The sequence below is a fragment of the Xyrauchen texanus genome, chromosome 34 (genome assembly GCF_025860055.1).
Source record: "Xyrauchen texanus isolate HMW12.3.18 chromosome 34, RBS_HiC_50CHRs, whole genome shotgun sequence".
NCBI classification, from domain to species: Eukaryota; Metazoa; Chordata; class Actinopteri; order Cypriniformes; family Catostomidae; genus Xyrauchen; species Xyrauchen texanus.
Window position 1 is genome coordinate 15,403,597 of NC_068309.1, and position 70,612 is coordinate 15,474,208.

The window sequence follows — 70,612 nt, forward strand, 5'->3', positions numbered from 1 at the left end:
TGGTTTGCTTCACATCTTGTTTTTTTTACAAGATATTTTAGGCTTTGTTTAATAAGAATAACGCTTTTTGACTAGGCCACTACTTTTTGTCCACTGGGAAAAACATGAGCATTTACTTTATATGTGTGCAGTGCACTCAGGCAAAAATACTTTGTATCATAGGACATAATTCTCACCTTGCAGGAGTAATACATAAGTTTTTCTTATTATCATTTCAAACCAATTTTTTGCACCACTGATCCAGGAAAGGATTCAGAGAACTGGAAATGCAAAAGACATTATGAAATGAATGTGAATCTATTAACATTCAAGACTTGAGGGGACTATGTAGCCAGGCAGTGTGCCAGTTGTGGCTTCATCCTGTGTTGTGATGGGTTGGGGAAAAAATTATTTCTGTTACAAATAACAATTCTTAAGCCAAATGATTTTAAAATTCAATTCAACAGAACCACCCCTGATTATGAAAGATAAATGTAATTAAATAAAGAAATACAAATATAACATTAAATAAAGAAATACAAATATAAAGGAATGTATAACCTTTTAACAACTCTAATATTTAAAAGAATGTTTCTCTTTCATTGTAATTATGGATGAAAGACATTACAAACAACATCTCTTTTAAAGAGAAAATGTATAACTTTGACATTATACATTTACACTTGTGCTAGTCTTCTAATGACTTAAGAGACTTCAGAAAACATGACGATGTTTCCGGTAAGTGACCATAGTGAGCAACGATGCTCCCTGTTTTTTTTTGGTGCATTGTTAGAATGTTTTAGTGTACTTGAACTATTTTGCGATTGAGACAGCCCTAGAAATGTCCGACTCCCTGATCTGTGCCATGAATACTGAACTAGGGTACTGATTGAGACGTACCCATGAATTTAACCACTGGAGTCATATGGATTACTTTTATGCTGTCTTTATGTGCTTTTTGGAGCTTCAATGTTCTGGCCACCATTCACTTGCATTGTATGGACCTACAAAGAGATATTCTTCTGAAAATCTTTGTTTGTGTTCAGCAGAGGAAAGAAAATAATTCCTCGTAAATGAGAGAATTTTCATTTCTGGGTGAACTATCTCTTTAATACATTATTGCTTAAACTGGCCACACATAATCCTGTGACCTGTCGTTGAGTTTTATGCTTCATTATCGCGGTTCAGAGGATTTGAAATGCTGCGTCTCAGCACCCCACTCATTTTATCCCTCCTTTTAAGTAACAGCCGCTCAAGGGGTTTGTGACGGGGAAGCGTAGACCAACCAACACATGAGGAGCAAACAATGTGGGTGATAGTTCTGATAGGGCATTGAAAGGGTAGATAAAGAAGAGGTAGGATATCAAGAAGTGAGATATAATACAAAGTGCAAAGGATCACACAGCTCATCACCACTAATGAACAACAATGATACAATAAGATTACAAAAAAGGCTAGGGTCAATCCAGGCATCTTATGTGAAAACAAGAATAATGAGAAGGAGTACAATGTCTTACTAGAGTTTGAGGGAAAATCAGGGCATCTGTTAAGATTGTCAGAGGCCATAGAAAAGAGTTTTGGAGTAGTAAAATGCACCAGGTGTTTAAGAGCTGGCAGGGTGATCATGGTAGTTAATACTCAAAAACAACAAGACAAAATTATGAAATGCAAAACAATAAATGGAGGCAAGTTAACGCCGAAGGAGATAGGGAAATGCGAAGGGAAAACTGAAGGAAATAAGAGTAATTTCAAGAGTTCCAACATTAGTTTTGAATGAAGAAATCAAAGCAAACTTAAAAGGAGGGATATTCTAGATGCTAAAAGCCTCATATCACATAGAGATAATAAGAAACAGGACAGTCTCAGTGTAATGATACGGTTTTGAGATCCAATACCTTGTCGGGTCTTACTTGGTATATGAGCTGGCAAGTGAGGGAATACAAACCACCACCATTAAATTGCTACAAATACCAAAGAATAGGGCATGTAGCAGCATTCTGTAGAGGGAAACAAAGATATGTGAAATGTGGAGATGAGCATTAATATGAACAATGTAAGGCAATGACTAGTAAATGCTGTAATTGTGGTGGAGAACACAGTGCAGCAGAGGATGTGAAGTACAAAAACAAGTGCAAGAAATTCAAAAATGTTAATGCACATTACACAATATGTAGTAGGTAATAGGTAGTATAAACACTAACACAAATGGGGAAGTAGTTGAGGACTTTATGGAAGATCAAACTTTAGTATGTCTGAATGATGTTCATATGACAGGCAAGACGTTAAGTCTAGATCTAACACTAGTGTCTGCCTCCCTACCAAACAGAAAAGAATGGAGTACAATAGAGTACTGGGTAGTGATCGGTTCCCAGTGTGTTGCACAATAGATGTAAGGGTATTACAATATAAGCAAATATATGGGGGAAAATGGTGCTTTAATAAAGCAAACTGGGAGTTATTTCAATCATTATGTATATCTAATAGTAATATTATAAATTCAAACTGATCTATAGATGAACAGGCTGAAAGTATGGTATACAGTATAATGCTGCTGAAAATAGCATCCACAGAAGCACAGGCAAAAGAAAAAGGAAAATAGTACCATAGTGGTCTGAAGAGTGTACCAAGGCAATCCGAGTGAGAAATCCTGCATTACAAACACTAAGGAAAAATCTTTATTTAAAAATGTTATTGGAATACAGAAATCAGAAATTAAAAGCAAGTTGTCGCAGAACAATTAAAACAGCTAAAAGATAATTTTTGAGAAAAGTTTGTTCAAGCATTGGGAAAGAGACCAGTAAAAGCAAAGTATGGAACATGCTAAAGAGAATGGGTGGTAAAGGAAAGAATACACCTATATCAGTAATGAAAGAAAATGAACAAAGCTAAAGGACAAAGCTAATTGAATTGGACAGTGAATATGGTAATAAATGAGAAGAAATATTAAAAAGCTATCCAGATGTTAATATGCCAAGGAAACCATCTGAGCACACATTAGATGTTGATTTTAGTTTGGATAAACTAAACCTGTCAATTAATGGATGGAAAAATACAGCACTAGGAGAAGACCAAATATACTATATCATGTTCAAACATATGCCAACCGAAATACTTAAAAAGTATACTAAAGCTATTTAATAGAATATGGAAAGAAGGTAAGATACCAACATACTGGAAAAGGGCACTTGTGCTTCCTTTACTTGCTTGTCTTTGAAGACTGTAGTGTATACCTTTGTATGAAATCTTCATTATTTTAGGCAATTTCAAGCATTGAATAGCCTACATTCCTCAAAACAATGATTGACTGACGAGTTTCTAGAGAAAGCGGTTTCTTTTTTTTTGCCATTTTTGACCTAATATTGACCTTAAGACAGGGGTGCCCACACTTTTTTGTGTGATGATCTACTTTTAAATGACCAACTCAATGAGATCTACCAACTAAAAAAACTGTTTCATTTAAAATAAGAAAATGCTTGTTGGGACTACTGCATGTATCCCTACATGGAATTAATCTTCTAATTAATAAAAAAATATATAATAATGTTCAATGTTGATATCATTCAGTTTTAAAACTACACCCAAAACACCTACAGCACAATAGTTTACAATAGCATTTACCTTATTCTGATGACGAGTAAATCATCGCCTGGTCAATATTTACTCGTCAAGTGCAAGTCAGACAGAAACTAAAAGAAGGAAAGACATTATATTTATTTTTATTAAAATTTAACAAAAGTACATTTAAATTTTGTGCGATCTACCAGCATTGCCTTTGCGATCGGATCGACCGGTAGATCCCGATCAATGTATTGAGCACCCCTTTAAGACATTCCAGTCTATTGCATACTGTAGCAACTCAAAAACAAACACAAAGACAACGTTAAGCTTCATTTAACGAACCAAGTAGCTTTCATCTGTGTTTGATATAATGGCAAGTGATTTTCTAGTACCAAATTAGCAATTTAGCAAGATTACTCAAGGATACATTGTTGGAGTGATGGCTGCTGGAAATGGGGCCTGTCTATAATCTCAAAAATTACTTTTTTCAAATAGTGATGGTGCTGTTTTTGTTTTTGCATCAGTAACATCCTGACTATACACTGTGAGCAGTTAAATGCCACTTTGGTGAATTAAAGTACCAGTTTCCTTCAGAAACAGCTAAATCTGTATATTATTCAAGAATGTTGGCCACCAACGTATATGATTCCAAAATCACTAGAAAACATGAAAATAGATGCAAAAATGTGTTGGGTACCGGCATACACACTAAAATAGAGGGAACTCACATGGTGAGGTTTAGGTATGGGAGCTGAACACGCAGCAACCTGAGACCACCGATGTTGTAAAAGGTAAAAAGATCAATTTTGGTTGCAAAAACAACAACAAAATAGGTGGCGGTATGTGCCTTACGTGCGAAATACGCCAAAACCCCGAAGAAGAAGAAGGCGTTCGTGACGAGTGATCAGACAGACCGGGAGCGCGCGCAGATCCGCCCTCCAGACGCCATTTCTGGGACGGTGTGGGGAGCTAAAGCAGCCTTTACACTGACTCTGGGAAAGAACAGAAGACACAAGAAACAAACTAAAAACTTCTTCTTGGTCGCTCTGTAAATTAGTACACACTAAAGTGGAGCAACGCTTGAGCAGGGCAACTTTTGAGAATTCACGTTACTTGTGATTTTGTTTTGTGTGAAGACGTGTTGCGGGCCGCCATTTTTGTTACAGCCTTCGAAGTCTGCTGGGAGTCCAAATAAGAGACAAAATTCTGCTGTACTTTGGTGTAATACACGAACCAGGACTCTTTGTTGGACGCAGCTGCCCAATGTCGCCTAGAATCGTCACGCAGAGCGATTTACTAAAATAATACGGCAATATTTCCCTCATCTTTAGCTGAGGGTGACTGAATACGGCTAGCTGGCTAACGCTTTATATTATCTCATAAGCTACTTTCACGGAAGAGAGAGCGGAAAAGGAAACTTTAATTGTAAATACGCGTTTTGGGGGTTCGTTGCTAACTTATTTTTGTTGTTTTAACCGGTTCTAAGCCTGCCGCGATTCTCGTGTTGCTGGAAAATTTAGCGATGCATCAAAGTTGGTTGACGCCAATCGCAGCCTGTCTGGTCAAACGTCAGGTTGCGGTTCAGTAGCACTGTTGATTTATCTACTTGCCTTGGACTTGACAGGAGTTATAAAAACGTGTACTAGCCTTCATACAAATCGACATTTTTTATTTATTTATTGCTAATTCGTTTTCCTTTACGAAATCGTAAACATGTCGTCTGCACGGTTCGACTCCTCTGACCGAGCCTGCTGGTATTTCGGGCAGGTGTCGAGACAGGAGGCGCAGAATAGATTACAGGGACAGAGACACGGGATGTTTTTGGTGCGAGATTCGTCCACCTGTCCCGGTGACTACGTACTGTCCGTATCCGAAAACTCAAAAGTTTCTCACTATATCATCAATTCTTTGCCAAACAAGAGATTCAAGATAGGCGACCAAGAGTTTGATAATCTACCTGCCCTTTTGGAGTTCTATAAAATACATTATCTGGATACGACCACCTTGATAGAGCCTGCACCAAGGTAAGCGCTTCATTTAGTTTTGACACTGGCACATCAATCCTTGTGTACTTCCCCTCCCCTAATTTGCTGGTTAACATGCATTCATAGGTTAAGAGGTAAGAGCCTAGATTAAGAGTAGTCCGTTGAACCTAGATGCAATTCCCTTTGATTTCCTTGCTGAATTGAGTCACAACATACAGAGAAATTCAGTAATTTCCATGAAAGATATCGGGAAGAAAACTGTAAGTGCACGTTAAGGAGTGGATTGAATATATCACAATAGTTGCCTAGTAAAAATGGATTTCAGTCATTTAGACTGTTTATTAAAAAGTGTTATTCATTTGTGTTGCTTATGATTCTGAAGCCCTGCTTCTGATGTTCAAAAATGTTTCTCCAACTACAGGTACCCCAGTACCCCTCTAACCACCGGTCCCATTCAGCCGGCTGGGGGACTTGGAGATGAGAACCAGGAGTATGTGCGGACTCTTTATGACTTCACTGGTAGCGATGCTGAAGATCTTCCTTTCAAGAAGGGTGAAGTCCTGATTATTCTGGACAAGCCTGAGGAGCAATGGTGGAGTGCCAAGAACAAGGATGGCAGAATAGGCATGATTCCTGTTCCCTATGTAGATAAGCTGATGAGGCCTTCACCTCACCTTAGTCAGCCTGGTCATGGTTCCCGCAATTCAAATAGCTATGGCATCCCAGAGCCTGCACACGCCTATGCCCAGCCTCAGACTCCATCTCCCCTTCCCCCTGTTACACCCGGCGCTGTCATCAACCCACTGCCTTCCATGCAGAATGGGCCTGTCATGGCAAAGGCTATCCAAAAACGAGTGCCCTGTGCATATGACAAGACTGCCTTAGCACTAGAGGTAGGTCCTTGCCTTTATGCCTTTTGACACTGAAAAATAATGCAAATATACTTTAAAGTGACCATTTGATTTTTGTGACAAAATGTTAATTAAAGAATGGCTACAAATTATTGTTAAATGTCACTAAACTACTGTTTATAAGACTGTACTACTGTAGATAAAAATAAGATTAGATAAAGTTGTGGCTTGTTAGGGTAGTACCCTCTTTCCTTATAGGCAGGCCTGTATGGAATCTGGGTTCTCATACTTTATTTTTGCAAGGGCAGGGAGATTTACAGTCGGTGACAAACTTTTATTAAATAATCATTCATTAGTTAAAGTTCTTACATTTAAATTATTACTAAACATGTTTAGCAAACGTTTTGCAGAGACTGGTTTTCAAAACACACTAACTCAAAATTGTAACATCGTAACAATTGCATTGCAGCGTCGTATTTTAGTTTGGTTACTTAGAGACAAATCTGACAATCAATGCACCCCTCAAAATCACAACGTAATCAATCTCAAAATAAAAAATAAGCGCCCTCTTTGACATGTGTTTAGTTGTCAGGTAATTGTCACTGAATTTCGAATTAAGCAAAAAGTCACATCATGCGCAATCACCATCGATCATCGTTTACATTTCGTCTTGTTAAAATATGGATAACCATCAAAAGCATGATGCATTTGGCATCAAATGTGCTCAAATGAATAAATGAGAATATCAAGAATTCTATTGTTTCCTTTTTTCTTTTTTTTTGATCATGTATGATATTGGCAACCTTTTGTCAAATTACAACCCATGTTGCTTTCTATTCATTGTTTTATAGTAATACAAGATGCAGTGCCGACTGCCATAGACATTTAAAGGAATATTCCGGGTTCAAAACAAGTTAAGCTCAATTGACAGCATTTGTAGCATAATGTTGATTACAATAAAAAAATTAATTTGACTTGCCTCTTATTTATTTATTTTATCCCCTTTTTTCCAAATTTGGAATGCCCAATTCCCACTAGTTATTTGGTCCTCATGGTGGTGTGGTCACTCCCCTCAATTCGGGTTGCGGAGGACAAGTTCTGAGACCGCCAATCCGTGCATTTTATCACATGATGTGGAGGCTCATTGTTCTCTCCGCGATCCACGCACAACTTACCACGTGCCCCATTGAGAGCGAAAACCACTAATCGTGACCACGAGGAGGTTACTCCATGTGACTACCCTCCTTAGCAACCGGGCCAATTTGGTTGCTTGGGAGACCTGGCTGCAGTCACTCAGCACACCCTGGAATCGATCTTGTGACTAGGGGTGGTATTTAGCATCAATACTCGCTGAGCTTCCCAGGCCCCGCCCCTCCTTTTCTTTAAAATGTCAAAGTTACAGGAAGTCCATAAAAATGTAAGTGAATGGGGGCCAATTTTTGGAGGGTTTAAAGGCAGAAATATGACGCTTATAATTTTATAAAAACACTTGTATTCTTCTGTTAAAAAATTTATTATTTGAGCTGTAGTTTAAATCATAATTTTACTGTAATTTTAGGGTTTGTTGATGTTACATCATCATGGAAACGAAGTTGTAAAATTGTCTATAAATTTACACCGAATTAGTAAGCAAATTCTAACACTAAAGTCATGTTAATGCATATTGTTTGTCTTGTGGCTAAACCTTTGAAACAGAGTTTTTACTTTTATGAATGAATTCCATTGTAAGTGGCTCACTGGAACACAGATTTTTGCCTTTTTTTTTTTTTTATTAAGAAAAGGAGGGACAAGTTAATTTTATTTTTGTGGTAATCAGTATTATGCCACAAATGCTGTCAATCGAGCTTAACTTTTATTGAACCCAGAATATTCCTTTTAATGGAGCTTCTTCTCAATGGTTCACAAGATTTTACTCATAAAGCGATACACATTTAAAGTATCTCACCCTTCATTACATTTTCCCAAAGTGGTCATATGGTGCTGATAGTGCAAAAATGCAAAATGACCAATTATTTCTCTTGCTGACACACTTGTCAGCTCATGTCCTTTCTGCTCAGTTCTACATTTCTCAGGGACTTTCCGTAGAGTAGACCTATCAATATATTAATAATAAAAATAACTTCATATGCTCAGTGATTATTCTTATTTTCAATGTACTTTCTGCTCCTGTTCATAGCGATTGTTAAATCTATTAATTTGTATTGGTCGCTCCATCTCTTTTGGAACCGGTTGATTTCTGAAAGCGAGAATGTTTCAAATGTACTTGGGTGAGTATGTTTTTAAGACCTAAGTGATGACTATAACATTATAATAGGCACAGAGGCTCCTGCCCCCCAGCTACTGTCCCTGTCAGATCACAAGAAGGAGCTTAATTCAGTGTAGAATTCTGAATTGGTTTGTTCAGGGTTTAGAATGGAATTCCATGCTTAAAGTCATCCCACCTGACAAGTTCCAGCAGCCTTCCGTCTGTTTCTACATGCCAGACAATGTCCATTTGCTAAAAGAAGTACATAACATATTTTTAGTCAACCTAAGATCATGTCAGTAAGGAAAGAAAAAAACACCAGAGAAACTCATGGATAGGATTAAATGCAGATTATATTTTTCATTCTGCCTTGTTTCAGATTTTCCCAATGTCTGCTGTGTTTTACTTACGAGTGCAGCTTGTTTATGGAAACAAGGAATATGATGCAGAGTATGTTATGGCCTAAAGCAAAATTAACTAATTGAATACTGCTATTTTAAGCATTTTGAGAAAATAGAAGCATGCCTGTGTTATTATGCACAGTAAAAATCAGTCTCAAATGTAAGCCAAGAAGGGTGAATTTAAGCTATTTAAAAGTTATATTATGCTTAGTATTAGGGGTGGGCAATATATCGGTAGACACAATTAAACCCATATAAATTTGACAACCGGTATACATTTTGGATTGTCGTCTCTATAGCGGTTGCACAAAAACACCATGTGGTAAGAAATATGCACCTCACGGTGGTTCTGTCAGAGAAATGGAGGAAGGCGGAGCGGCCTCACGTGAGACTGAGAATTGAAGAAACATTTACAGGGGTTTTCATGCACTGACACTTTTTCATGCAAATGTAAAGACATTCTACATATGCTGCTTTGACACACGCAGCTGTGTTTCACGCTCTATCGCTGTAGCTAAAACAATGTGTCATGCACCAACAATCATGTCCTGCAATTTTTTTAAACTACATTTCATCATTCTTAATATAATTCAGTTCAAATGATGTTTGACATTTGTAACAAACAGGCCATGTTTATAATAGGAAAGGAAAGTTTATAATAATTATATTCATCAACATCAGACTAAAATGTTGCAAATGTGAAATTTAGCTTTAAGGTAAGATTGATTTAAATTCCAAATAAAGAGAACATTAAGAGGTAGTTTTCATTTATAAAGCATTTAATTCACTGACTGGATTATCCGACAATAGGCATAGTATAGAAACCAATTTTATTGATTTTTATTTATTTTTTGAAAAATTTTACTATATAGTGATATATATATATTTGTTATTGTGATATAAAATTACTCATACCATGATAAGATTTTTGGTCATATTGCCCACCCCTGTTTAGTATGGTTCAATGTTTTTAGGTCTTGAAAAGTGGTGTTTTAATTTAGGGGTTTTCAAAATTAGATCCGGGGTTCGCAAGGGGGTGCTAGGGGGTTTAATAGATATAGCTTGTAAACTTTATCCGAATTTGACATAATTGCTGTTTCATTCTTTCTAAAGACTTCAAATATATTTCTGTTGAATTGAAAATGTTTTTCTTCAGGTTTATACATGTAACATTATTCTAATTGTGAGTAAAAAAAAATATACACAGTCAACTAAATACAAAGTAAATATTTTTCATTAAGACTAAAATTTTAAACATGTTTTTTGGATTTAAAACAATATGAAAATACTAATTATTTAATTTTGGAAGGCCTTGTTGTCTTAATATCATGCATACTATTCTCACACAGTATAAATAGGTTTTAGCCTGAAACATGAAAGTATATATCTGACACATTTTAGGGAGTCCCTCGCAAGGGGATCATCATGTTTGGAAGTCTTTGGCATCAAGATTAATCTCAGATTATTTCTAAGGGACCATTCAATCCCTTGAATTTTAAGCCAGACCACTATTTAACTTTGGGCTGGCAGGACTTTATTCAAAAGGGCTCATTAAGGGCTGAGCAATATGGACAAAAAAAATAAATAATCATAAAATGTTCTTATTATTATAAAACGTTTTATTTTTATTTGTTTTGTACATTATTTCATTATACATATTTGTATAGGTTGCAGATAGATGAAATCTCAGTTCAGCATTGCTGTTGCTAGACTATTGGAATGAGCTTTGTAAGAAGCCAGTGGCATTTTTCAGTCATGCTATACGGGGAATGCCATGCTCTTCAGTTGGTTCTGTGTGCCCTAAAGGTTTTAAGAGATCTGTACATTATTTGTGTTGAGACCGTATTTTAATTTGTTTTTCCATAGGTGGGTGACATTGTGAAAGTGACTAGGATGAACATCAGCGGTCAGTGGGAAGGGGAAGTAAACGGCCGGAGAGGTTCATTTCCCTTCACACATGTGAAAATATTAGACCCCCAAAACCCAGATGAGAACGAATGACCTGGGACTTGCTCTGTTACCAACCTGAACACTTCTAGGCTGCCCCATCAAGTAATACCACCGGTATTACGCTTGCCTGCCTAGGGGCTCAGCCATGCCGCATTTCTGAAGCAAACCATTTGCGCAGCTTTTGACTGTTTAATGCTCTGAAATCAAACGGTTCTTAACACCCTCACCTGGTTACAGGCAAATCATTAAAAAAAAAATTCACATCTGCCCTATATTTCCTGATATTTCCATGCCATTGACCATCTGTACCTGTGCCAAGGTGAGATGAGGCCTCCATCATGACTGGAGCCTTTCTTGCTACTCTCTGCCACTGCCCTCTCAGCTTTCTCTCTTCAGCTTTGACTTTTGCAAGCTAAATATGTTTGTGTTAAGAAAGAGAATTGGAACTGAGGATTAAAACCTCTGGTTTGATTGCCAAATTCTTTGTTTTGTCCAATATGCATTTTTCCCACATTGATCATTTTTTTTTGTTTTGTTACATTTAAACGTAATCCAAACGATACTGATTTGAATCATGGTAACAGCCCTGCTAGTTCTTTGCAGTGGCGATTTCTTAGAGACAACTGCACCACTTACCAGTTACACTGTCTTTTTCCTCAAGTAGAATATGTGGGACTAGTTTACTGTAACCTCTTTTTATTTGTGCCATAACTTGAAATCTGTAAATTGCAGTAATAGTGTAGTTAGATGGTTGTGGCTAGACTATTGAGGGATTTAACTTTTAAATGGTGAAGGGCTTGCCTGTGGAGCATCTTTGCTTCCAGTTGTGATACTTTAGTGATGCGATTTTGGGTTTAAGGGAGTGTAAGGGAAATAAATCCACCTCATCTATGCCAAGATGGAAATTTCACCTGTGCAATCAGGAGTTCATCTCTTGGGGATTGGATTCTGTGTCTGACCCTACACTCATCATTGCCTTTAGTTCTGGTGTCAGTAATGTCTGGATCTCTGCTTATTTAATGTTACTGCACATCACAAGGTCTTTATTATAAATATATTAACTTTGATGGTTTCTGCCCAGTTGATTAAGTATCTACACACAACTTTTTGGTTTTGTCCATCTGTAACCAGTTTCTATTTTTTTCTTTGACAGCTGTTAAATTAAGCATTTACTGTTTGTTGAATAAACTGGTGTGAAACTTTTCTAAAAAGGGATAAAAATACATGCTGGTGGACTCTGTGCATGACCTTCTGGCCAAGAGGATTTTCCCTCTAAGATTAAATACTGCATGTCATTTCTCTATTCCTGTTTTTTTTTTTTTCTTCTTCTTTTTTTCTTTAGAAATTCAAATATTTTTTGATTTTCCTTTCCCAGCACCAAGTTAAGACTAAACATTCATGTTAAAGTAATAATTCGGGTTCAGTACAAGTTAAGCTCAATCGACAGCATTTGTGGCATAATATTGATTAACCCCAAAAATAAAAAGCCATACATACTCTGTGTTACAGAAAGGCACTTACAACGGAAGTGAATGGGGCCAATCTGAAAATGTTTATATACCCACAGTTTTAAAAGTATAGACACAAAACATAAAATAAATTAGTGTTAACATGATTTTAGTGTGATAACATCACTTGGTAACCTTTTTTGTATAAAGTAATATCCAATTTTACAACAACTTTGCCACGATGAAATGTCAACAAAACCTAAAACTAAAAATTATGATTTAAACAACTTTACAGCTAAAATTATACATGAGGTTTAGCAGGTTTACTATTGTAAGTGCTTTTATAAAATTATAAGCTTCATATTTCTTATAAGTCAAAATAACTTTTTGTGGTAATCAGCATTATGCCACAAATGCTGTTGATTGAGCTTAACTTGTATTGAACTCTGAATATTCCTTTAAGCAACAGACCTACCTTTTTCTTTTAGAATCGCTCAATTTAAGGTTTAAAATGCTTAAGATTTCATTTATTTTGTTAAGGCTTTAACAGTATTATTGTTATTTTTTCACATTACAGAATATCCATGTGGCATCATTTGTTAAAAATGAAAATGTGTGCCTTTTATTTTCTTACTCCATTTACATGTGTTAATATTTCACATGGTTAACACCCATGCTGGTATTACCCATTATGTACAGAACAAATAAATACAATTTATGTCTAATTCTCTGTGTGCCTATGACCAACCTCACATGTATGCTGACTCTTAAGAGTGGTTTTCGTCAGACTTCAGTGTCCTAAAGTGGGACAATTCCAAACCTGTGTGTTTCTACAGACATTTGTTCAACAAAATGGTGACGTAACAGCCTGTTTAGAGACAACATCCTGTATTTGGATCAGGGGCTTGGTTACTCCATCTCAAATTTTTATTAGCAGCAGTTGTGATTGTGACGATGCCCTGGAGAGGAGATAATTAAAGAATTTTAATGAAGTGTTTAAAAAAAGAATCCTGTGTTATGATGAACTAGAGAAAGTTATGAAGGTCAAGCTTTGCCTCTTTATTCAATAAGTCAGGATCTCTTCGAGTGTTTGGCTCTGTGGCCTTGATAAGTGAATGTTGATGTATATGTTATACCACTTCAGTTCAAACAATACGTTTAATGTGTTTCGGTGTAGGATAGGTCGTTTACTGCACAGATTTGGAAACACCAGAGATGTGTTATTCCTCTTAACACAGATCATTATTACAAAGTATTTGCAAGCCTTGAAGGGAAAATTTGGGAATCAAGGGTGTGCTTGTGTTTCTTTGTCTGTGGGCATGGATATGTCATGGCAATTTGCCATCACTTATTGAAAATACTGTGTAGCAACTAATGACAAGGGGATATTCAGGGGAGGAGTTTATCTGTTGACTGCCACCTGGAGGTCAGAAAATACACTTTAAAGAAATAGTTTAACTTGAACTGAAAAATGTGTGATTTATTTGCTCATCTTGTGTCGTTCCAAACCTGAAGGATTTTCCTATATTTTCAAATTTTTGGAAAATCACAGTTCAAAATGTAGTAGCTAAAATGTACATAGAATTTAGAACTGTTGATTGTGCTAAAGGGTTTGAGAAACTGAATCAAAAATTGGAACCAGGAATTTTGTGACCCTCCACAACCAGTGTGTCATATTTATTAATTTTCCATCATGCTCCAAACCAGAGAAAATTAAATCAGAAGGACAAGAAAACTGCCTATGCTTTGCACATAACTATATAAACCAATTCATGTAATTTGAGGTTAGAAATTTACTTTAAACAGATGTCTTTTTAATTGTTTTCAAGTACATTACATCTTTGAGTAAATGTGACTGCAGGAGAATACAGTCACTCTTCAAAGCCAGTTAATTATGACATTTGAAGGGTGCCTGTGTATGCAAATGGTTGTGTTGGTCGTATGATTATTGAAAACAGGTGGAGATAAGCTCGACAGCATCAAACCATCACTCCAGAACTGTGCATGTGCTTAGGAAACTTGACAGACACTGCAATGGTGGGGTTAAAAATAAGGCAAATTGTACAATTGTTGCTGGACTTTGATATTTAATTATAAGGAGCTGGAGAAATAGAGGAGTTTGTTTTGATGTTATATGTAAAGATCTGATTGTTGTACATATGTCAATTAAAGCGGAAATAAACAATAAAGAATTTGGTTTATGTTAAGATTAAATAATAGCAATGTATGAGACTGAGTTTTGAGATTTGTACTTTTTCCATTGAAAATATAATTTCAGATTTGTTAAGGGGGCAGTTTCTTTTTAGTTGTTCTAAGTTAGAGCAGGCAATGTAAAATAAAAGGTTGTGTGTGACTGACTATTTTTGGAACTTTTTCTGAATCGTCTCAACACTTCATGAGACCTCAAATGCACACACACACAAAACTCTTAACAGGGCAGCACCTTAAAAATGTGAGGAGGTCTGTGGTAAAAAGTAATTACGCTGATAACATGGTTTTGAAAGCAAATTCATTCTTGAGCAAACAATGCTGCTTTCTTGGTTCAGGACAGTGAGCATTTTGTCACAAATAACAAATTGTTATTTTAACTAACCAAACAAGTGCTTGCACATTCGCTTCTCTCTTAACCTCATGAGCCTCTGAAAGGTTACATTTGAATAATTTAATATGCTGTTCTACTCAGGGATTGATGGAAATTGATTCTTTTTGAGGATCCATCACTGAGTAACTAAAGCAGAGGTCGATGCAGGCCCATTTTAGAGCATTACCAGACTGTTCCAAGGCTAATTCTGCTGCTATAGATTGAAACTTACAATAATATGTGTCTGGCCAGCTCTTAAAGTGATGACCTCAATGTAAGAGAAAAGACTAAATGGATAAAATAGCACAATTGAGGAGTCGCGTGGCGCCATGCGAGGTTCCGATGTGTGAATGGTGAGCTCTGCGCACTTTGCTAGTTTTTAATACTTTTTAAACCGGTGAGTTTCGATACACCCTGTTCCATAACGGTCCTTGGAAGACTATATGTCAAAGAATTCACAATCCTCAGGTTCTGGAGACATTAAAAGATGCTTTCATGCTCAAGCTGAAGCTCCAAAGCAACAGGCCTCACGCCTGGGACTCAATTTGGTCAGTGAGATTAAAGAGATTCAGCGTCAACTGTTGAACATGAAGGCGATACTGACGAAGTTTGTTGCTGACTTGGATGATCTTGCTGATCTTGCACCACAAGAGTGGTGGATGTTGAGAAATCGATAATCTGAGAGGGAGAGGGAATTAGCTGCTAACCCGCTAGCGACCAAGGTAGACTTGGAGCGTCTCTGGGAAAAGTTGGAAGATCTTGAGCATTGTAACCGGCGAAACAGCGTCCAAATTGTTGGAATTCCTGAGGTTGAAGAAAGCTGATATATGGTGAAATTCCGAGACGAGCTCTTCCCGAGTCTGCTCGACATAACAGACAATAAGTCTCTAGGTATAGACTTGACATAAGAAATTGAGCGAGCTCACAGAGTTCTGGCTCGGTGATCCGTGGAGGGAGACAGGCCCTGATCAATTCTGGCAACATTTCTGAGATCATTCGATAAAGATCTCGTGTTACGCAAGGCGAGGAGTAAAGGAAGGCTTTCTTAGAAGAACCACAGAATTTTCTTGTTCCCAGACTTGGCGAATTCAAAAAGAGAGAAACGTGATCGATTCAAGGAGTGCAAGAACCTACATCAACAGAACAGCGCTTTTGCACTGATGTTCCCAGCCAATTGAGAATAGATACTAAAGATGGCTGCTAAATATTTACATGCCCACAGCAAGCGATGTCTTTCATAAAATCAATGGAATGAGTTAGTCATTGTGTGATACTCTCAATGCAGCCGAGTGGGCCTGACTCGCTGAACATTCACTTGACCGTCCGAGGAAACTGGGCACCTTTTTTTATTATTGTATAGTTTATTTTGTGGAATAACACTCCTTCGGGACAGTTTGTGGATGAATCTGCATGTTCCTTGTGATTATGTCTCCTATTAGATGGAGTTTGTTTTATAGAATATTTTCTGTTGTGTAATTCTGTCTCACAAAATTTGTATAGAAACACCGGACATGAATGGGTTGGGGCACCACATAAAAAGAAGGAAGGTTATTCCTTTTCTTAAAACGTAAGAAATATGATATAGTGTTTCTTCAAGAAATCCATCTTTCCCCACAGGAAGCTGAAACATTTGGGAAGATATGGGGTGGACGTGTTTTCTTTAGTGCTGGCTCAAGAAAGAGCAGGAGAGTCATTACATTGATAAATAAGCATCTACAATTCAAATGTCTCAAACAGATTAAAGATAAACTAGAATGTACATTTCCTGAAGAAAATGTGAGTGGAGCTTGCCGTGGCAAAACTCGTCAAATAGCATTTTATAACTGCTGAGATATGTGTTTTTTACTCGGTTGCTAGGGTACCCCCATCTGGTTGCTAGGCAGTTACCATAGTGATATTTATCAAGTCTCATTGCTATCCTGAGTAAAATCAGTCAACCCGGAAGTGTCTACAATGTTCTGATCCAGAGATATGTGATTTGTTACTTGGTTGCTAGGGTAACCCCTCCTTGTTACTAGGCAGTTACCATAGTGATTCTAATCAAGTGTCTTTGCCATCCTGATTGAAATAAACCAACCCAGAAGTCTCTACGTTTTTCTGATGCAGAGATATGTGATTTGTTACTCGGTTGCTAGAGTAACCCCATCTGGTTGCTAGGCAGTTACCATAGTGATACTTATCATGTCACCTTGCCATCCTGTTTAAAATAAATCAACCCAGAAGTCTCTTCGATTTTCTGGTGCAGAGATATGTGATTTGTTACTCGGTTGCTAGGGTAACCCCATGTGGTTGCTAGGCAGTTACCATAGTGATACTTATCAAGTGTCCTTGCCATCCTGATTGAAATAAACCAACCCAGAAGTCTCTATAATTTTCTGGTGCAGAGATATAGTTATTGCTAAACGGTTGATAGGGTACTCTGTTTAGTTGCTAGGGAGTGGCTTGGTAGCTGCCAATCATGAATCTCCAAAGGCTGCTTGTCAGTATCAATGATATAAACCAACTCCCATGCCTCTGTGACATTCAGAACGGAAGATATCCCTCTATGGATTTTGGTTGCTAAGGTGCTCGACAATGGTTGCTAGGGAGGGGCTAGGAAGTGTTGAGGTGATTCATGATTGGCTGTTTGCTGCCCAGAGTCAAACAAGACCACCCTTGTGTTTCTATGACACTTCTATCCGGAGATATCCCTTTGAACTCTTTCATTAGAAGTCTATGGGACTTGTTGCTAAGGTGCTCTAAATGGTTGCTAGGGCGTGGCTTGATAGCTTCACAATGATCCTGAGAGACTGATTGGTCATCTGAGTAAAATGAGCCCGCCAACTTGTCTCTATGACACTGTGATCCAGAGCTATGTTCAATACAAAATCCCTATGCAATTTCATTTCATGGGCCGTCCTACACCATTGTAAGTCAATGGGGCAACTTTGGGCAGCGCCTGCCCCCCAGGGGTGCAACTTTTACCCTATATTGAGGTATGCTCTTACAGAGCCTGCCAGCCTCTTCAAATGTGGCAAATGACACGTTTCTGCGAAATTCTCGCTCGGAGCTGTGACTCGTCAAAGTTTGTCGCAATGTTAAGTTTTTTGCCCCTGGGGCAAATACCGTACCCCCGATCGCTTATAAAAGTCATAGCACACCTCTCCTCAATAGGCCGCATAATTTGACGCCTCACTCAGGGGTGTGTGACAAAAGCTGCGGGACAAGTTACGCGCCGAACTTTTGTGTGGAAGAATAATAATTATTGAGAATAACAATAGTGATGCCTTGCCTTTGGCAAGCACCACTAATTAGGAAGAGTCTTTATTGTTCTAGCAGAAATTCAGGGGCAAAGGTTGATTTTGGCTAATATCATGAACTGTATAACTGTCTGAGCACCTAACGTGGATGAACAGGGCTTTTTTATAGGTCTTGAAGGGATGCTACAAGCCGCTGGCACCCCTCAAGATATAATATTGGGAGGAGAGTTTAATCTGTTGATGGATTCAGTCTTTGATCATAGAGAAGCAAAAGTTTTTATGCCCCTTAGAGCAACAATTCACATTTTTGCCAACATTCACAGCAACAGACACAAATTTGGTTTACACATTCACACATTCGTGTGTTATTATTATATTTTTTATTTGTATTGTTTATTTTGTGTGTATGTACTGATGTGTGACCACAGGGGTGTTTGTTGAGGGTAGGGTGGTAGTGGGAGTTAAATGTTGATTCTGTGTATTTATGTTTTGCTTTTATGTGTTTGGTGTAGAAATCAATAAAAACATTTATCGTAAAAAATAAATAAATAGCACATTTGAATTATGAAATGATTTATCATATTCATCAGATTTTTTATATAAAACTGCCTAAAGGGTTAGTTCAACCAAAATGAAAATCATTTACTCACACTCATGTTGTTAAAAACATGTATGTCTCTTTCTTCTGTGGAACACAAAATGAGATGTTAGGCAGAATGTTAATTTCATTGCATCTTTTTCGATACAATCAAATTGAATGGTGACTGAGACTAACATTGCCTTATATATCCTTTTGTTGTTTGGAAAAACATGAGCACATGATGACATTCTTGCGTGAATGATCCCATTAGCCTCTATTTCTCTTTGAATCTATTCAGACAGTGAGCAATGTTAACCTAATCTCTCAAAATTTTCTTTGCATGTAGAAAAGAAGAAGCACTGATGTGTCTATATTTAGTCTTTCAATTAGTCTCGGTCAGATGAACCGTTGCCACATCTGTATAAGGTAATTTTTAAGAGCATTTTAAGTGTAACAGCCAAAGCAGTGTTTGATATACTTGCTGTACTGTCATATTAACTGTTGCAAAGACAGCAGAAATGTGAAATTATCTATACAAATGACATTTTCTTCAGCATTGTTACTCTTATTTTGTTTATGCATTTATCATAATTATATCTCATATAATTATATCTAGTTATAATTTAGCATTTCAGATAATTTGACAATAATTGAACATGTGAAATGTTGTATGTTAAAAGAACAGTTCCCCCCAAAGCTCGCCCTCATGCTGTTCCAAACCTGGATCTCTAATGGAGATGTTAGGCAGAATGTTAGGAACTGACAGCCTCAGTCCCCATTTATTTCATTGTAACAGCAGCACACACATTTTTCAAAATGTATCATGCTCCACTGAAGAAATAAAGTTATACAGGTTTGGAACCTCATTAGGGTGTGAAAATGATGACATAATTTTCATTTCAACTGTCTTTGTGCATTGAGTATAGAGTGATGGGTGCATTAGATTAAGTTGGCCTTCCAGAATCTTCACGTCCTATTTGGGAGTACTGACGATTAAACATTAACAGGACATATGCTGATGCCTTCTGCTGTGGAAATGAGGCCATGTTGAGTTATCGTGACACCCCACTGGCTCTCTGTGGGATCTGGGTCAGATATGGAGTCAGAACCAGGGCTTGATTCAAAATCCAGAGAGCTCACTTATCTCTGTTTATCTCTCTACCCTTTGTACCCTTACCTAATAAGGAACAAAATGAGGATATTATTGAACTTGGACTTTAAAGTAAGTTTAAATCACTGTTGAATCCTGCATTCTTTATAATGCATCATTTAAGTATTCTCTACTTAACAGTACTATCGCTCTCCAAATCTATTACTGGAGGCCCCCCAGTAGTAGGCTTTACATATTTTGGATTTCTTAATCTAATCAGACACACCTCATTCAACTCAGCAGCTTGGCAGTATAGGCTCCAAGACCTGGGTGTGTCAGATAGACATCCAAAATATGTCCTGATGGGGGGCCTCCAGGAACAGGAGCGGGAAACACTATCTTGTTGTGTAAGAATAAGACCGATAACTCGATATGCTATAAAATAAAAAATAAAATACCTTTTCATGTTTTACTGTTCATACTGTTATGCTATAGAACTATTTAACTATTTAGTCTCAACTGGAAAACACTTACCTGAAATGGTTAAAGAACACAGCATGCCTTCCTGAAATAAACTATTAGATCTCACATTTTAGATTTAGAACAGGCTGAATAGATTTTGCCCTCTGGTGGCTATAAAGAGCATTTCTCTTTAACTGTTCGTAAATCAGGCCCATTGTACCAAAGGGGCTCAGTTTGTGGTCTCACCACCCCATCCCTAATCCTAACCAAATAGAGCCTGTAAGGCTGAGTACCATGCAAGTAACAACCAGAGGCACCTTTCTCCCATCACGGTAAATTAGCGATGATTTTTAAGAAGGGCCTGGGTAGGGTTGCACCAGCTGTGCTTAAAGTCTCACATAAGTTGGGACGTAAAGTTCACACTAGGGCTTAGTAACTACTAGTTAGTTTGTAACTAAGTCAGTGCTTAATTTGGTTGCACCAACTGTTTCTAAGGCAAGACTTAACCTGTAGGTCGTAAGCTCTCCGTAAAGTAATGCGTAGTCACATATTAGGACATTTGCCTGTACTATTTATCCAATAAGCAGCCTTCAGATTTGTACACAGAAGTGTTATGAAGCTGTACATTTCAATTTGATCTTGTTACGATTGATGTTCAAACCTTGTTTGTTCACATAACTGTCAACTGTAATAAATGATATCCCCATTAAAATACGATACTCAATAATTGTAGATTTGATAAATAGTTTATTTTTCCTATGTAAATAACAATATTTTAGGAACTGTAAAATAAGTGAGGAGTGATAAATAAATTAATACAACAGGCTGGAAAAACAGACATTTATTCATTTTAATATCCTATATATATTTTGAATGTGTTGAAACTTGACACCGGGTGACGCATCCTGAAAACTGTACCGTTTGATCAGTCTGAAGAGCCCCTTTCTATAATGTAGGATGTGGGAAGCAGGAGAAGGCAGACGGGTGGTTAGGATCCAAAAGCGGCTTTATTATAAATAACAAACAATTAAACACAAAGAAAAGTCCACGATGGGAAAAAACTAACAATAACACAAAAAAGGAACACACAGCTGAAGAACATAAACGAAGAGCCGGAAACAGGGGCATAGGAACGACATGTAACCGTACTGTCATGACAAAGGAAAAGGAAAACAACAGGGTTTAAATACACAGACACAATGAAGACTAAACGAGACACAGGTGAGAACAATGATGAGTGCAGGCAGTGAGGGAGGCCGGGAATTGTGGGAATTGTAGTTCTTTAGACAAAGACAAGTGAAACACGGAGTGGACAACAAGGAAAACGTGACATGGAATGGGATAAGTGATGTGTGAAACAGAAAACACGGGGTAGACAACACGGGAACGTAACAAGTACAGTAATGTTAAAACTTACTTGTGAAAAGTAATCCCCCGGGCCCTATTTGCGATGGTCCGCCGATTAGAACAGGAAAATGCTCCACATAGTGCTCTGGCATCTTAACTGCTGGCGCGCAACGAAACTAGGAGTACGACCGGTTTAAGATGGCGGCTGTATTTCTCAGTGCGCAGCGGCCAATAGGGCATCTAGTCTCTATATAATATCTATGGTGCAACCGGCCCAGGGTGCCCCCAAGTGTATCTCTCTGCTTCCTGCAAGACTACAAGGAACACCCACTGCATGACATGCCCACTACACGTAACGCCCCCCTTGGATTATCAAGCCATTCTATTGGCTACATTAACTTTTAAAATCCTTTGCAATCACTGCATGACTCAGTTTCTTTTAACTATTTCTCCAGTTAGCCTACAAGCTAATCAGTTTGCCTATTAGCTTAGCATACCGATAGCTTCTTCTCCTCTTCACTTTCATAACATTTCTCCTCACTGTTGGCACCTAGTGATACGGCGCTATGATTAAATTCAAAAGAACGGTATTGCCATTACTAGTCCCTTTTTAGGAGGGTTGCAGCCCTCCTATAATTCATCTCAGCCCCCCTAAAAAAATCTGTGACTTTGCAATCATCCCGTAAGTGTTTTAAAGTCAGCATGAAACGGAAGTTGTGACCGAATTTACTTCCGTATTGTGACATATTTCAGAGTGAGACAGCTTATCGAACAAGAAAAAATGTAACCCCCTACCACCGTGCTGCTCGAGTTAGAGCCGGTTATTGGTGAAATTGAGCAGCAGTCTCAACACATTTATGATCAAAATGACAGCATAAATGCACAAGCACATCACAGTCTTTGCTTACAAAGACGCTGTAGCCGTTGAAAATGAGTGTGTAAAAGATAACCATATTTTTAAAAAAATTATCACAAAACACTATATATAAAGGGAAAAAACACTAAAGCTGTGTGTCCACCAAAGCGTTTTTTTGCCAGCTGAAAATGCCAGCACTTTTCTGAAAATGCCCAGCTGGGAGCACTTGAGAGCGCTTTGGAGGCACAGCGTGTTGCAAATACAAAGGAGGAGTACTTGTTCTGGCTCTGGATGAAGGGAAGGCTGAAGAAGGGAAGTCTGGGAATGCCATCTGGTACAGACGTGAATACAGCAAACTTCTCCATTGTTGTTCAGTAGTTACACAAGTAGGATGTGACAGTTAGTCTGTCTGGTATTTGTCCCACCCCTTCTCCACTGTGATTGGACAGTTGGGTAAAAAGTGAAAATGATGAGCAATAAATGCTCGGCGCCTCATCATGTTGCTGGCTTTTTTAAAATACGTGGCGCTCCGGTTGCAAACAATTAAAAAAATTAGCTGGCCTCAGGAAAAAAACACTTTGGTGGACACACGGCCTTACTCGCGTTGTGCATCCCAAGATAACTGCATTCAAATATATAAATAAACTCCAGAAGCTTCCAAAGCATTGTATTCATTATTGATCACCTCAGCAATTCAGGTGTGAAATGTCTCGAACACAACCACGAAATCAACGTTATTCCTCCTCATTTGAAATGTAAATTCAAGTCAGCTGACCCAAAACCTCTTCACAGACGTTTGGGTTAAGGAACAATAGTTTTGAAGGAAAACAGATGAGAATACACCTTGCCATCTTTACCAACATGTGATTGATGCTTTGTTTAACTCTATGCAAGGTTGTGGTATTTATAAGAAAGGAGTAGGGTTTAAGTGGACTAAATGATTGGATAAGTCCTGCATACGTCACCAGAGTATATCCTTTCACAGGAAGATCAAGTTATGAAATTTTGATTGAAGATTAAAAATAAAAATAAAACATATGCATGGATGATTCGTTTACAGTAAGATCAATAGCATGCATTTTAGGAACAGCCGACTTTAAACAGCTGCAGAAGCAACACTGCACTTGTTTGAAGCGTGAGGCGCTTTGGTTGATTTTCTTGCCTTTAAGACTGAATAAAGTGCGAGCCAATAGCACTGGAATGTGGGCTGTGAAGGACAGGATTGGGGAGTAATGGAATACATGTAAAGGGATTATGTATTTAAAGTACAAAATATATGTAACCGTATTCCACTACAGTTACAATTTATATAATTGGTAATTAGAATACAGTTACATTCAAAAAGTATTTTGATTACTTAAGAGATTACTTTGCATTTTATTGTCATTTGTTTCATTAAATTTTTAGTCCTTTCAGATGGAAAAATGTATACATATAAATGACGTGATCCAAAGTACATTTGAACAGCGGTGAAACACTTTCTTATGATGCGTTACATTCATACGAGCAGACAGAGAAGTAAGTTTGAAGTTAATTTGGAGCAAAAGAATCTGTAGTGGAATACATTTCAAATGTAACCCTCCAAACCCTTGTGAATGAGCATATTTTTGACCCTATGACCCTTTTTGGAGCTCTGCCTGCATCTATACCCTTCTTGCCTGTTCTGTAAGCTGCAGCCAGGTAAACTTGATGATTTTAGACAAGCTAACAGGCTATTTGTTGCTTCTCCCCTGACCCTTCTCTCTCATCAGGTAAGCCTGTCTAGTGATTAGTTTATTCAAAGGATTTGTGTTCCCAGAATCTGAATTTTTTTTCTAAAATAATTAAATGATGAGTGCTACTTTATGAGTGCTACAATAGATTAAAGGTTTGGTAGGCTACTGGGTGGTCAAGGTAGTAAGGTAAGCAGCTGTTGCATAATAATTGTCAGAATTAGATTAACTATCTCCTCACAAACCTTTGTTTTAGAACACATTATAAAATATATATTTTTAAAGATAGATCTGGAAAGAATGAAGGCCTTCTGTACAATTATACTCTAACTAATAATACATTTAAATAGTAGGCATTATGCCATTGGCATTCAAAAAACAAAAACAGTTTACACATGCATGACTAGGACTCAGATCTAGCTAAGTTTAACACCCTCAAATTCCCACTGAACTTCAGTGAACTTTATACTTGATATTGAAAAGGCGACAAAAGTTTTCAGGGCAGAAAATTATTTAAGCAAACATTTTTAAAAGCAAACCTGGCCAAATTTGTTTATGGACAGTGTTTTCAAAGTATATAGGCAATATTGTTGTGTAAGTGTTCTGCCTGGGCCGTTGGACTTGTAACCAAAAAATCTAAATAGAAAACTAATAGAGATAACAGTTTAATTTTAGCACAGAACATTCCACGAGACACCCCATATACATGGAGATAACGGATCTAGGCCTGGGCGACATGGGCAGTCGCCCAGGACGGCATCTTGCGCGGGGGGATGGGTAACGTGGCGGCAGCACCCCCCACTCGTCTCAACAACTTTGGGGGCGTTCTCATTTAGAAACACTCCCTCCCCTGTCAACAACTTTGAGGGCATGTTGAAGTGGGTTTCACCCAGGGTGCCAAACAAGCTAGAACCGCTACTGGAGATAACAGTAGAAACAGAAATAGCTGTTGGGTGCTTTGTATTTTCTGGGAAACAGACAAAACAACACAAAAACATTAATCATTCAAAGACAGCACTGGGGCTTTGACAGTTCCTGTCCTCCCCACCGCTGGCCCAGAGTCTGTGACACAGGTGGCCCTCTGAGGAAAGAGTGCAACAGAGGACTACGGTAATAGAAACTCTGATTGTTGAGATTGTTGCAGACTGTCCCATAACACTAAGGACACATTTCAATGGTATTTCTCAGGTAGAGTGGACATTTAATGTATGGTCGTCCAAAAAAATTTATTAAACTCCTTTAGTATTGGGTTTTTAATGTTAAACTCACTTCTCGCATGAACACGTCAGCGTGATTACCTCACACGAGAGACTGCGTGACCTCAGCCCTCTTGTGAACGTGCATACTGCTGCTTACCAGAAGTGATGATTTATAGTTAAAAGTATTTAAATATCACTTTTATAGACATTCATTTAACCACTGGAGTTGTATGGATGATGTTAATGCTGATTGTCTGTGATTTTTGGAGCATCAAAAATCGTGTTACCATCCATATGCATTATAAGGACCTACTGAGATGAGATATTTTTCTATTTTTCTTCAAATGTGTTCTGCTGAAGAAAGGAAATCATATACATCTGGGATTGAAAGCGGGTGAGTAAATGATGAGAGAATCTTCATTTTTTTGGGTGAAATATTCCTTTAAATGAGCAGTCCTTTAATATTCCTTGCAATCAATACAACTCAAAGGGTTAAATACAAGATAAGCTCATTCGACAGGATATGTGGCATAATGTTGATTACCACAAAAACTAATTTAGACTTGTCCCTCTTTTCATTTAAAACTAAAATATGTGAGGCACTTACAATGGAAGTAAATGGGGGAACATTTTGGAGGGTTTAAAGGCAGAAATGTGCAACTTATAATTTTATAAAACCATTTACATTAATTCTTCTGTTAAAATGTGACTTTTTTATATTATTTATTAGTTGTTTACCAGGATAACAGGTTTACGTTGTGATGTCAAAGAAGTTCTAAGTGATTGAATTACAGTGATTTTAGTGATTTTATTACACTATAATCAGGCTAACATGCATATTGTTTACAACTTATGGCTATACTTTTAAAACAGTAGGTATTTAAATGTTTACAGACTTGCCCCATTCACCTCCATTGTAAGTGCCTCACTGCAACACAGATTTCTTTTTTGATTGAGCTTAAAAGTGCACTCAGGAATTTTTCCTTATTAAAACGTTTAACTCCTAAAGACTTTAATTGTAATTTTTCAATATATGTAAGAAATCATGACCACTCACATTAAAATGAAGACTCTAGTCATATCAGTAACCTTATAAAAGCTGTTTTATCCTACATGGAGAGGGTCTGCACATGGTGGCTGCTATGTTAGAATCACATGACCAGCTGAATACTACTCACTTAATACCAGTAACCATCCTGTTATTTGACACTTTCACTCATTGATTAAAGTAATCATGGCTGAATGTGAATACAAAATTTCTTCAGTGGCATCTTACTGAAACTGAAAACTATTTAAATGATGCTGCATTCAAGCCACTAGGTGTCAGGATGGTGCCAAGATGACAAAAGTTACTGAGTGCGCCTTTAACTTTTATTGAACCCGGTTTTAATAGAAAAAAGGACTCCGCCATGGTCGATCATATACAAAATTTGTTTGTACCTTTATCCATCAGTTTAGACAAACCAAGTCTGGTCAGTGGACATTCTGTCTGATTTACTCTTGCCAGTACAACCGCTTGACAAATCAATACAAAACATTATTTGGTACAAAATAAATTATAATTTCATGAGCCTTAAACCCATAAACACAGATAAGAAGTTTAAAGATTGAGGATATAGGAGACGTTCTTTAATATACTTGGGTGAACACACCTTCTTGTTGCTTGCAGTTAGCAGTCATTCATTGTGCCAGTATTTGTTTTGGCTCTTTAGTACATCACTGTCATCTCCATAAACCATAAAATGGCTTCACATAACAATTTAAAATAAAAGTTCAAGAATTAAATCTAAACAGAAAGATCTGACTACCTGTTGTGTGTTTAAAAAAAACAAAAAAACAAAATGTATTTGACATTTTATATCAGAACAGAATATTGTAGAACTTGATGTTCAACGTCAGATGGCAGCACAGAGTTAATTTTGCACAGCAGATTTGGACACCCATAATCTGTAGTAAATCATGTCATTGCAGCATGTCATTGCTCTACAAAGTAGAGTTGTCAACATTTGCTCTAGGTTCCTTAGATCTAGGTCTGTATCATTATAGTGATAAATGCTGCATTTAAAATGTTGTTATTGCACTGATAGATTTGTGTCATATTTTGATAGATAATCTCTCTCTTTCCTAGCATTTGCCTGCATAGATGCAGGGTACACTTTGTGATAGTACGCATATATATATATTTATATATATATGTATGTATATATTTGATTTGGCTCAAGTTTTATGCCTGATGCCCTTCCTGTCGCTTGGGGGACTCTCACTCACACGCATACGAGGCAATTTAGAGTCTCCAATTCACTTAACCTGCATGTTTTTGGACTTCTGGGGGAAACCGGAGCACCCAGAGGAAACCCACGTAAACACGGGGAGAACATGCAAACTCCACACAGAAAGGCCCTAGTTGAGCTAGGACTCGAACCCAGGATGTTCTTGCTGTGAGGTGACTGTGCTAATGGTTAATCATTTACTCATAATCATCATCATGACTTAATTTCTTCCGTGTAACACAAAAGGAGATGTTAGGCACAATGTTAGGAACTGACAAAAGCACAAAAAACCCCACTGTAAACATAGTTTTCTTGCATTGTTAGATTTTTTTTAAACAAGCTAATTATTGGTAGTTATCAGCATTTTGGTGTGCATGCAAACACACTCAATTGGTTACTTTACAGTCAATGCTGAAGGCAGCTGAATAAGCTAAAATTAGTCTTCTTATATAATGAATTAGACCCTGAGCAGTTTTGGTGTACTGTGACTGTCCTTTCCCAATCACAGATCGCCACACATGCACACACACTTACACACACACACACACGTGTCCTTTTGTCACAAGAAAACCTGAGCTGCTGCTAATTGTGGTGCTGGCAGGTTGCCATGGCCATTATATCCTGTCTTTGCAGCAGGCTTTTATTGAGAGCTCTGGCTAGATGAGCTGCCACTGCACCACAGTGTGGGACAGCTGCCAAACCGAACTCTGCAACCTCTTTGGTGTGCCCTTTGGGTCAGCTTACACAGCAGTGCACCGTTCTGCTGAAATCCCTAAATAATGCAGAGGAAATTAGAGGGGGAAGAATGACTCAAGCGAAAAAGGAGGTACACAAAATGGTGGTCATTTTTATTTGCTTTGTCTGAGTGGGACAGTCCAATATGAGGGTGTACAGATCAAGAGTGGGCTGTGCTTTGTGATGTAATGTGAGAACGTTTGGGGGAGAAGTTGCAGTCATGTCCGTGCCATGTGTACATTCATTCATTCTGTGGTCTTTAAACAAGAGTGTTGTTGGGCCTGCATCCAATGGTGCACCCCTTTGCCATAGCAGTTTGTGTGTGGGATGAAGATAAAGGGATAGTTCACCCAAAAATAAAAATTCTGTCATTTACTCAAACTTGTATTGTTCCAAATTCGTATGACTTTCTGTCTTGTTTGGAATAGAAAGAGACTAAATAGGTTATGCAGAGGGGATGTCTTTCTGCCTAACATTTCTTGTTGTTTTCCACTAAGAAAAAAAGGCATATGGGTTTGGAACAATATTAGGGTGATTAAATATTTGGTGAGCTGTCCCTTTAAAACATTTAAGGAATGCACATACAGGCAGCATAAAAAGTAATTAAAATGACTCCAGTGGTTAAATCCATGTCTTTAATAGGAATATGATTGGGTTGGGTGAGAAACAGATCAATAATTTTTTTTACCATAAATTCCCCTCCCTGGCCTGTAGGTGGCTACATGCGCGAAGAATGCGAATCAACAACAAAAAAAAAAGAATGTGAAAGTGAAAGTGGAGATTGATAGTACAAAATGACTTATATTTTGATCTTGTTTTCACCCACAGCTGTCATATTGCTTCAGTAGATATGGATTTAGCCACTTGAGTCTTATGGATTACTTTAATTCTGCCTTTATATATTTTTGGACTTTTTTTTACAGTGCATTTACTTGCACTGTATGGACCTGCAGATCTAAAATATTCTTCCAAAAAAATTTTGTTTGAGTTCAGCAGAAGAAAGAATGTCATACACATCTGAGATGGTATGATGATGAGTAAATGATGAGAGAATTAACTATCCTTTTAAAGAAAAGCATATTAGATGTGCTTCAGTCTCTGGTTCAGTGTCAACTCTTCACTTTTTGACCTTTCCCTGGGCGGCCACAGCCTCCATAGCTTTACGAACTGTTTCCTCATCTCCCAAGAACTGCATGGGTTTTACAGGCTTCAGGTCCTTGTCCAGTTCGTAGACAATGGGAATGCCAGTGGGCAGGTTCAGCTCCATGATGGCTGCATCTGACATGCCTGTAAAAGAAGATAAACAGCTTATATATGTCATATATATAAAGTTTAGATTCTTAAAGGGATAGTTCACCCAGTAATTAAAATAGTGTCATCATTTACTTACCCTCATGTTGTCACAAACCTGTATTACTGTATTTATAGCATGGAACATGAAAGGAAATATTAGGCAGAATGACAGCCTTAATGCGTGGTCACATTTACCTTCTCACGGCGAAATTCTGCATGTGAAATACAGTCTCAATTTGAATCCATGTGATCATGAATTTTGCATAATGGACTTTTGGTGGCGAAGATTTCCAAAAATGGATTACGTGTGGAGTTCAAGTTTGGTGAACTTGGTGCGTTAACCAACAGGAAGTTTCTAAGTTTGGCAGTGACCTATGTGTGGGTGGTGCTTTGTACACTGAATATTCACAATGGACAAGGACATATTTTTAGTGGTGAGTAACCTTTTTAACTTCACTCTCACAGAGTATGAAGTGCAGAATTAAAAAGGGGTTGCTTGACAATGTGTTTTTGCTGGTTTCACACGTGATCAATGTCCACCCACGCCTACTTCCCTTGTGGAATTTTGGCATGCAAAGGTAAATGTGACAGCGCCTTTAGTCACCATTGACTTTCATTTTTCATTTTGAAAAAAAAAAATGCAATGATGGCGAATGGTGACAGAGGCTAACATGCTTTCTAACATCTCCTTTTGTTTTCAATGGAAGAAAAAAAGTAATAGGGGATTGCAACAAAATAGGGGTGATTAAATTATACCACAATTTTCATTTTTGGGCAAGTTATTAGGCTCATTTTGTGAAAATGCTTTAAAGCCTTTTCTAAATTTGACCTTTCCTTGACCTTTGTGACCTTTAATTCATGCAGTGTATCTCTCTCTAGTTCTCAAGGGAGAATGCAGAACCTTTCTGTGAAAGGTTGTGCCTGTAACAGGAACCTAAACCATACCGTTCTATGTGTGAATGAAAGCTATAAATATTCTCTGTGTCATCTGGGATCATTGAAGGCTGAGGGGTCCTAATGTGGAGAGGGTATACTCACCCTCTAAGTGCTTGACGATACCACGGAGACTGTTGCCGTGGGCTGCAATTATGACATTTTTGCCTGCCTTGATCTCAGGTGCAATAACTTCATTCCAGAAAGGTAGGGCACGAGCAATAGTGTCCTTCAAGCTCTCACAGATGGGAAGCTCACCCTCTTTCAGACCCTTGTAGCGCCTTGACTGGTAAGACAAAAGAAAAATAACAAATGGAATACCTTTCAAACCTGCAGCCATCACCCCAATCAATTTACTTGTCACAATTTATGAGTGTCGTAACAGCAGAGTCATGTGACATAAGCCAAATCAATGAGATATTCTGTCATCACTTACTCACTCTCATGTTGTTTCAAACCTGAATGTGTGTTCCAGATGTTAGGCCAAATGAGAGCCTCAGTCACTATTCACTTTCATTGCATCTTTTTTCCATACATTGAAAGTGAATGGTGACTGAGGCTGTCATTCTGCCCAAGATCTCCTTTTGTGTTCCACAAAAGAAAATAAGTCATATGGGTTTGGATATAACAAAATGAGAGTGAGTAAATGATGACAGAATTTTTATTTTGTGGTTAACTATCCTTTTATAGAGAATCCCTTTGATTTTTTTTATCCTCTTATCCAGAATAGTGCTATGATATTTATAAAGTTTTTATCTATGACTCTATTGTCAATTACAAAATAACAAAATCCCTCTTTTTTTTACCTCACTGATGATCTTGTGGTATGGATGGTCCTTATCCATAGTAGGAGGGGGAATATCAAATGATCTGCGCCAGACCTTTACCTGCTCCTCTCCATGCTTTTCTGCTGTCTCTGCCTTGTTCAAACCAGTTAGACCACCATAATGGCGTTCATTCAGTCGCCAGGTACGTATTACGGGCAACCACATCTGGTCTGTGCCCTCCATGATGGTCCACAGAGTCTTGATAGCACGCTTTAAAACGGAGGTGTAGCAAACATCAAACTTCATGCCGGCATCTTTGATGGCCTGAGCACCCCTCTTGGCTTCCTCCATACCCTTCTCACTGAGATCGGCATCGAACCAGCCACAAAAACGGTTCTCCTGGTTCCAGGAGCTTTCACCATGGCGTACAATCACGAGACGATGAACAGCAGTCATTTTGACAGAATTTGGGATTTAAAACTATATATTTGACACTAAACCCACCAAACACAGCCCCCTTCTTTCTCTTGTGCTCACACACTCTGTGACAGACAGTGAGACCTACATGCCCAAGCTATGATCTTTTTATAGCATTCTGGAATGTGGCCCTCCATGAATGTCATCTCTCTCCTGCTTTGAACCAATCACAACGTTTCACCTTCAGATTGTCAGTGGAACCTACCTATTAACTCTTGAGTTGAAGGGGGTGAGCCAGATTTCTATCTACTGCTCGAAGGGCAGAGGTCGTGTAGGCATTCAAAATAGCAACATGACTTTTAAACTGAGAGGTGTGGGATTAAAGTGCAAAGATCAGAGTCAGCCTATGAGGATCGCAGAGCCTCAGAAGAGGCCATCAATAAACAATTGTTGCATAAATGTAAGCAGAGGCTCAGTAACATAAAGGATAGGCTACACCAGAAACAAGCCATCTGGCCATTTGTGCTAAACTTTAAAGGGGTAGTTCACCTAAAAATGTAAATTCTGCCATTTACGCAAGCTATGTTGTTCCAAATCTGTATGACTTTCTTCTGTGGAACACAGAAAAAGATTTCCCATACAATGAAAGTAAATGGTGTTTGAAGCTGTTATTCTGCTTAACATCTCTTTTTTTTTGTTCCACAAATGAAAGAAACTCACATGGGTATGAAACATGAGGGTAGGTATATGATAACATTTTTGGGTGAACTATCCCTTTAATGTCCCCAGCAATGAGAATGGACCTTGATTCACACAAATCGTTCAGAATATTAATATTGATAAGTACATGGATATACAAGAATAAATGGATACGCATAAGAGAAAAACATTCACCTATTTGCTTATGTGCTACCTCTCATATCCAGCAGAGGCAATGTTGTGTTTCCACAGGTTTAACACTAAAAAAAGGATCTATAAGCATTGCTCTCTTCTTTTCCAAGCACCCACCTTCCCTTCTCTCCTCCTCCTCCAGCTCCATCTCTGTATCTGCAGTGGAAACTGTTTGTCTGTTATGTGTATACCTTTAAATATATTTGAACAATATTGGTGCCATATTAAGTTATATGCACAATTCTGTAAGCTGCACATACAAGCGATGCTTTGCTTAATTGCAGCTTCTTATGCACAGAATAACCTTGGTGGCAGTCAGTCACAGAGAAAATAATATGGAGAACCAAAGCATAATATATTATAAGCATTTTGTATTACGAAACCTTCTGAGCAAAAGTATCATTGTTTCTATCTTTACGCAATTGTTTTATACTTTGCTCCTTGACTTGCGCATTGCACACTGCATCTCTCTCTCTCTCTCTCTCTCTCTCTCTCTCTCTCTCTCTCTCTCCCACCCCCCCACTCTCTGCTATTGATACTGCATTGTCAGAGTTTAGAAAATCACTTGCGTCAGAGCTCTTTTCTGGCTATATAAGCTCAAATGACTGCAGTAGAAGCTGCAGATCAGTGTGTAGCAGGCTGATCAAGCTGACTGTGGTACCGAGGCACAGAGCAGCTTGTCCTTGGAGCCATGAGTGCCGTAGGGTTCGACCCGTACTTCTCCTCATCCTACAAGCGTTGGTATGTGGAGAGCAGCCCCCGGGTACCTCAGCGTGGCCGATCTCGTACCACGTACTCTGCCCATCTCCCCTCTCTCTCCTCATCCCGACTACACTATGCTTCCCCCAGCCGGACCTCTGCCTCTCTGCTGATGAGCAGTCCTGGACGTGCCATGGACATGGACATCAGCCATGCTGCCCAGGTAAGCTCTGAGTTCCGAACAATCCGAACTCAGGAGAAAGCCCAGCTGCAAGATCTGAATGACCGTTTTGCTGGTTACATTGAGCGTGTCCATGAACTAGAGCAGCAGAACCGGGCTCTGGAGTCTGAGCTGCTTCTGCTGAGGCAAAGGCATGTGGAGCCTTCCCGTCTGAGGGCCCTGTACGAGCAGGAAGTCCGTACACTGAGAGCTGCCATGGAGGAGGCCCGTATGGAGAGGCAGGCCGCATTGAGTCACAGGGAGAGCATGGAAAATACTTTACGGTCCCTGCAGGCCAACTATGAGGAAGAGGTGGTTGCCCGTGAAGACACTGAAGGTAGGCTTCTGGAGGCCCGCAAGGAGGCAGATGACACCGCTCTGGCCCAAGTAGCGCTGGAGAAAAAGGTTGATACATTGCTGAATGAGCTGGCTTTCCTGAAGAAGGTCCATGAAGGTGAGATCTCAGAGCTACAGGCCCAGGTTCAATATGGAGCCCAGATCGCTGTTGAGGCAGAGGCGACTAAACCTGATCTATCCAGTGCCCTTCGGGACATCAGAGCCCAATATGAAAAGCTGGCAGCCAAGAACATCCAGTCAGCTGAAGAGTGGTTCCGTGGGAAGATGGGCCATCTGACAGAGAGTGTAGCCCACCACACTGATGCAATGAGGAATTCTAAGGACGAAGCTGGAGAGTATCGTCGTCAGCTTCAGGCCTGCGTCCTCGAAATTGATGCCTGCAAGGGCCTGAATGAGTCCCTGGAGAAACAGCTGAGAGATGTGGAGGACAGGCAGAGCTCTGAGATTGCTGCCATGCAGGTTAGTATACATTTTTTATCTGAGATTTGGTTAATAACTATTAAGCACTACATAGAGAATATTATGTCCTTAGAAATGATGGGAACATATTGTGACAATAAATTACAATTGTATAACATAACTAGCTCTATTTAACATCAATTCTTCCCTGCAGGATACAATCAGTGATCTTGAGGATGAACTTAGAGCTACTAAGGGTGAGATGGCAAAATATCTGAAAGAGTACCAGGATCTTCTCAATGTCAAGATGGCCCTTGATATTGAGATAGCTGCATACAGGTACAAACACAAGAGTATTGAATACTCATTACATCACAGGTCAGCTAAATGCTTGATTCTGATTGACAGACATTCTAAGTTGTGCAATTATTTTCCAGTAAATGCATGGATATGAAGTAGTACCAGGTCTTGAACAAGTAATGGTTCAATATCTCTTTGCCAAATTATTTCAGTTATTTCAAAGAGCCACAGCAAATAATAAAAAAATATTGGTTAATGCCCATAATATCCTAAATGTATTTCAATTTAGTTTGAAAAGCACCCTTGTGCTCCCTCTCTCTCTCTCTCTCTCTCTCTCTCTCTCTCTCTCTCTCTCTCTCTCTCTCTCTCTCTCGTCTCTCTCACACACACACACACACACACACACACACACACACACACACGTTGGTCAACCTATCATTATGAGGACTTTCCATAGACATAATGATTTTTATACTACACAAACTATAGATTCTATCCCCTAAACCTAATACAACCCTTAAACCTAACCCTCACAAAAAACGTTCTGCATTTTTAAATTTTCAACATTGTTTAATATATTTTTTAAGCAATTTAAATTATGGGGACACTAGAAATATCCTCATAAACAACATTTATAGCATAATACCCTTGTAATTACAGTTTGTAACCTAAAAAATTGTCCACATAAACATGCCCACACACACACACACACACACACACACACACACACACACACACACAGAGAGAGAGAGAGAGAGAGAGAGAGAGAGCGAGAGAGAGAGAGAGACTCTAGTCGTGACCAACTAACAGAGCCTTGGTGCAATGCACCCCTGCGACCTGATCAGTACAACACAACCTCGGGGTGTTTATTATTTTTCAATAATTCAACGGCCTGTCGTTAATTATTCCTTACATAATTGTAATAATAATCTCAATAACAATATCCAACAATTACAAAAATGTTAAAAACGTACTCCCCCGGCCCCTTGCTCTTACATTTTGAGCTTTTCAATATGGAGTGTTTTGGGTTCTGGTTTCGATGATTAATTATGGGTGAATAGGCCAAAATACGGGACTTTCAAGCTAATACGGAACGGTTGGCAACCCTATTGCCATTATTGGCCATATTTGTGAACCTGCAGCAAATTTTTGGTAACAATGGACAATTTGCCCTTACTGGCAAACACTTGTATAGGGAACCTGTGGAAGCAATGAAGAATTTGGCGCAATGCTCTTTTAAATGTAAAAATAATGAGTAGCAAATTTGCTGCATGTTTGCCACAGGGGCTTGCCACAACTCTAGATTTTGGTAAGGGAACGTATTCATATTACTTTCAATTACTGATTCGTCTGCGCAAGTCACATGATATTTTTACCTTTGCAGAAAGCTCCTTGAGGGGGAGGAGTCTCGCTTCAATGTGGGTGTGGGAGGTTTGGTCAGTGCTTACTCTGTTGGTACCGTCTACTCCCGGCCCATGTTCTCAATGTCCAGCCTGAGCTCTGGTGCCCCCTATCTGCTTGGCTCTCGACTGATCAGCACATCCCTCACTGCAGATGAGGCAATTACAGCCAGTCAAGCTCGAGAAACTGAAGCCAGTCCAGCTGAGGAACAAGAAGAGGAAGAAGAAAAGGAAGAGGTGGAGGAAGAAAAGGAAGAGGAAGAAGAGGAAAAGGAAGAGGCAGAAGATACCAAGGAGGAAGAGGAAGGTAAGATCCTCATGTGATGAAGTATTAGGGTTCATCTCATTTTGTAATCTTCTTAAGATAATTATTTAACTTAATGTTGTTGACAAGATAAATTACTGTTTTATAACTTCAGGTGGTGAGCAAGAAGAGGAAAAGGAAGATGGGGCAGAGCAAGAAGAAAAAGGAGAAGAAGAGGAGGAGGCTGAAGAAAAGGAGGATGTTAAAGGGGGAGATGAGGAGGAGGGGGGAGATGAAAAAGAGGGAGATGGGGAAGAGGAGGGTGAGCAGAAAGAGGGAGAGGAGGAAGAGGGGGAGAAAGCTGAGGAGGAAGGTGCTGACAAGGAGGAGGCTGAGATGGAAACAGAAAAAAGTGAGGAGAAAACTGATACAAGTGCCAAGGACAAAGAGGACACTGCAACTGACAAAGAAAAGGAAGAGAGCACTGAAACAGACAAAGACAAAGATGAGGCTAAGGCTGAAAAAGCAAAAGATGAAGCAAAATCTGACCCTGCCAAAGAGAAAGGCAAGGAAAAAACTGATTCTGTGCCTGAACCTGAGTCAGTCAAGGATGAAGGTGAGGAGAAGCCAGAGAAACCCAAAGCAAAGGAAAAGGCAGAGCCAGAAAAGGCCAAGGGCAAAGATGAAGGTGAGAAAAGCAAGGGTGATAAAAAGGAAAGTGTAAAGCAAGAAAAGGGTAAAGAGGAAACTGAAAAACCCAAGGAGAAGAAATAATGTATAGAATCTACAACAGCAAAATTACAGCCTGACCTGCTTCTCCTGTCGTTCAACCTGTTACTTATCAATATACCTTGGTAAATGGTGCTCAGTGCAAATTGCAATAAAATGTCTGAAACTGAAGTCGACTTGATCAGATTTTCAAAATGATAACGATTGTTTTTGAGATGCTTTACATATCTGAGAGAATGTATGCTTGTGAAGTAGATTATATTTTTGAATGAGGCAACAGTCTTGCTATAAATTACAAAAAGTGAAACTTTGCTGCCAAGCCAATAAAAACATGCTTCTTGATGATCAAAGAGTTTTACTGATTACTTTATTGACATTCTGTTTATTTGTGCAATAATTGTTCATAGTTTCCTCACGAAGTTCTCTTATGATGTTAAGCACATATTTAGTTTAACGTATGCCTTTAGATATTTAAACCTAGACTTAATGGATACAAATTAGTTTTGATAATTACACGAGGAATTCCTCTTATGAGGTAAACTTCATAAATGGACATTTTCAGTGAAACATTTAGAGATATAAAAAACATCATATTGTCTTATTTAAAGATAAAAAAAATTCAGATTGGTCTTGTGGTCTATAGATAAAGTAAAAACATACAGTAACTGACCTTAAAGGGATCGTTCACTCAAAAATGTCAGTTCAATCATTATATTGTCATCTCATCCTTACATTGTTCCAACCCCATATACATTTCTGTTTTCTGCAGAACACAAAAGGAGATGTCAGACAGAGTGTCAGCCTCAGTCACCATTCACTTTCACTGCATCCTTTTTCCATTCAATGAAAGCGATTGGTGACTGAGGCTGTCATTCTGCCTAACATCTCCTTTTGTGTTCCACAGAAGAAAGAAAGTCATATGGGGTTGGAACAACATGAGGATGAGATGACAAAATGACGATTACAGAATTGATATTTTTGGGTGGACTATCCCTTTAAGGTCATATGGTGCAGTTGCTGTATGCTATTGTATGAAAAAAGTCACGCAGCTTTGGAACAACATGATGGTGATTATAATGACAGAATTTTCATTTTTGAGTGAACTATTCCTTTAATAAAGTATTCATGGCCCAGGAATTCTGGCCCCCTGCTTGTATATTGCTCTGGGCCCCCTTCATATTGATAAATACAGTTTTAATATGTGTTATTGGCACTTAGAATTGATACCACCTTTCACCCTATTAGGTACTGCCCTGTCATTGCCACTTGTAAACATCAGGTAAAAAGTTTTCAAATATACCTCTAAACCAAGATGGTAACTAACCTAACCTAACATCAATTTATGTCTATGTTTAATTTTACATCAAAATTTCCTTTGAAAAAAACTTTTGTTGTACACACACACAGAAAATTAGACTCATTACAACACAATACTGCAGTATGAAAACTACACCGAGAATACCATGGTTACAGCAGTGCAAGTATAGATATTACAATATCGGTGTGTCCTAATTCCCAAATTTGTTCTACACTGTTGTAGCTTACTAAACTTATGATGTATATGTCATTGACTTAAGGAGAGTCCTTGGCAGCAGTACCTGGAAACAAGACCCTGCACTAATTTATAAGTAATGCTGAGAGTGTTTGTTGTTAGACAGAAAATACAAAAAGCACATTGATTAATGCAGCTATATCACTTTCTTTGAAATTATGCAGCATGTTTAATGGCATGGTCCATCCATTTAAAAAATTTATTGATGCCTTGAGTAGCCTATTATGATCTTCATTCTATTATTGTTTTTGTGTTACTGTATTATATATATCTATGATGGTGCACTCTCATTCTGCACTGCATCAACATTTTTCTCAATAAAGTCGCACACACAGCTGCTACTATTGTCAATTGCTGCCATTATTATGCTCTAAAGATATTCACACAGATTATAAAATTCAAGACAATTTTTAATCTTTACAATCCCTCAAACAAATGTATAATTGCACACAGACATAAAGGACTTTTGGTAACACTTTACAATAAGAGACAACTTATTATGCATTTTTTCCCATGTAAAGTCAGCATTACTGTAACTTTTCAATCACATGATCAGTCCAATAATTGCTGGAGGTGTGTTGTAAGGTAACCTGTACGAGTCTTACTTGCATTTTATTTTTCTGCCCTAAAGTATAAGCAGCTGTTAAGACTGTGTGAACTAAAATCACTTCTATTTTTTTATTTGACAAAAATCCATTCTTGAGTTTAAACATTAGGCACATACTGGACATATGTGCATAGAATTATTCTAGATTACTTACAATTTCTTAATGTTACTAATTGCTTTTGGACACTTTCTGCTCAATCTCAAAAATCTATGTTGTTACTGTAAGCAGTCACTCTTAAGATTTGCATTACATGTTGACACTGACAATATTTTTTTGTAATTTGGAGATATACTCTAAAAATGATAGCTCACCAAAAAATTCTGTCATCATTTACTTATTATCATGTTGTTCCAAACCCATATGAATTTTGGATCTTTTTTCCATACAATGAAAATTAATGGTGAATAACATTCTGCCTAGCATCTCTTTTTGTATTCCACAAAAAAAAAAAAAAAAATCTTACAGGCTTGGGGCAACATGAGGATGAATAAATGACTGAATTAAAATGTTTGTGTAAACTATCCCTTTGAACCTATCCCTCTAACATCTTTTGTGTTCCCGGTCAAAAATGACCAGCCCACTATGTTTGTTAATAAATCTCTCATATTGCACATATTATACCAAGATATTGCATTTGATCTTTTTGTAATTATAACAGGTTTTACTAATTTTTTTGTACTACTGTTTTAAAACATTTTTAATAAATAAATACATTTATTGATAGAATGATTTATTGAATTGAGCTTATACCAGACTAGTGAAGGGCACTCTCTGCAGAATAAATAAATTATATTGTAATAAATGAATAACCACTTGCTTGATCTAAATAAAAAAGGTGTCATTTTAAAGATTATGATCTGGACTTTACATAACATATAGCTGATCCTACCATTTCATAAAAAATGGTTTTTAAATTGCTGACAGATTCTGTTTTTTTCTCATCGTTTGCAAATTTGTTATCACAACAATTATATTCAGAGTTTGAAAAAACATAAAAATAATGAGATAGACATGCGTTATATATCGTTGGAAAGGTCTCAATTAGTAAAATGGAATGAGCAAATTTGTTTCACTCAGAGGCCAAACTGCAGCGAAACATACATATAACATAGACAATGACTTATTGTATGTTACAGCTGACTATTACGATTCAAACGAGCCAAAACACAACATAATATGATAAGTAGATCTTGAAATATTCCTCAAAGAGTGTACATCGAAAGTGGGCCTACATTTCTGTATTTTGTAGTCTAATCTATTAATTTCCAATTACCAGTCACTTTAGACAGGGAACACCACAGGTGTAACAAAGTGAAATAAAACCTATAATATTTTATGAAAATTATCTTAAAATGTTTTGGGTGTTCAGATGCCCAGTGTGAACAAAGTCAAAGTATAATAAACTGCAGTTTTCAGAACAAAAGAATATAGTTAATCGGTCAGTTTTGACCGGAACACAATATAAAGGTTAATAATAAACCCAATAAACCCAAAATGTTATTTCCAGCTCTTACAAAGAATATCACAAATTACATTATATTAAAATGCATGCATAACAAATAAAAAGCAAACATAGAACAACAAAGACGACACAAAGTGTATGTGGTATTTTAATTTGATGTTTATTGAGCAAATGCTGCTGAGAAGTTCATTCAGATGAATTAAGACATGGGACTGCAAACGGTAGCACCTCATTAACGGTAAGTAGTTTAGTAATCAACTCTATGCATACAAGAATGTATGATGCACATTGACAGGTTTATTTTCAAATGCAATCATTAGGTAAACATAACTGACAACAGAAAAAGCATGTTTAAGGCTAAGAGTTGCTTTATGTGCTGAGTTGTATATGACCTTGGGCTGTTTTCACCATAGTCTTCCTCCTTCATAATAGTTTTATTTTTGGCTCAGCTGGTGTCCTTGCGTTAGTATTTATATAAGGCTACTTTGTTGGAATACATTTCTCCTACAACCCTGCCTCCCTTGTTGCCCTAACTCACAGCAAATGTCATTCCACTCCATTCTGCAAGTATTGTTATACCATTCTGCAAATATTGTCATACATACAGTGATTATTTTTCTATCTCATAGAACGAGGAGCGTGCTCCCCCCTGAGCTGGCATGCAGCTGCCACATTCAAGTGACCACCCCCCCTCCCCAGGTATTGTAGTTTGAAGAAAAGTGAAAGAATCCCCAACTTCCCTGACCGCATATGCAGCAGAACCCATTTAAAGCTGTCACTCAACATGCATTTTGAATTTTAGCTGGCCGCATCTCTATGCTTGTTTTTGTTTTGTTAAATCTTTCTGAATGGTTAAGTATCTGTTGAGCTTTATGATATCTTTATGTTAGTTTTGTGTTGATTGCTTGCTATGCTTTCTCCACAGTTCCTCTTCTGTCATTTATAGCTATGTTAAGGTTTAATCTGCTTCAGTGGCCTTCACTGCCTGTTTCTCTGCAGTTTTTGAGGCCACCTTCTCCTGGACCTTTTCCTCCACCTCATCTCCTTTCTCAGTGACTGTAACAGTTTTTGTAATTTGTTTGACTCCGCCCTCTCCAGTGGTAATGGTCTCCACTGTCTTGGTGATAACCACCCTCTGGCTTGAGTCGTCTTTGGTTGGGCTCTCGTCCACTCCATTGGAGATCACCTCTTTCTTATCGGACTCTTTCTTTTCATCCTTCTTTTCCATGTCTCCATTCACGGTAGCCTCTTTCTTATCGGTCTTTTTATCTTCAGGATCTTTCTCTGGTTCACTCTTTTTGCTGGGCTTTTCATCTGCTGCCTTTGAGGAATCGTCTTTAGCCTCTGCTTTTGGTGGCTCTGACTTTGGGGCCTCTTTCTTTGTTGCTTCATCCTTAGGGGTCTCTTTCTTGGGACTCTCGCTCGTTGGGGAATCATCTTTTGGGGATTCCTTTATTGGAACCTCTGACTTAGGTGTCTCCTTCGGGCTTTCACTCTTTGGGCTCTCGCTCTTTGGTGAGGTATCCTTCGGAGGCTCTTTCGGGGATTCTGCCTTGGTCACAGTTGCCTTTTCCTTTTCAGATTTGGGCTCCTCCTTCTCATCTTTCCCTTTCTTCTCTTCTTTTGCCCCCTCTGTTTCGCCTATCTTAGACTGCTCTTTTTTATCTGTTGACCCTTTGTCACTACCTGAATCTGCTTCATCTTTCTCATCTCCCTGATCCTCAGCCTCTTCCTCACCTCCACCGCTCTGTTTCTCCTCTGCTTTCTCTTTCTCAGGTGAGGCCTTGACTTCAGATGCTTTAGAGCTCACAACAGTCTCCTCTGCTTCCTGCTCTTCCTCCTCTCCCTCTTCTCCTCCCTCTGCATCCTCTCCTTTCTTTTCCCCATCATTCTCCTCTTCCTCCTCTCCTTTCTCTTTCTCCTCCTCATCCTTTCCATCCTCTTCTTCTTCATCATCACCTCCCTCAATCTCTCCCTCTTCTTTGTCTTCAGCAAGGGCACTGGAGGCCACTTTGGCTTGGGTAGAGGCAATTACCTCCTCCTCCCCTTCTCCTTCACCCTCTTCTCCTTTCTCTTCTTCCTCTTCACCCCCTTCTTCACCCTCAGCCTCTCCCTTATCCTCTCCATCTTCTTCTGCCTTGGCAGCAGATAACTCCTCTGCCATCTCAGCCAAGGCCTCATCCATCTCAGACTTCTCATCCTCCACCCTTGTCTCCTCGATGATCTCCTCCACAAACTTGTGTTGCACTTTAAGCTTGGGGGGTTCACTTTTGACCTTGGGGCCTTTGCTGACAGTCTGGCGATATGGGAAAGTGCTAAAGTGGCTCTCTTCTCCTTCAAGAAGTTTTCTACAGACATAGAAAATGCACAAAAGTGGAAGGTACAGATTTAGACTGTTATCAAAGTAAAATGGAGAAAGGATTTCTATGGCTTAGTGCAGATAATACAGTTCTGTTGAATTGCAGATGACAATTTCGAAGTGGTTAGCATTATTAAATATTTTCACTCTACCCATTTGCAAATTATATACCAATATTATAATTTAATATTACTGTAATATTACCTGTATGCAGCAATCTCAATATCTAGTGCCATTTTGACATTCAAGAGGTCTTGGTATTCACGCAGATGCCTTGCCATCTCCCATTTCGTGCTCTTGAGTTCATTCTCTAGCTGGTGGATGTTTTCCTAGTGAGTCAGACACAATATTGAGACAGTTTAGTCTGCTGGAAAGAAGGCAAGAAAGTAGTAAGGAATTAATATAACTTTAAATGTTATATTCTAGGTAATTGTGTGTATGTGAAAAAACAAAATAAAAAAAAATAAAAATAATAAAAAAATAAGAAAATCCTCTTTTGGATTTATATACAAACCTAACATGTTACAGTGTGTTTGCATTTTGAACTGTTACCATGCATCCCTTCTGCCTATGACGCTTCTGGTCTCTGACACTCAGCATCAATTAAATTGTAATTTACGGTGTCATAGTTTGGCTTCAAGGACAACCGCTAGGTGGGTTCTGTCTATGTGAATGAGGTGAACGAACCCCTTCCTCTGCTCTGACTCAGCAAAGAGCAGCGGAAAGACTGCATTGTGGATGTCTGCCCCTCCTTAACCCTTTCCAAATTCATTCCACTGCGCCTATGATGTAATCAAGCATCATGTATGCAAATCCTCTGCTGAAGGACTATCAAATGCTTTGGGTATCCACAATATTGCACTCAGAATGAATTGCATTATGCAATTGTACTCTTAACTGCAACTTTATATTATACTTGAGGATAACTGCATATTATGAAAGTCACATTTATTTATGATGCACTAACTAAAGCACTCTTGCACATAAAGCAATGCATTTGCACTGTAAAAAGTATTTTCTACCTGATGTAACCCTTAAAATTACTTTTGTTTGAGTATTCCAATGAATCCAGGTTGATACCGATATGTTAAATAGCCTACTATTTATTTATTTTACTTTTTTCAGTATGTATCATTAGGCATGGAGAGTGTCTCATAAAGATAATAATTGTTTAAATTTTAAGCAGTTTTGCATGACACATAAGAAATACCAGACATGCATATCTGACTAAAACTATCTTTAACATTCATGTTTAAAAGTTCTTCTATAGGAAATCATTTTTAAAATACCAAAAAACAGTAAATGCATATTCTAAATGGTTAATGTGGAAACATAACTGATTATTTACCTGAAGGCTGGAGAGATCATTGTTGTGTCGGTCCTCTATGTCATTCAGTTGCCTCTCCAGCGACTCTTTGGTTCCTCGGACAGATTCCAACTCGATGGTTTTGGACTGTAACTGGCGGCGATAGTCTGCGATCTCATCCCGTGCGGATTTGATGGCGCTTTTGTTCACCTCGGCAGCCTCTGTAAGCTTATCGTACCGGCACACAAACCAGTCTTCAACTTGTTGAAGGTTTTGCGTTGAGTGGCCCTCCAGCTGCGTGCGAATCTCGCGGAGCGCTTCGGTGATGTCCGCCTTCTGGTAGTCCCTCTTCTCCACGGTGATCTGCGACGCCTGCATCTGCGCCAACAGATCGTTGACCTCCTCCTGGTGGTTGTTGCGGATAAAGGCGATCTCGTCCTGCAGGGACTGTACTTTCTTCTCCAAGTCTGCCTTAACGAGTACTGAGTCACCCATGTCCTTCTTCAGCGCACGGATGATCGCTTCTGTCTCCTCCCTGATTCGGGCTTCCTCTTCGAAGCGATCCCTCAAGCGCTGGATGTCTTCTTCGATGTGATCCGTGTCCAGCTGGATCTGCGACTTCTCGTGCTGGATCTGCTCCAGCATGGAGCGCAAATCCTGCAGCTCTTGATCGTAAAGTTCGCCCAGCTGAGACTGCGACACCTGCTTCTGTCGCAGTGCCTGGATCTCCGCCTCGATCTGCTTGTTCTGCTGCTCCAGAAAGTGCACCTTGTCGATGTACCCGGCAAAGCGGTCGTTGAGACCCTGGAGCTGCTCCTTCTCGTTGGTGCGCTTGTAGTCTGCATTGAGGATGGCGGACTGGCCGTAATCAAGGTTGTCGGCGGAGCTCAGAACTGTTGAGCCGTAGGCTCTAGCCACAGGAGCATTGAAGCTCCTTTTGTACGAAGTAGCAGAAGTCGGGCTGGAACGGGACCATGTCTGGGAGCGGTAACCTCTGGAGGGGCTAGCGCTACTACGGCCATAGCTCGTCCTAGTCTCCATCACCCTCCGGTAGGGACTTCCTATAGTGTCTAACGAGTAACTCATCCGGACTGACGGGGTGTGAACGTACAGATGGAAAGAAGTAGCCTATTTGAAGTAAATAGGTGTAGTGTTTGTGGGTCTGCCTGAATTTATATACCCGAAGCGCTGTTGCGAAAACGCCCTGGCTTGTTTTGACTGGACCATTGATCGGATGAAGTGGGAGGGTCTAGCTTGCTACACCCTTTTAGCCTTTCTTCATCAGTGGTTCAGCTTCCTGGTCAAACATAACGAGTGGTTTAGCGCCTTAAAGATACTTAGAAGAACCGTCCCTTATATTGTCGAAAAATGTAATAACAGATGTTGGTTTGGATAAAATAACACGCCTTTGGATCATCGTACACACCGAAAGTTTCCTAAAAAGCTAGATGCAGAACAGTTAAAGTTATTTTTATCTTGACACGGCGTCTGAAAAACGTGACGCTGCTGCTCGAGACGCTGAAAATCCAGCTTGACGCGGCGCAATGCTCAAAGACTTCCATCTAATTTATGTTTACATTGGAAAACAATGGGGGAAAATAGCGGAATAACACCTTCTGTGTGACCGGCCCATTGCCAAACCTATTAATTATGAGGACGTCGTAAATCCGCAGCCCAATCACTGAGTGTCTGCTATCAGCACCAAGGACAGCGGTCCACAGTTTAGACACGTTCAAGGGCGTTGGGCTCCAGTGTGCTATTCTCACTATGAATGGACACTAGCATATCTTTCTTTTAAAATTGTTGCATAGAGTTAATGCTTGCAAAGTCACGAGTGTGAACGTCTCGATTACGTAGGCTATGTAACCTCGGTTCCCTGAGATGAAGGGAACGATGACATTTCTTTAAATAGAAACATACATACAGTAGCAAACATTCATTATTCAATATTCAATATGAACAGTTAAAGTTTTTTTTTTTTAACTTGACATAGGTCTGAAATACGAGACGCTGCATCTCGAGACGCTGAAAACACAGCTAGACGCATCGCAACGCTCAAAGACATCCATCTTGTGCATATTTAACAAAAAAACAATTGGGGAAAATAGCGGAATAACGTCTTCTGTGTGAACAACCCCTTACCAAACTTATTAATTATGATGAAGTCATGCATTACAGCCTACAGTAGTTCATTATTCAATGTCTTGCACCAGTTCAGGATGTGGATATGCATTCTTATAGTACAGCAAAATTGCTCAACACTTAGAATATGTTGTTCTATTTATTTTAAACTTGTTTCTCTATTCATTATATTGTATATGCATGCTATTGGCATTAAGCATTCACTTTAATTTTCAAAATGCATGCACAATTTGTAGCCTAAAAATGAGAATGATTCAAAAGTTTCAGGCATTGTGTCTTTCCATAGCCTTGTGATAGCTTTAAAGGAATATTCTGGGTTCAATACAAGATAAACTCAATCAACAGCATTTGTGGCATAATGTTGATTACCACAAACACTCGTCCACCCTTTTCTTTAACAAAAGCAAAAATCTGGGTTACAGTGAGGCACTTACAATGTGAATGGGGCCAATTCGTAAACTTTAAAATACTCACTATTTCAAAAGTATGGCCACAAGACATGAACAATATGTGTGTTAACATGATTTTAGTGTTATAAAATCACGTACTAACCTTTTCGATGTAAACTCATAGCCAATTTTACAACTTTGTTGCCATGATGATGTAATGTCAACAAACCCTAAAAGGACTGTAAAAAGGATTATTTAAACAACTTTACAGCTGAAATAATAGACAAGGTTTAACATAAGATTTAATTTAAGTGCTTTAATAAAATTATAAGATTCACATTTCTGCATTTAAACCTTCCAAAAATTGGCCCCATTTATTTCCATTGTAAGTGTCTCACTGTAATCTCGGGATAAGTCAAATTATTGGTGGTAATCAACATTATGCCTCAAATGCTGTCAATTGGCTTAATTTGTATTGAGCCCTGGAATATTCCTTTTATTAAAGTTAGTATAAATTGGTTGTATGTACCACTCTGGTCTGCTGCAAAACATGTAATTTATTTTCTGCATATTAAAATTCTGATCTTGGCTTCTTGTGTGGGTTGATGAATGACTTCTCTTTTAGCTACCATAATCCCGCCTGTTCAAAATAAAATAAGTGTGTATGTCGGGTATGGGACTGGGATTGTCAAATAGTGCTGATTGGCTCTAATAGAAAACCACTCTTTTTACGATGTTTGCCTCGTATGACCAGGTTTTGAATTTCAAAATTGTACAATAATCCTTGAAAGGCATATGATACAACTGCTTATTGATTTCTCCTTATTTCAAACAAAACCTGAGAAAAATGAACAGGAAGCTTGTCAATAGGCTTATAGTATAATTCAGACATGCCAAGGATCCACAAGGCTTTAAAAAGTTAATTACAGAGTCAATTTGTATCTGTTTCATCCTACATAGATTACTTAAAAAATATTATCTTCGTGATTTGTAAATTACATTCAGCCTTTGCTATATTGAAAGCACTACATCTAAACAACATATGATGTTTTGCCTTGTGAATTTCATTGTCTTTTTTTAATATTTTTTTTTATGTACAGTAATTTCAAATCAAATGATTGCAACACGCTCCAAAAAAGTTGATACTGGGGCAATTTTAAGACTACTAACTTTGACGATTACTTTAGTAAACCTTTGTTAGTAACACCATTTGCCGCTCCATCCACAGATGCAAGTTAAGACTTTACTATGCAAAGCAGAAGCCATACATCAACACTTTCCAGAAGCACTGCGGACTTCTCTGGGCTCTGTCTCATCTTAAATGGAAAGTAGAACAATGGAACTATGTTTTTTGGTCTGCCGAGTATGTTTCAAATAGTTTTTGAGAAACACAGCCGTCTTGCTCTCCTGGCCAAAGAGTAAAAGGACCATCCAAGCTGTTATCAGCATCAGGTCCAAAAACCAGTGTCTTTATAGGCCAGGAATGTGTGGCCTATAAAGGCCTGGATTACAAATGCATGGCTGTGTAAGCAGAGTTTGTGGGTGCTAGATTGGGCTGCCAGCAGTTCTGACCTGTCTCCAGTTGAAAATGTGTGGCACATTATGAAGCGCTTTAGATGGCAACGAAGACCCCTAACAATTGTGTAGCTGAAGATCTGCATAATGGATGAATGGGGGAAAATTCCACTTTTTAAATTTAACAATCTTGTATCTTCAGTGCCCAAATGCTTAATAAGTGTTATGAGAAGAAATGGTGATGCTTCACAGTGGTAAACACTCGACTGTCCCAACATGCGTGTTGCAATCATCTGATTTGAAATTACTGTACATAAAAATAAAACAAAATATGAAATTCACAAGATAAAACATAATATAAGGTGGCATTTTCTTTTTTCAATCCATGATAAACGGTCTGCACTTATATAGCGCTTTTTTTAACCTTAGAGGTTACCAAAGCGCTTTACGCTGTGTCCAATCACCCATTCACAGACGCATTCACACACCAATGATGGCAGAGATGCCATGCAAGGCACTAGCCTGCCATTGGGAGCAACTTGGGGTTCAGTGTCTTGCCCAATCGAACCGCCAACCCTGCAATTACAAGCTGACCCGCTCTACCACCTGAGCCACAGCCTCCCATGATAAATAAATATACGCTGGAGCCTTAATTAAAAATGTACATTCCTAAAATGAGATATAGTCCAAGAATTTTGAAATAGTGATACTGTTGATTTCTTGATGCAGAACTGCAGTTGTTGTGTAGAAAATTAAAACAGTTATGCAGACAGTTATCATTAGCAACTGCTAATGCAGCAGTCGCTCAGCAGCACGCATTGAGATACAGTTTAATCATATCACCAACAATTCAAAATGATTCATCACAGTGCTCCAGCCATTCCTATTGAACCACAAGAGTTACAAAGGACAATGACTTTGTCCCTGTGAGAGAAATAAAATGAGATATTTCCAATTAATTCTAGGGCTTATTCTATTATCTTAGTCATTGGATTTGTTATGTCTGAGCATTGGAGTGTGCAGCCTTTTTTAAACTGCACAGTCTGCCTGTACTCATGCAGAGTAGCAGAAATAGCACTCATGAACTCAATGACCTTAGGGCTATACTGTCCTGGATGTTGGTTGGCCAGCTTTGAGTGAAGACCATCTCTTTTATATTCTCAATTCATCCCTGTGGAACACGGTATCTGTTGCTCAAGGTGCTTTTCAGGTCATGCAGAACAGTGCGGTTTAATATTCAATGCAGGCCACCAGTATTGCTGCATAGCCCACCCTTACAGTACCAGCAGTGATCCATTATTGGCGATCCGGTGATCCAGCCTTTCTGAGTAAGCTTTAATACAGGCAGTGAGCATATGGACTCAGAATCAGTATGACGAGTATGTGATGAGGCACGTATGCAGGGAGAGATGCCTCTGATTTATTAATAGACAATGCTTGGGGAAGGTAGGTTTGTTCTGCATTTGCGGAGGCAGGAGCTCCTGTAAGTGACTTTCACAAGAAAGCATCTGCCAAACATTACAGAGTAAAATGTAGGGGATCAAATGATATTCATAGACACAGTAAATAGGGTCTATCAACAGATTAGAATGTGGTTTTACGGAAAGACTAAGCAAATCGACAATGTCAGTTAATAGCTATTGAAGTTTTTCTTTAAAACTGGTTATGTGAATAACATTTTTGCTGGGTTTCTACTCTTGCAGTGCTTTCAAGGTCACCTTTAAAGGGATATTACTAAAGTGAAAATTCTGTAATAATTTACTCACACTCATGTTGTTCCAAACCTGCATGACTTGCAGAATGGCAGCTTCACTCACCATTCATTTTCATCATATGGAAAAAGAGGCTAACGTTCTGCTCATCTCCTTTCATGTTCAATGAAAGTAAGGAATTGAATACAGGTTTGGAACAACATGAAGGTGAGTAACTGATGACAGAATTTAAATTTTTGGGCAAATGTTCCCTTTAAGCCCCATTTTGCTTTTATTATGTTTTAATTTAAGGGGTTTTAACTATACAAGACAATGTTTGTACTACAATAAATACATTAAAAAAATAAATAAAATCCAATAACTTTTTAATGGGCATTTTTAGAGCTGTTTACCTCTTCCTTCTCTTACTGCAAGTCATTTACAATTAACATTCTTACAATAAGACTCATCTCAAGGGTGTTGAGATATTAATGACTTGCAGTGGCTGTAGATAATTCAACCAAATGGTCCATTTGGAGGCATATGGTGATAAATGTTATTATGATAGACAGTTAGTATTAGCAACTTGCTAATTTCCTATATTTCCCTAAAGCATCAGCAAGGAGGTTTCATAAAAGAAAACATTCCCCTTACATTTTTCAGGACATTTGGGTTGCATGATAAGCTCTTTGGTACAAATGCAGAGTAGCAGTGCATGAAATTGGGTTGATGCTGATTTAAATCTCTAGAGGATATTGTTGTTAAATCAGCTCCGAAGGGATTATTATGCTTAGTTCCCTCCCTTCTAGTGAGACCCAAATACTCAGCAGCAATCAGTAGAAAATGTGACAGGAAGTGGTTTATATTTAATAAGCATATGGAAAAAAATGATTTTTGGGTATTCCTTAAGCTTATGGTTCATTCAAGGTCCTACCTAACATCAAGGAAACATTTTCCACCTCTTGCACTCTTGTCCTCAATATGTTTTTCTGCCATCCTCAATTTATTTATTCATGAGAGAGAGAGAGTTAAAGAAAGGATTCATGTATGTGTGTGTTGTGTGATTAAGGCACTAAATGTGTGTATAAGAGATCGAGAGAACCCTGCTGGTCTCTTTTTACCTCTGATTTATGGCTGATCAGCCCCCCAATGTAGTTATAGCAAAACAAAGACAGTCAGAGTCAGCATATCGATGTGGAAGCAAAGAGCTGCATCATATAAGTAGTGAGCCGTAACGATCCGTGTCATGGTCAAAGTCCAACCCTTGTTAGACACACCTACAACATGTGTATATACTCATGCTCAAATTCAATCGATGGGCTTGAGAGGTGGCAGGGTAAAAAGGGGCTTTAAAGCATGTGACCAACTGCAATAAATGTTGTTAAGCAACCTTGTTGGTTTGTGTTGTATTTGAGAATTATGTGTAATCTGTCAAAACCAGTGTTGGGGTCGGGGAAGTTACTACTCAAAAATAGTAATCCATAACAAATGTATAATATAAATAAATAAATAAATAATCAAATTATTAATTAATTTACTTTTAAGTTACTTTCTTAAAAAAAAAAAAAAAAAAAATGTATTGTCATTGTCTCCTTAGCAGCCACAAAAATAACCATACACATAAACATGATTCATGTTTGAATTGTATTTTACATAAAAAAAATAAAACATGTGTAACCCAAATAATGTACTTTAAAGTAATAAACTCAAAGGAATAGTTCACCCAAAAATTTCACTTTTATGCTATCCCAGATTTGTATGACTTTCTTTCTTCTGCTGAACACAAGCAAAGATTTTTAAAAGAATATCTCAGTTCTTTTCAATACGTTGAAGCTCCAAAAATCACATTAAGGAAGCATAAAATTAATCCATAAGACTCCAATGGTTTAAAATATGTCTTTTGAAGCAATGTAATCCCTTTGGGTGAGAAACAGATCAATATTTTAATCCTTTTTTACTATAAATCTACACTTTTGTGTTCACCTTCAGAATGTGAAAGTGAAAATGGAGATTTATAGTATAAAAAAGACTTAACTATTGATCTGTTTCTCAACCACACCTATTATGAAAATATGGATTACAAGATTTTAATTTGTAATGAGCAACACACATTTTTTAAAACTAAAAGTAATTAAATAAAAGTAATTATTTACTACTACTAATCAGATTACACCCAACACTGGTGTTGGGTGTAATCAAATATATGTGGTGGATAATAGCATAATATACAGTGGGGACCAAGTCTGAGACCACATTGAAAATCTGGGATTTAAAATCGAACGTTTTAGGATTTCGATACATTTAAACAAAATTGATAGAATGAATGAGAAAATTTTGATTTAATTAATTTGTGACTTGACCACCACCTTTTTTCAAAAGGTCAGATTTCCCTGCTTCCATTGAAGCAAACAAGATGCTATTGAAAACATTCTCAAATCATACTTCGATAAAATAGATCATCAGGTTTTGCACAAACTTGTGAAGTCCATGCCAGCTCGAGTGCATGATATCATCAAAGCAAAAGGGAGATCTACTAAATACTAAGACATTTTGAAACTCATCAGGTAAATGTGGGCAATGTCTCTCTCCAAAGCCTCTTGGGTTTCTTTCTCACACTTGCCTTTCAGCAGGAGGTGGCTTTTATTGGACTGGGCTATAATGATGACAGGAGAAACTGCCCTCACCCTAAAGAATGACTGGTGAATGACTAGTAGCAATTTTCCTCACAGTAATTGAACACACTCTCTGACCACACGTCTGCAAGTGATGGGTACCCTAAATCAACTATCTCTGCATTTCCAAGGATAATGCTGGAGCCTGGCCATTAGAGGAGAGGAGATGACTGTAACAGCATAAAAGAGGATGTGTTAAGCACTTTCACAGCTATATATTTTGCCTTGTTTTTTTAAACTCTCACCAAGTTCATCTTTTCATCTAGTAGCTAATATATTTATTCTTTCACAGCTTGTCATTTTTTTTTTCTGATGCAAATGTGACAATACATCGTTGAGGGATGGTTACAGGGAGGTCATGGCTGTGATTTAGGGTTTCCACAGCATCATCTCACATAGGGGTGCAGAGGATGCGCTGGGTTGTGGGCAGAGGAGGTGGCTGAGTCATGTCTCCCTCGCAGGGGCACAATCAGGATGGTGGAAGTGATGATGTCATAGAGAGAGAGTCTGGTGGAGGGGCGATTGCATAGGAAAGGGAGGGGTTGTCCAGGATACGCAGTTTATCTGCAATGCAACAGCAGCTCCCAGGCTTCATTTCCTTCTCCCCTCCCTCTCTCTCTATCTCTCTGTGATTATCATCCTCAAGCTTTAATATTGCAATAAATATCAATGCTACAAATAACTTAATCTTTTTAAGACAGCAAGAAATTCATCATTTTTCTAGTACATAAGCAGTTTTATTACATACTGAAAATCTGAGGGAGCTCAGCAATTTATTTGTGTCCTATGTAGTCCCAAAGTTAGATTTTTCTGTGGGTGGACCCCCTCTGTCATGTGATTGAACTAACCAATCTGAGCTCAAGTCCTTCATCAGGTGAGAGCTTTTGAGGAGGGTCATCACATCAGTGATGTCTGTGTCAACAAATTGCTCCTCTCAGGGGACAGGAAAGGAGACTGCTTAACCTTCATAGATGAGATTAGCCAACAAAAGATGACTTTCAGCAGAAAGGACCAATACACAATGCAGTCATGCGCACACACAGCAGTTACTCATCCAAACACCACACACTGTATATAGGCGTGCTAACATAAAAACTCACAAACACTATTTTATCACTGTAATGTGTGCATTACTAGATGACAAGTTATTTGTACAGTAGTTGCATATACTTTTTCATTGCTTCTAATTTATCTGCTCGGGCCATTATGCATCTACAATGGTCTGGTAATTTTTGAGCTCAACCCACTAAATTTTCAGAAATTTTGAATTTCATAAATTTGTGATGCTAGCTTGTGCTATAACTTTAAAAAATCCTATTTGATACTGTGATTAAGAAAGTTATGGTAAGGGTTACAGTTTGAGTCAGGGTTAGGGGTTAGGGTTTGAGTTAAGGCCACAATTCATACATTTATGATGTTAGGGGTTGCTATAACTAAAGAAAATACTATTTTTGAACACTGACCAAAGAAGTTTAAATTTGACCACAGCATCCAAAGGAGCTATTCATTCAAATTTGGTAATTTTTGTCATGCTCACCAGGAAAGCCTGATGGCGTGACAAATTTCACCAATTTCTGTTTTCAGCAACACTTCAAAACGATAAGGTAATTCAACAATGAAGGACAGTTCAGGATATAGTACCAATGTTTTTCACCAGAGAGAGACATGGGATAAGTAATCCTTGAGAGTCTTTAAACCCGACAAATAGTTCCCTTTACTCTGCTTTTTACTCTATGCAATATGTCAATGTGTGCATAAACAATAACAGAAATAACATCTAGCCACAGCCAGAAAAATCAGACGATATAACATACCCAATGCTATATTCATCAAATTTGCCAGATGCACTCCAATAATTGTAAACAACAACATTCTGATGACCTAATAGCCTGTATTAGCCATAGACCTGATTCAAAGTAGCAGTATATTCGTTTTTGATTGGCTGAGATATAGACTACTTGAGCTGTATGAAACCATTTAAAGGTGTATCTAATATCTAATATTCACAATTTGTGCTTTGCAGAGTTTCTTGTCTACTGAATGTTTAAATATTTTTTAATTTTATTTGTGAAGATTATTTTATTTATTTTTTTCCGCATAATGATTCAAAATGCTTTAAACAACAGTACAACCCATTGAATAAACTGTAGGTCTGTCCCTCACACTCTCATTTTCATCTTGTCAAAAAAAACAAAAATGGGACTACTGTGTTTGCATGGCCACTTATGATTGCCACTTGCAGCTATATTTTTATTTTGTTTGCCTTTTTTTATATTATTTTGTGCTACTGTATAGTTTTAATTTTATTTAGTTAATTATATATATTTATTCACACTAGTATCATTTTAAAGTATTTTGCTGCACAATTGTTTTATTTGCTTTGTCAATACAAAAGCAGTTTTTGTCATACCAGTAACGCATTAAACTGAAATTGAAAATTGAGAGAGGGAGAAAGAGAAATAATATTCAAAATAAAAATCCTTAAACTTGAAAAGAAGTCCTTTGTGTTTTGAAATGTCCAGCCTTACAATTACATTCTGTCACACACATTCCTATTGATATGGTTGTGTGTTTGTTGATATTGTTACTGGGACAGTGAGGCAGTTCTTGTTAAGTTTTATTATGCAGATAATCTAGTTATTGGGACCATTAGCTGTACTGTAAATATAGACAGTAAAAGATGGAATAGTTGAATTTGATTTGCAATGGTCTATTATTAATTTTCTCTCTGTTTTCCCCAACGCCTCTCTTTTTGTCTCCCTCAGGTTCAATGAGGACACAGCACTGTGTTTTGAATGGTATTCATACAGCCTCACTGATTAAAACTGAAAGCACACTAGCATATGCAAATAGCATCCCTTCTATCCTCTACAGATGAACAAGAAAAATAAAAATAGCACATTGGAAATTTGGATGAGTGACATGAGTTTCTTACATCTCGTTCTTCTGTTTTTCCATTCAAACATTGCAGCATTCCAGAGATCAGTTTTCTGCAGTGTCACTCTAACCATTTCTTTTATCACAGCTTCTCTTTCTTTCTCACTAATGCTTTAGTTTTCCTAAGCTGGCCTGAATTTAGGCGTTTAATATATACATATATATATATATATATATATATATATATATATATATAAACTGTGTATATATATATATATATATATATACATATATACACAGATGAAGTCAGAAGTTTACATACACCTTAGCCAAATACACTTAAACTCAGTTTTTGACAATTCCTGACATTTAATCGTAGAAAACATTCCTGGTCTTAGGTCAGTTAGGATCACTATTTTATTTTAAGAATGTGAAAACGTCAGAATAATAGTTGAGGCATTTATTTATTTCAGCTTATATTTCTTTCATCACATTCCCAGTGGGTCAGAAGTTTACATACACTTTGTTAGTATTTGGTAGCATTGCCTTTAAATTGTTTAACTTGGGTCAAACATTTTGGATAGCCTTCCACATTTCATTCCTCATGATGCCATCTCTTTTATGAAGTGCACCAGTCCCTACTGCAGCAAAGCACCCTCACAACATGATTCTGCTACCCCTATGCTTCACGGTTGGGATGGTGTGCTTCGGCTTGCAGGCCTCACCCATTTTCCTCCAAACATAACAATGGTCATTATGGCCAAACTGTTAAATTCTTGTTTAATCAGACCAGATGACATTTCTCCAAAAAGTAATATCTTTGTCCCCATGTGCACTTGCAAACTATAGTCTGGCTTTTTTATTGTGGTTTTGGAGCAGTGGCTTCTTCCTTGCTGAGTAGCCTTTCAGGTTATGCCGTCATAGGACTCATTTTACTTGTCTATCTGTTTCCTGCAGCATCTTCACAAGGTCCTTTGTGGTTGTTCTGGGATTGATTTGCACTTTTCTCACCAAACTATGTTCATCTCTACGAGACAGAATGCGTCTCCTTCCAGAGCGGTATGATGGCTCCATGGTCCCATGGTGTATATAATGCGTATTATTGTTTGTCCAGATGAACATGGTACCTTAAGACATTTGGAAATTGTGGATGTCCACTGTTTATTTTCTGAGGTCTTGGCTTATTTCTTTTGATTTTCCCATGATGTCAAGCAAAGAGGCACTGAATTAGGTACATCCACAGGTACACCTCCAATTGACACAAATTAGTCAATTAGCATATCATTTGGAATTTTCCAAACTGCTTAAAGACACAGTTAACTTGGTGTATGTAAACTTCTGACTCACTGGAATTATGATATAGTCCATTAAAAGTGAAACAATCTGTCTAAAAAAATATTGAAAAAATTATGATTGTCATACACAAAGTATATATATATATATACAGTATATGCTCTTCCTATGGTTTTGTACTTTCATGCCAGTTGATTTTAAAATCCTTAATCACCAAAGATATTTACAGATGGAGAAAAATAGTGGTTGAGCCCTCAACAACTTTGGCTTGTGTAGGCTTTAAAGTGTTGATATTATAAGTACAATATTAGCAGTATTATTTAGCACATACTATTTAGATTACATTTCTGAGGGTATTTAATTTAATGCTACCTGTGTTTTAAAACAATGGCAGACAGAGTGTTTAGGAAACCTGTTTGAAAATCTGTATTTTTCCAATACTGTTTGGGGCTTTTAGTTATGCAGAAATAACACACTGCAGCTTTAAATTGTTGTGTAATAATTTTACAACTGTGTATATGTAGCCTACTATAAAGTCAACAAGCTCTGAAAAACATTCAGTCAACATTTTACTGTAATCTGAGGCAGTGTTTTGATTTATTTAGTATAAAATAACCCATGAAATAGTGCAACTGCAGAAGTTCCATAAATAGTACCTGCAGTCTAACAGCTCTGGAGAGAGTTGCTAAAACACATGTCCTAGCATACAAGGCAATCAACAGAAAAGCCACCTCTTTTTAAAATACTCCCACTCACCCACTCTGAATGACCTGCACATAACCCCTCCAGGGCTAATCACCTTTCTGTCCTCACACCCAAATAATGGAATAAACTTCCCCTACTTCCTGAAAGATGTTAAACTTTTAAAAAGTCGCAAGCTCGAATTCAGGGCATGCTGAGTAACTCCAAACCAAATTGGCCGTTTTCTAGGCTGGGTAGAGTCACATGGGGGTATAATATAACGCTATAATGTGGCTCGCTCTCGGTGGGGGCGTGTAGTGAGTTGTGTGTGGATGCCACGGAGAAGAGCATGGAGCCTCCACGCAGATTAAGCGGTAACATGCTCAACCAGCCATGTGATAAGATGCAAGGATTGACTGCCTCAGATGCGGAGGCAACTGAGATTCGTCCTCTAGCACCCGGATTGAGGCGAGTCACTATGCCACCACGAGGACTTGGAGCATATTGGGAATTGGGCATTCTAAATTGTGGAGAAATTGGAGAAAAAAATAATACATTCTGATCCATTTCTTTATGCTCTGTCTAGTTGTTATCAAACACAAAAGACCTTTTTCACACTCTGGGTTTTGGAACGCGAAAGTAAATGTTTGCAGGTAAACTTCGACAGCGGAGAATGGGAGTGAATGGGAGACAACAGCAAATATTAATTTAACTCATCCATTTGCTGCAAGAGCAAAAGAAAATTTCCACTATAACATCTGAATGAATTTCCAGTAGAAAATAAAATAGAGAGCGGTGGATTAAGATGGGAGAAGATGCCAAATTTACTGTCACTATCTCAGCAGCTGTAATCAAATCTCCCTTACAGCTGTGGTAATTCATTTCTTAAAACGAATTCCAGGGTAATATTTAACACAGAATAATGTTAAAAACGTACACTCAATATTTATAAAAATAAATTAATCATATAAAAAGGTTTGCTAGATTTACGCAGGTAAACAAGGTTTACCCATCGTCACAGTCTTTGAAAAAGGGCTATTACGCGTACTGTGTGACTGGCCCCTTCGGCTGAGAACTTTGTTCACTTTAACCTATAGCCTATTGTTAAAACCTGCTATACTTTCTCTATGTAGTATACTGTGCTGTGCTCTGATGTGCTGTAAAAAGGGGTAACCTGCAATTGTTACCTTAATGAGCTATTTTTATTTGATCTAACCCTTAAAGGTGCACTTTGTCATTTGTTTCCTCATTTAAAATATTTTAATCCTTAAGAAATTAATTTTAATTTTGAAACATATGTGTAAGATTATGAGCCCTCACATAAGATGAAGACTCCAGTCATGTCAGTAACCTTATAAAAGCTGTTTTATTCTACATAGAGAGCGTCCGCACATTGGAGCTGCCATGTCATCACATGACCAGCCACATAATACTCTTTACTCATGAATTAAGTTAATTATGGCTGACTGATATTAGTAAATTTCTGTTATGGCACTGAACACTAAAAACTATTGCATTTGAATGATGCTTCATCCCCACCACCAGATGTCAGTGTACAAGACCACAAATGAAAAAAAAAAACAATTACTGAGTGCACCTTTTATTAATTTTTTTTATTTAACTAATATATTCAGGTTGATTCAGAATGTTAATAATCAGAATGCTTAATAAAATGTTTGACTTGAATAAAACCAATATGTTTAGATGGTACCACATCTTTACCACATCGCAGCCTTATTGTCTCATATGTTGATATCCCCTGTGGGTCTGTCATTTTGCTGGCTCTTACAAGGTCTCTCAGTTACTGCTTGCCATACGTAACATAACAGACAGTTCCTCAACACTCTTCTCTCGGAAATGTGATTTAGTCTGCTAGAGTCAATTAGATAATGAATGTTTACATGGAGATACAGCCAAATGCAATGTGCCAAGAGTTTCTGAAATGCATTTGGATTGCTTTCTTCAACTGTCTTTGATGGATTCCTGCTCTCCTTGCAGGAAAATCTTGCTTATAGGATTGATTAATCAAAAAATGAACATTTTTTTCAACATTTACTCACCTTCATGTTGTTCCAAACCAGTAGGACTTTATTTTTTATGTGGAATGCAAAAAGGAGATTGTAGGTAAGTTGTTGGTCTCAGTCACTATTCACTTTTATGCATCATTCTGCCTGCTTTTGTGTTCCACTAAAGGAATAACAGCATATGGGTTTGGAACAATTAACAGCATATGGGTTTGGAACAACATGAGGGTCAGTAAATTATGACAAAAATACTCATACCTGTTCATGCAATATCATTCTGCAGTTTACCGTCAGGTGCAGGAGGAATATGTGGCTGTGTAAATTTGAACAGAGAGAACAGGTTCTCACTGCAGAAAACAGCTAAGGACGGAGATATTTAATTTTTCAAATAGGGTGATGACACCGCCGGCCTCAGTGAGAGAACTGGGTGGGATACTGTACTGACATTAAGATATTTACATTCTCCGACTCCTACCTGCAGACGCAGTATCTGATATTTAATCAAAAGCTGTAATGCAATGCTGTCTCAGCTCGTGGGGTGGAGGGAGATATATTGCTGTTATTAGTTTTATGGCAGAGAAGGGCAGCCAGCCTGTCTCATTGCAGTCCTGAGTCACACCCTAGAAGCAATGGTCAGCCCATATCACACGTAGCTTGCAGAGCAAATAGAATCAGAGAAATATAATGATATAATAGGATGTGAGAAACATTGCCAAAAACTACAGATCATCTCGCAAACTTTAGCTGGCATGAGACTTTAAGATGGTGTAGATGTAGAGATGCACCAAGGAGGTATTCAGTATCTAGGGAAAGCTAACCGTTAGCAATCCAATTCATCTCAATGGCCTGGCTGGCGCAGAACCTCCCAGAAGTACGCAATTAGAATTCTACCATAATTCTTCAATTTCACGTTTTGAAAACCAATACTTAAAAATATATTATATAGTAAGGATGTCATAAAATATTGATATATTGATTATTGATCAGCACATTACTTTATCAATATATTTTTGAGACATCGATAAATTAACATTAGCCAACATTTTAATTAAAAGCCTAATTTGTGTGCTTTCCAATTAATTGAAAGTTTGGGGAAACCACAAGGGAGATATAACATTCACTGCAGCCGCTCACCGCTTGCCGACAGGAGGTACAGTTGCAATCCAAACTAGGTTGTGGTGGATCACTATCCACACAAAAGTTATGAAGGTTTTTGTACTTCTTGAAATATAAACAAAATTACATTGATGAGTTTGCAGGTAAGTTTATTAAACTGGTGTTACTATAAAGACACTGGTATAGTATAGTATAGTATAGTATAGTATAGTATAGTATAGTATAGTATAGTATAGTGCAATAAAGTATACAAGTATATCACAAGTATATATAGGTTATCTGCAGAGTTAACGTAGCCTTTCTGTCAGCTCGAACCAGTCTGGCCATTCTCTGTTGACCTCTCATGTCATGTAAACACAAAAGCCATACCTGCAGACAATAAACCAGGTGTGATCACCCTTTTTATGACAGATATATGGTCATTTGAGTCTGCCCATATTACCCATGAATCCATTGTTACTCTGATAAACCCAGTGACACTCATGGTTTCTGCTGCCATTTGCTCTGTATAGGACAAATGTGCCATGTCTGCAGGCCCATTTACTGATTTCCGATGTGAGGTGTAATTTATAATGGTGCAGCTTCTGTTCTGCACTGCAGAGCTCCTTTAATTTCACATTCTTCCTATTTGTTCTTCTAAAGTGTGTTTGTGTGGATATGAGTTTATATTTTGGTAGTGCTCTTTTACATTTAGCTACAGATTATACTGCCCTCTGTTGGACAGCTAGAACACTGGGGCTCTGTTGTGCTGACTTGCAGAGTCCACAAAATTCTGCTGATTCAGCTACACAGGACAGCATACCGGCTTTTGCCAAGATTGTATCTCAACACATAGATGCATCTTTCTCATAAGAGCCACCTATATAGTGATGAGCAGACTATGGGATGATTTGAGGTGACCTTGGGACGTTGTGTGCTGTGTGTGATTTGGAAATGGGGGTTTCACATAAACTGTGAAAAAAAACAAGCCCAACATGCACCAGGGACTCTTATTTTGAAATATCTGCACTCCCAGTTGCTCACACAAACAGATAAGGGAAACTCATTTGGATTTGCACCCTTACAATAATATACAATGAATTACAATAGTGAAACATTTGTAATGATTCGCTGAGAAAGTGACTCTGATTCAAACTGCTAACCTGAGCTCTTGAGTTCAAACCTGTTTCATTAATCTTTTCCGCTGATTCACTCAAAGGAGTCATTTGTCCGTGAATCGAACTTCATGGCGCTCTCTGTATTTTTTGTTTTGTGCAGCACGCTCATCTCAACAGAAAGGGTGAAATGTGGTGTAAGACACACTAGTGTGTGCTCTAAAGATGTAATTACATAACTCACATAATGTTATCTGACGAAACACAATGTATTCCCGACTCTTGCAAATGATGACTTGGTGTCGCAATTATTTATTTTGTGTCAAATTTGCAACCATTTCAGTTGCAGTCTTGAGCCTTGATTACTGTACAGTTTTAGAACACTGTGCACATATCACATTAAATTGAATGAATAGAATTTATAATTTAGAGCTATGTGGGTTGTACAGTGTACTGTATAGATGTGATTTGTCAGAGGTGGACCAGTACAAGAGTTGTATTATCAGCTCATAAGTATTAATATAATGATTCTAAGTTCAGTCATGAAAGTCAACATGGCGTAAGCTGATTGGTCATTTGAGCATGTATTCTGTTAGCCAATTGGCTCGCATAAATTATGGCCCATACTGATAGGTCTTTTGACATTTATCTGTTAGCCAATCAACTTACTCTCATTGTCTAACATTTAAATTGCCACAGTTTTTTTTTTACAGGTAAGCCTGTTTCTGTATCTGAAACCCTCCTCCTTCCCAGCACCACTTGTCAAGATCTGCTTTAAGGGGACTCACTGTATGTCTAATTGTGCAGCAGCAGCATTGACTTACGTGCTCAACATTGCACCTCTGTGTATGTTCTAGCAGAAGCAAGCATACTTGCTCTGCAGCAGCAGCAGAAACATAAGCAGATCTAGTCCACCAAAACCAAACTTACCAACTTGTCATATCCATTATAACATTTTGAGATAAACACTTATTATAAAACACTACTTATTCTGAGAGCTGTCATGACTGAAATGTAGTTATGTTGTTAATGGGGGAATATTTGACCTGTTCAGTTTTTGGTTTTTGCTATTTGATACCAAAAAACAGGCAAAACGCATACAGAACTGTAGCCCAGAGTGACGTTGAGTTACCGTAGTCTGCCACATTAAAAAGACATTTGTTACTTAAAACCACAAAAAAATCAGTCACTCAATTAATGAATTAATGAATAATTAAATATGTGTAAGAAGACTATTTAGCACCTCTAGTGTGCTATATAAGCACACACTTAACTCACAGAAAAATAACAATAATGGGCAATGAATAACTTGCTCAAACCACTGTGAAATGCATCCATATTATCAGAATTATCTAGGAGATCATTCACTGTATTGTTGTTATGACTAAAGAGAGTTCTAGAACATAGCAATAAATATTTTGGGGACAGTAAGCAACTTTAAACCTAATATGCACAAGAGCATCTGAACTCACTTCTAAGGATGAGCTTTTTTCCAATATGAAAACTCTTTCTCTTTCATCCCACATTTGCTTTCTGTATAATTCACTCAGCATTGCTTGAGATCAAAGACACAGCTGTATCACTGGGCATTGAGCACCTCTCTTTCACTTTCTAGGGAGATCTGAGCTTTGTGCTCCTCCTCTGCATTTCACACAGCGTGGTAATGAAGAACTGTGCGTGCTGTTTTAGTCATGGCGTGTTTGGTTGAATCTCATGAGATCAGCCCAAATCCTTGAAAAAAGCCCTTCCCTAACGTCCCTGAGCAGCTCCTGCAGTATGAATGCAGGCATTTGCTCAGTCTCTGCAGATTCTTCTCATTAAATATTTAAAACTCTAAGCACAGCTATTAGTGGTCTAGATGTACAAAGCTTCCTGTTTTCCTACCAAACATCTGTGTTGGTAAATGTTGCAGATATTTTCAGAATGTATTGTGCATAGTTATGTAATTGCAGAATAATTACTGTTTTCAAACAGGTTTCCTGAACACACACCCATCTGTTATTGGTCTGACAAACAAATAGTCTCGCAACAAACTTACACTATTGGTTGAGCCAATGTTGCTGGGTGTGGGAGTTTTGTATTTCTTTTTTACTCTGGCCATTAAACTGGGATAGAAGACATAAATAACAAAATCAACAACTATGCAGTTGAACTTTAAAATTCAGATCTCAAATTAGGCTGAGGAGTTTTATATTTTATTGATGTTTAATTATGGTCAGTACTATTTGTAGTTGATGTAAGCTCCTTTTCATTCCTCAATCAAGAAATAAAGTAAAATAGGTTTGGAAAAAAATAACATGAGAATGATGACAGAATTTTATTTTCTGGGTGAACTATGACATTAAGCAATAGTATATGCTTCTGTAGAAGCCACAAGTCATGTTAAGAAGTCGGGACCTCATTCCACCCCTTGCACCTCATCCAATTTTGAGTCCCACACCTCTTTAGCATTCCTCAATCCATCACTTATTTCTTTGAAATACTGTATATATATTTTTTGCTTTAAAAGTGTATAGGGTCATTAGTAACCCGAGATATACAATAGACAGTCTATTTCTTTGCATTTCCATTAATCATATTTTAATTATTATTTTATATCTACATAAGTTTACTGTGACAGGATATCTATTTCTTTGTTTATTAGAAGACAAATGAGTACTATATTTATTCAAATGTACATAACATATGTGTGCATTTTGCAGATCTATTTGTAGAATGTGAAAAATACTTCTGGAACATAGGACTTCCTGAAAAAGTGGGCAGCCACTGTTGCACTCTATTATAAATTTTCTCTTTAAATGCTGATTGGATTTATTTTCTCTCCCCTTTTTCTCCCAAATTTGGAATGCCCAAAACCCAATGTGCTCTAAGGCCTTGTGGTGGTGTAGTGACTTGCCTCAATCCGGGTGGCGGAGGATGAATCTCAGTTACCTCTGTGTCTGAGACCATCAATCCGCACATCTTATCATTTGGCTTGTTGAGCGCATTACCGTGGAGCTGTAGCGCATGTGGAGGCTTCACTCTATTCTCCGCGGAATCCAAGCACAACTCACCATGCGCCCCACTGAAAGCGAGAACCACATTATTGTGACCACGAGGAGGTTACCCCATGTGACTCAACCCTCCCTAGCAATTGGGAAAATTTGGTTTCTTAAGAGACCTGGCTGGAGTCACTCATTATGCCCTGGTTTCGATCTCGCGACTCCAGGGGTGGTGTAACGCTGAGCAACCCAGGCCCCCGCTGAATCGATTTTTATATGTTTTTAAAATAAATTTTATACTTTGCAATTTTTATTTATTAAAATTATTGTTTATTTCTTTGTATCTGCAGGCATTTTGTCCCAGGATATGAATGCCTAATTGATACCACAAAGGTGAAAGAGGTCACCGAAGTCATCAATAAGCAATTAAATGGTCATTAAATGTGTTGTCTTAAATATGCCAGCTACAGTCTATTCACAGCATTATTGAGTTGTTAAAACAGCCCCTCTCTGCATGCTCTCTCTCTCTCTCTCTCTCTCTCTCTCTCTCTCTCTCTGTATTTTACTCTCTCTCTCTCTCTTTCTTATTTTTTCCTTCCCTCTCTCCCTATCTTCCTTCTCTATTGTGCTCAGTTGCTCCACTGGGCCACATTTGTTCACCACCTTGCATTACTCCCTCTCCTCAAATTCATAGCCAACGCCCAGCTCCGCAGTACTGCAGTACTCTTTTTCCAAATCTCTCACCCCTCCTCTTGATCACCCTCTAGTTATCTGCAGTGAGGAGGAGGGAGAGAGAGAGATGTTCCGTTAGGAGGAGCACACGTCACTTCTCTCATTGCTGCAACACACCCAAGGATCAGACTGACATCCTGGCAATCCATCACAATTCATTCCATTACATTTACTCAGGTGGGTACTTAGAGTCCTGTACAATTACACTAGAACCTAATTCACAACGCTCACCCAGGCCTCTCATTAGTAATCAGAGCTCACTAGGCCATTGCACTCTCAAAGAAAACAACTGCATGTAGACCCCCCACAGCCCCAATAAAGGGATAGTTCACCCAAAAATGAAAATTCTCTTATCATTTATTCACCCTCTTGACATCCCAGATGTGTATGACTGTTTTCTTCTGCGGAACACAAACAGAGATTTTTAGAAGTATATTTCAGCTCTCTAGGTCCCTACAATGCAAGTGAATGGTGACCAGACATTTCAAGCTCCAAAAATCACATCAAGTCAGCATAAAAGTAATCCATATGACTTCAGTGGTTTAATTTATGTCTTCTGAAGTGATGCAATCACTTTTGGTGAGAAACAGATCATTTTATCAATCCTTTTTTACTATTAATATCCACTTTCACTTTCAGAATGTAAAATTATGTGAAAGTGAAAGTCGAGATTTATAGTAAAAAAGGACTTATATATTGATCTCTTTCTCACCCACACCTATCATGTCATTTCTGAAGGTTGGAGAGCTAGATACCAATGGGTGATCTGCACGTTGGAATCCTTCATGCGATGGAGTGGGTTGTGGTCCAAACAAAGGGTGAAAGCACACCCCAACAGGACCGCCCACTTGATGGCCAAACACTCCTTCTCAATTTTTCTAGGCTCCCTCAGTGAGAGCTTTTGACTAATGTACAGCATGGGTGCTCCTCCCCCTCCACCATCTGGGACAGTATCGCTCCCAAACCCCGTCCGATTCATCCGTCTGCAAGTGCCTTTTAACCTTACCTCTGGTCCGAGCTCCTCCCTCTTCAGAACCACCATCGCCAAAGACATGGGAACTGCCTCTATGTTTTTAGGAGGTTGAGCTGGTAAATCTGATGTGCTCTGCCTCTATCTGTTCATGTAACCTTATAATCTATTTCCCCAAATCAAAGGGCCCTTGCCACTTGATGAGTAATTTAGAGCTTGATGTAGGTAGCAATACAAGGACTTCTCCTGGTTTTCTCTCAGGTCAAGAATGTATTGAATTTTCGAGCACGGCGTATTTCCGACACCCATACTGTAATTAGAACGGGGAAAACCCAGTGGAGGCTTGCGGGACCTCTCGGACTGCAAATAATAGGGGCTCGAGCCACTTGTCCCAATTCCAAGCGTCATCATGCATGAACTTACGAATCATGTTCTATAGAGTTTGATTAAATCGTTCATATATGAACAAAAAAGTTAAAAGGTCCCTGGGACCGGGGAACCAATTTTGGGGAAAAATTACAGAGAGTTGGAACAGGACGGAGGAAAAAGGAGGGGGAGGAAGAAGAGGGAGAGTGAGATAGACAGAAGAAGCAGGCTTGCCGGCCCCCGGATATGCTGTCGTATGGTCCTCAACCAGCTGGTCTGCCTCATCCATTGATGCCGGTTGGTGGCACTGGACACACTACGCTGTTCCCTTCAGTAGCCAGGCGATGAACTGTTCCAGTACCACCAGATCGAGCACTTCCTCGACGTGATCTTCTTCAGTTAGCAGTCACTTTCGGCAGGTGTCACAGAGCTGTTGGGTAAATATGATGGTTGCCCGTGCTCGTCAATTGTTAGAGTGCGGAAGTGTTGCCGATGTTGTTCTATGCAGACCCGTTGCAGGATGGCTTTCTTTAAATCCTCTTACACCAGGAGGAAGTTGCTGGACCATGAGTTGGGGTTCCCCGGACAACAGCGGCAGAAGGCAGGCCACTGGGTGCTTGGCCACTTCCATGCTTCGGCAGTTCACTGGAAGTGCTCGATAAAAGCCTCCAGGTCGTCCTGAGGTCCCATCTTGGTGAGCGTGATGTTAGACATGGCCATAGGTGTGTTTGGGATCATGGCTGGTGACCCTTCCTTGTGTAACTAGCTACAAATCACCTGCCGGTCCTCCGCTTAATCCTGGACAAGCATCTGGAACCGCTGCTCCTGTTCCATGTGCAGCTCAAGCAGAGCCTGATGTTGGGGTTGGTGGATGCCGGCATGGGTCTTGATCACTTTGGCCAGCGGTGAAGAATCCATGACGTCATTTCTTTCTCCTAATCCCGCGTTTCAGCACAACTGTGAAAATTCTCTTGCTCACTTGTGAAGGAGGAAATGGGGTCCAGGTGAATAGTCCACTTGAGTCTTTTTACTAATCACACTATTCAGTTGTATACACACATTGTCTCGCTTTTCAGTATACATACAATCACACACACACACACACACACACACACACACACACACACAGAGTCGGCTTTGTGACTCACTCTCTCTCTCTTCCATGCCATGGGCTCTAACACACCCCTGGCCCATACAGACACTGGCTTTTGGACCTGACGCTAATAACAGCTTGGCTGGTCCTTTTCCTCTTAGACCCGGAGAACATGACGATTTTCAAAAACGATTTGGAATGCTCAATTCCCAATGCACTCTAAGTCCTCGTGGTGGCATAGTGACTCACCTAAATCTGGGTGGTGGAGGACAAATCTCAGTTGCCTCCACGTCTGAGACCGTGAATCCTTATCACGTGGCTCATTGAGCATGTTACCTTGGAGACATGTGGAGGCTTCCACATTCTCATGCTATTCTCTGCAGCATCCACGCACAACTCACCAAGCGCCTAACCGAGATCGAACCACATTATAGCGACGACGAGGAGGTAACCCCATGTGACTCTACCCTTCCTAGCAACCTGGCCAATTTGGTTTGCTTAAGAGACCTGGCTGGAGTCAAAGAGCACACACTGGATTCAAACTTGTGACTCCAGGGGTGGTAGCTCATTGTCTTTAATCGCTGAGCTACCCAGGTTCCCTTTCAAAAATTATTTTAAATGTGGACTATCAGACCAAAAAACACAGTTCCACTGTTCTACTTTCCATCTAAGATGAGACCGAGCCCAGAGAAGTCAGCATCACTTCTGGACCGTGTTATTGTTGGGCTTCCACTATAGTAAAGTCTTAACTTGCAACTGTGGATGCAACAGCGAATGGTGTTGACTTACAAAGGTTTACTAAAGTAATCCCAAGTGCAAATTCATGTTCATGATATCCATTACAGATTAATTATCTTTTTAAGACAGTGATGTCTGAGGGATCAGAGATCATATGCAATCAGGAGTGGTTTTCGTCTTGCCCTTTACGCACCAAGCTTTGACCAGATTCCTTGAATCTTTTAACTATATTTTGCACTTTAGAGGGTGAAATGCCCAAATTCCTTCCAATTTGTCTTTGGGTAACATTGTTCTCAAAGTGCTGGATTATTTACAGAAGTAACTGTTGGCAAATTGACAAGTCTCAAATGATCCTCGCTCTTGAAGGACTAGGCTGTTTTTGGAGGCTCTTTATATACTATGTACCCCTTAGTACCTGTGAATCACTGCTGCTCACAGAGGATGCACTCAAAAAGAGTGTAACTGAGGACTCGCTAGATACTGTGCCTAAATTGAATTAAAAAAAAAAAGGCAATCTGCGGCGGGAAAATCCACAAGATATTTGAAGAGGTATTTAGAAAGGATCGTACAATTCTCAGAAACTCCTACCTGGCAAAGATAAATGTATTAGATATCAGTAGAAGGGTTTCTTAAATATATATTATTGCCCCATCTAAGAAGAGGAGTGTGTCAGAATTTTGCTTAGGCATATAAGAAAAGGTACCATGAGGTTATAAGCATGCTTTTATCAAGTTTATCTATTTTAGATCAATGTTCCTATCATTTAATTAAATCCTTAAAGATGGAGGTCAAATTTTCTTGCATGTTTAATGGATCAATATACTGTTGTCACTCTGAACAAGCCTGTGCAAGTCTAACAAATTTGCTGTAATGTAATGCTTAGTACACGTTCACCAGTCACAGCACTAACATCGTCCTGAAGTGCTGTTCTCAAGGGGCAACGTAATTCAACACGAACTTCAGCAGATTTCCGGGCAGGACCAGGAGACAAGAGATTTGGTTCGATACTGCAAGAAGCACACAGGTCTCTTTGGATAAATTACCTTGAAGCAAGGTAAGAGTAAATAAATCCATTTTGACGAAAACAACATAAAATGATACTATGTGTACCTGTGCTACTGACAAAGTTTTGGATATAATGGCCCAAATCCACCATCCCTCCCCCTAAATACAAAAGGACTGCACTGGGAAGGAAACTGGAGACAAGTCTGACCGATGCAGCAATATACAGCATGCATGCAGTATTCATTTCAGCAACATTTCACACACAAACACACACACACACACACACACACACACACACACACACACACACACACACACACACACACACACACACACACACACAAAAACAAAGAGAGTTAGTGTTATCACTTTTGAGAGGAAATGTAGCAGCAGTATTGAATTTTTAATTCTGGCTACTCATATTTTGAGTAAAGATTTTTTCAATTCTTGCCCAGTGTCTTGTGCCAAATGCATGCTCTGGCTTTCTAATGCAACTGCATTAATTGATTACTTTAAGTTTTAAGTTATGACAAATCATTTTGAGATGAGTCAAATTTAAATTCCTAATTCATCTTTATTTGTACAGTTACAAACATGAATCTTAGTAACTCATTTGCTTATTTAAAATTATTTTGTTTCTCTGAAAGAAGTGCAAATATTATTTAGGAAAGGATTAATCATTTTAAGAGAAGATTTGTAATGCTCTTGAATAGAAGCATATGTTTGTGTGTGTGTGTGTGTGTGTGTGTGTGTGTGTGTGTGTGTGTGTGTGTGTGTGTGTGTGTGTGTGTTTAGCCTATTATTGGTTA

General features: G+C 38.5%; 4 protein-coding genes across 4 annotated transcripts; 2 read left to right on the plus strand and 2 right to left on the minus strand.

Moving 5' to 3' along the window:
• The first annotated feature begins 4,483 nt into the window (after positions 1 to 4,483).
• LOC127628048 (crk-like protein) lies at positions 4,484 to 14,642 on the plus strand. The gene is made up of 3 exons (XM_052104708.1): positions 4,484 to 5,561; positions 5,944 to 6,415; positions 10,886 to 14,642. Exons 1-3 carry the CDS (start codon positions 5,251 to 5,253, stop codon positions 11,018 to 11,020), a joined length of 918 nt encoding a protein of 305 aa, XP_051960668.1. The 5' UTR covers positions 4,484 to 5,250; the 3' UTR covers positions 11,021 to 14,642.
• A 13,938-nt stretch (positions 14,643 to 28,580) lies between these two features.
• Positions 28,581 to 32,051, minus strand: pgam2 (phosphoglycerate mutase 2 (muscle)). Its single transcript, XM_052104835.1, has 3 exons — positions 31,521 to 32,051; positions 30,820 to 31,000; positions 28,581 to 29,775 (listed from the first exon to the last, which is right to left on the minus strand). The coding sequence occupies exons 1-3, from the start codon at positions 31,935 to 31,937 to the stop codon at positions 29,606 to 29,608; spliced, it is 768 nt and encodes a 255-aa protein (XP_051960795.1). The 5' UTR covers positions 31,938 to 32,051; the 3' UTR covers positions 28,581 to 29,605.
• A 1,316-nt stretch (positions 32,052 to 33,367) lies between these two features.
• LOC127627741 (neurofilament light polypeptide-like) lies at positions 33,368 to 37,475 on the plus strand. Its single transcript, XM_052104263.1, has 4 exons — positions 33,368 to 34,524; positions 34,679 to 34,803; positions 36,149 to 36,471; positions 36,584 to 37,475. The coding sequence occupies exons 1-4, from the start codon at positions 33,481 to 33,483 to the stop codon at positions 37,180 to 37,182; spliced, it is 2,091 nt and encodes a 696-aa protein (XP_051960223.1). The 5' UTR covers positions 33,368 to 33,480; the 3' UTR covers positions 37,183 to 37,475.
• Positions 37,476 to 40,905: 3,430 nt separating this feature from the next.
• LOC127627327 (neurofilament medium polypeptide-like) lies at positions 40,906 to 45,752 on the minus strand. Its single transcript, XM_052103674.1, has 3 exons — positions 44,467 to 45,752; positions 43,323 to 43,447; positions 40,906 to 43,107 (listed from the first exon to the last, which is right to left on the minus strand). Exons 1-3 carry the CDS (start codon positions 45,508 to 45,510, stop codon positions 41,718 to 41,720), a joined length of 2,559 nt encoding a protein of 852 aa, XP_051959634.1. The 5' UTR covers positions 45,511 to 45,752; the 3' UTR covers positions 40,906 to 41,717.
• Between the last annotated feature and the right edge of the window lie 24,860 nt (positions 45,753 to 70,612).

What these genes read in the sequence shown, in the direction of transcription:
- LOC127627741 (XM_052104263.1), top strand. Translation starts at nt 33,481, where the DNA reads ATGAGTGCCGTAGGGTTCGACCCGTACTTCTCCTCATCCTACAAGCGT. An exon ending in ATTGAGATAGCTGCATACAG is followed by an intron (nt 34,804 to 36,148) that starts GTACAAACACAA and finishes TTACCTTTGCAG; the next exon opens with AAAGCTCCTTGAGGGGGAGG. An exon ending in TACCAAGGAGGAAGAGGAAG is followed by an intron (nt 36,472 to 36,583) that starts GTAAGATCCTCA and finishes TTATAACTTCAG; the next exon opens with GTGGTGAGCAAGAAGAGGAA.
- LOC127628048 (XM_052104708.1), top strand. Translation starts at nt 5,251, where the DNA reads ATGTCGTCTGCACGGTTCGACTCCTCTGACCGAGCCTGCTGGTATTTC. An exon ending in TTGATAGAGCCTGCACCAAG is followed by an intron (nt 5,562 to 5,943) that starts GTAAGCGCTTCA and finishes CTCCAACTACAG; the next exon opens with GTACCCCAGTACCCCTCTAA. An exon ending in AGACTGCCTTAGCACTAGAG is followed by an intron (nt 6,416 to 10,885) that starts GTAGGTCCTTGC and finishes GTTTTTCCATAG; the next exon opens with GTGGGTGACATTGTGAAAGT.
- pgam2 (XM_052104835.1), bottom strand. Translation starts at nt 31,937, where the DNA reads ATGACTGCTGTTCATCGTCTCGTGATTGTACGCCATGGTGAAAGCTCC. An exon ending in ACCACAAGATCATCAGTGAG is followed by an intron (nt 31,001 to 31,520) that starts GTAAAAAAAAGA and finishes TTGTCTTACCAG; the next exon opens with TCAAGGCGCTACAAGGGTCT. An exon ending in TATCGTCAAGCACTTAGAGG is followed by an intron (nt 29,776 to 30,819) that starts GTGAGTATACCC and finishes CTTCTTTTACAG; the next exon opens with GCATGTCAGATGCAGCCATC.
- LOC127627327 (XM_052103674.1), bottom strand. Translation starts at nt 45,510, where the DNA reads ATGAGTTACTCGTTAGACACTATAGGAAGTCCCTACCGGAGGGTGATG. An exon ending in ATGATCTCTCCAGCCTTCAG is followed by an intron (nt 43,448 to 44,466) that starts GTAAATAATCAG and finishes CTGACTCACTAG; the next exon opens with GAAAACATCCACCAGCTAGA. An exon ending in ATTGAGATTGCTGCATACAG is followed by an intron (nt 43,108 to 43,322) that starts GTAATATTACAG and finishes CTATGTCTGTAG; the next exon opens with AAAACTTCTTGAAGGAGAAG.